This window comes from Pinus tabuliformis, chromosome 6 (assembly GCF_031772625.1).
Source record: "Pinus tabuliformis cultivar Carrire ecotype Pingquan chromosome 6, CPIR1, whole genome shotgun sequence".
NCBI lineage: Eukaryota > Viridiplantae > Streptophyta > Pinopsida > Pinales > Pinaceae > Pinus > Pinus tabuliformis.
The window spans coordinates 1,289,089,921-1,289,162,009 of record NC_142292.1 but is presented as its reverse complement, the minus strand read 5'-3'; positions in this window follow the sequence as shown (position 1 = coordinate 1,289,162,009).

Genomic DNA, 72,089 nt, shown 5'->3' with positions numbered 1-72,089 from the left:
GTGCACAAGCTGTAGAGGGGATGAGGCATGCCAGGAGGCACGTTTTTCAAAACTATCCCGATGATGTTTTCTGAGTAGACATCTGGAACAAACACCATCTCTGTAAGATACCACTGGAAGACCTGTCACCATATTTTCTTTACATAGATTCTGAAGGGAGTGATAGTTTAAGTGACCAAATCGCTCATGCCAAAGTTTGCTCACTTCATCATTATGAGAAACAAATACCGAGGGAAGATTTGATGACCCAAAGTTGTTAAACTTATACAACCTTGTAGAATCATTAGCAATGCCAATAGTTAAAATCTGTCTAGGATCTCTTAGGTCCTTAATTACAACATCGTAAGGTGAAAATTCAACGGTTTTACCTTCACCTGAATTAGTTATCTAATATACAGATAGAAGGTTGCAAGATAAGGTTGGAACACATAATACATCATTAAATTGACCATTGTCTATATGAACAGTTCTAGTCCCTACAACACTAAGAGATATATCATCACCAACATATATATTTTTGGTGTTACAATCATTTAAAGAAGAAAACATGGCTTTGCTTTTGGCCATGTGATAAGAAGCTCCAGAATCAATGAGCCACTCATGAGAATTAGAAGAAGAAGATACATTTAGTGCATATCTAGACCGAGATGTTTGACAACCACATGCAAAAAGTGTTATTCCTGAAGATGAAGTTGAAGTTGAAGAGTGCTCCAAATGGATGTTATGCTTCTTCATTGCTGCTTCCAAGGCTTCCATCTTCTTAAAGAATTTGGATTCTAAGTGGCCATCTCGATTACAAAAGTGGAAATGTCGATCAGTCTTCTTCCCTTTGTTTTTATTTGCCTTATCATTTTGTTGAAATGATTTTTCATTTTGAGGTTGAAATTGCTTAAGACCCTTGTTTGGTTTAGGACCATTCTTTTTAGGATACAGCTTCTTAGGATTCTTTGACTTTGGTTGCTGCTAGGTGGCTAAGGCTTTCTTAGAAGAGTTTCCAAGATTAAGAAGACCAAGGTGTAAGAGTTTTTCTTGTTCTCTTATTAAAGAATCACAAAAGGAATCAAAGGAATGGGACTTGTAGTCTTGTCCTTGAGAAATGAAGGCTTCTCTTATAGAATGGAAGGTGGAAACAAACACAGAGTAGGCTGGTCCCAACTTAGTAAGAATGGAATAGATAAGGTTACCATCTTCTTTCTTAACCTTAACACCTTCCAAGAGAAGTCTAAGGGTCTTGAACTTGGACAAAAAATCTTCAATGGAAGAAAAATTATTAGGGTCCAATGTAAGCAACTCATTTTCAAGTTGATGGGCTCTAAGTTCATTTTTAATTCCAAAAACTTTAGTGATCTGTTTCATTGCTTCATTAGGAGTATTAAGTTTTGCGATATGGAATCTAAGGTCCGGAGAAATAAACATCCCTATCAACCCACGTGCTTGATCTTGCCTATTTTCCCATTTGGCTGGCTTATCTTCATCTTTCGGTTTGGTTTCTTGGCCTGAGGCTATTCTGTAAAGACTTTTACTTCTAAGTAAATCCACAATGTAGGACCACCATTGGAAGTAGTTGGTGCTGTCAAGAATAACTTGGCATGGAATTTCCATTTTAACAGAAATTGAAGTTGTAGATGCTGAAAATAAGTGTTCCAATGGAAAGATCTCAAAAGAATAGATTGATTAAAAAAAACGGCTCTGAAAACGGCCTCCGGATGAAGAAGTTATGGCTTTTTGAAAAACGTTGTTGAAGATGCCAATGAAGTGTGGGAATGTGCAGAAATGAATGATAATGTTATATTTAAAAAAAACCTGCCCCCTTTTCAAACTTAATCTAATTAGCTCAATAAAAAGAAAGATTTGAACTCAAGACCTCTATTCTCATAAAGTAGCTTTGGACCAAGTGAGCTAGATTAAAAGGTTAGTAATTTTTGGAAAAGAGGAAGGGGTTTTTTTTTAGTCATTGAAGCTTTGGGGTGCGTGCTTACTTGAGAAAGCTCTTCTTTGCCTACAAAAATAAAAAACACAAAACCCAACACAGACATACAAAAATAAATAGACCTTACGGCTTGAAGATAGCTTTACCCGGAAACTAAATATTTTCCTCAATGTTTCTGATTTCCCAAGATCACACTAAGGCGCTGCGAAAAAGAGCATACGCATGAGAAAAATCCTTCCTTTATCTTTTGATTTTCCCAGATCGCACAGATTCAAGGGGCAAAGAGCATATGCAGAAATGAAAGGTATAGATCTGGTAATAAAAAAACAAAGAGCTAAATAAACAGAAATAAATAGAGAGAAAATAACTAAAAACTGCAAATAAACACTATATACCTCTAGATCTTAAAAATGACGTAGCTAGGGCTACCAGAAACCTTTTCGCGTGAAACGAAATGGGTTCCTCACTGGAACAGATGCTCCTAACACAATAGAGTAGTCCTCTCCACTCGAAAGCAGTTAGGAATAGTAGATCTAGGAAACGACAGTCGGATGCACTTCTATTGGCTTTAGATTTGGATCACCAACGGATGCAGCCCTCAACTTCGCTCTAATACCATGTAGGAATTTATAGGGTAAGTTCATCAGACATAACACAAAAGGACACCACTCACAAATAGATCATAGATCAATACACCAGTATTGTTGACGTAGTTAAAACCCTCAAAGAGGGAAATAGTCTACGGCCTTTGTCAACATGGCCACTTCAGGAAATTTATTAATAAAAGAATGAAAATTTACATAAGCTTCTCTCATGAACGGTTACCCTACAAATGAACCTCCATGCTCTTTAAATATAGATCATGGACCAATCGGGTGTTAAGCCACTAATCAAGTGTCGGTAATACTGAGGAGAGAATGAACCGTGGGATCAATACATATCGTGACCATTGGATTGTAAGTTACAAAAGTACATAGTAAAGAAACACACTTTACCTAACTGTACACTAGACCAAGTTATACTTAACTATTTCCTATGTGTCGGAATGTCCTAACATAGATCAGATGAGCAACATGGTGATGGGCACTATCTTGACATAGCAAAAACATTGGGAAGTTTGAAGGTAGAAATAAGAAGTTTCAAAGTATATAGTGACATAATAATTCAGGAACAGGAGAAACAAGAAGAGGTTAATGCAGTTATCCTTCAGAGTCTGTCATACTTGTAGAGATAGGGACTGCTTAGGATCAGTCATGGACAGGAGGAAAAGACTAACGAGGAATATGGCAGTAGGTCTCATGGTGGGCATAGGTAATATAGGGATTAAACGATCAGAGACAACAGGTTCTTGGATACACATGATAAGAGAGGTAACGGGCACAAGTTCTATTCTAGTTCTGGTTCTGATAGGTACCATGGTCATCATCATTATCATCCTTATAAGAGGAATGATAGGGGATATTTTCCAGATGATTTCAAGAAAGCTAAGCCACCTACCTTTGATGGATATTTGAAGAAATCAGAAGATGCAGAGCATGGTTACTCGGAATGAAGAATTTATTTGAGTTGTATGATTACACAAAGAATATGAATGTCAAAATAGATATCTTTAGCCTCAAAGGGAAAGCAAACATCTAGTGGGAAGATGTGAAGCGGGTTAGAGACATCAGGACAAAAGAGTTGAGTTGGTATGAATTCAAGAGACATTTTAGGAAGAAATATTTGTCAAAAATGTACTATGATAGTAAAGATAAGGAGTTCTATGAGCTAAATATGGGATTGATGACATATGTGGAGTATACGATAAATTTCATGGAGTTGTTGAGATATGTACTGTATTTTAAAGATGAGAAAGACAAAGTTCAAAGGTTTATTAGTGGATTACCATTCGCATTTAAAGATCGGATTGAGTATGATGAGCCTCGGTCACTTGAATAATTCATTGGGAAGTTGAAGCACTGTTATGAGCAATCAAAGTGTAAGATATAATCTCAACAAGGTTGGAAGGGGAAAGATAAGAGTAAAGGTAAATGGAAGATGAAGTGAACAAGACCCCAAGATGTAGGAGAAAAAGAGAATGTTGTTCGTTACAAGAAGTTTAATGTAGTTGGGCAAGCACATGGGTCATAGCCTGGAGGTAGTAGAATAAAGGTGATGGTAAGGGATAGTTGAAATGTTAGATATGTGGCAAGGAGCATCTCAAGATATATTTCTTGTAGTATCAGGGTGGTAGACCTCATAATTATAGTGCAAAGGAAGTGCAGGTAGTTGTGGATGTTGGGAAAAACATTCCTAGAATCAATGAAACATTATATAACATGCAGGTGGATCACTAGACATCTATTATCGAGATGGACAGTAAAATTTGTGATCAAGTTATTTCTATTTCGATTGACCCTATATCTAATTATAGTTATGTTAATCCTAACTTGGTGTATAAGTGTGGTTTGAATAAATAAGTGCATGCAAAATCTTGGTTAGTGTAGTTGGCTACAAGTACAAAGAAAAGAGTTCATCATTAGGTAAGGGCTTCTGCATTTTAGTTGAATGGTATTCCTACAGCAATGCATTTGAATGTGATTCTATTTGGATCATATAGTATTCTTTTGGGTATGTATTGGTTGTATCTTCATAGAATTAAGTTGGGTTTTTATGACAAGGCCATTGAATGCTTGGATGAAAGTGGAGAAAAAAGAATATTGTAGGGTAAAAGGAAAGCTACATCAGTTAGAATGGTTACAACAATGCAGACAAAGTGCAGTTGCAGAAAAAGGTGTTTGATATTTGAAGTGCATATTTCTAGTGATAAAGGTAAGGATGTTGAGGATGCAGAGGCATTGAGTAGGTACCTAGTTTTACAACAGTTTCAAGATGTGTTTCCCGCAAAGATTTCAAAATTTTTTCCTCATAGAGAAGTGGACTTGACCCAAGTTCAGAGTTAGTTGCACCAACCAACAAAACCTTACACTATTGTCCCTTTCAGCAACAACCTGCATAGCACAGGCTGTAGTCTCACCCGAAGCAGTATGTGGGGATGCTGGAACCAAGTTTCTGCATCCAGAGATTAGTGTGATGTCTTTTAGTGCCCTAGATCTACCTCCATTCAGATCTATAAGCCCCTAGGGCTCGGTACTGCAACTTTGTCCAAATAGCTATCGTGAAGGTCCACGATTGGTTTTTGCGGACCCTTATCAGTCAATTTATCTACTTATGTGCACCCCAAAACAACCCTAGAGTAGAGTTCCCGCAGATAATCTTATGTTATTAATAAACATTAGATACTTCATCAGAGTCTTCGCAAAATTACATAAACATGCTTGCTTACATCATCCAGTAGTTATTCAATAGAATCACACATCATTAAATCAATATTTCATAAACACAATATTCATCCACAGTTATATCGTAAACAGAAATAAACATAAATAAACATATATGCACAATATTTCCTTAGTAACTTTTTTTATTGATCTTCAGTTCAACTTTACAAACTCAAAACGTCCCTGCACACTCAGTTGTAGGGGTCTATGCACTCTGCTGCGGACTCTACCTAGGCCTCTGCGCACTCAGCTATAGAGCCTTTCTTTCCTATCTGACCCACTTCTCTACGCTATCACTTTTGTTTTATTGACCCATTATATCTCTGATTCTACCTTAGACTCTCTAAGACACACGTATTTATAGCCTTTTACATACAATCCCATGGTCCGCGGACCATGGGTGGATCTCAAAACTGACTCAACTTTTCATAAACAAGGGGCTAAAACCCATTTGACTCCTAATCCTCTACGTGTTCCGCATCCACAAATCATGAGAACTTTACATTAATTACAAAAAATACATTGAAACTAGAGTTATTTTAACCCCAAAAATGACCCAAGGGAACCCATCCAAATAAGCCCCCAACACAAAGATCATGACTCACCCTCAAGTCACTTAGTTGGCACTATGATCTTGCTGTGAAAATCCCCTAGCTCTACTTGAACTACTGCAACCTCAAAAGTGCTTTGCGTGGCTTCCTGCTTGACCTCTTCGACTAACTTCTCTATTGCTAGGCCTTCTGCAGCCAACCTTATTGTCTGTTGCATCTGCTGCAAGCCTGTTAGCTTCTCCTGAATATTGGTCATGACCTGGTAAGCCTCCTCTAACCAAGGCTGTAGCTTGGCCTTAAGCAAGGCCTCCTTCTTCAGTTTCGCTTCTACCTGCGTGAGGAGCTGCTTCTCCTCCTACAATTTGGCTAGGTGTTGCGCTGGTGCAATGGAGCGCATTATTGCCTTAACTTTGTCATATTACCTCTGCAGCTCCCTGACCTCTGTATTCAGTGTCTGCAAGTTTGGATCTTCCTGTAGAGTTGTCACCAACTCCATTGCTTGCTCAAATAATGTCGAACAATCAACGACTATGGCATCCAGGGTGGCCATTACTTATTTTATGGCAGCTCTGCACTGCTCCCGGACCTTAGGTGCAGTTGTAGGTTGCAATTTTAATTGCAGCTCAATGATTTTCATATTGAGTTCAAATTAAACTAAACCAAACTTAGCTTTGGCTTCATGCACACCAGCAGCTAATTTTCTAATATTTGCTTTTGGTTGTGCATCCTTGGGGATATGAAGCTCAGGAAATGTTCAGCATGCCTCCGTGACTACTGACTCTAGTAGTGCACTGTGTGCTTGGAGTATTTTCTTCTCCTACAAAACCTGCATCTTTTTAGCGAACAACTACTGATTATTAGCTTTGATCTCACTGACAGCACTGAGAGCTTGCTATTCCCTGATGCGAATCTCTTCCACAACTCCCTGTAGTAATGCATGTAATGACTCCAGTGTCATTCCAAAAAGGTTCAGTCCCATATTTGGGACTCTATCAAGGAGGGTGTGTTGTTCCTCGTTGTTAGGGTGGACTGAACTTGTAGGCAAAGGGAAGACTTGCCCATCCTGCGGCCATGGGACCATCTTTGTGCTTGCACTTTGACCCTGTGTCAAACTGCCTTGTGCGTCTCTCACTCTCTCGACATCTGCTTGGATCTTGGTTACTTGGAGCTGCAACTCGTGATGATCCTTCTGGACTCCTCCCAATGTTTGTATGTACTTCTATTCCAACTACTGCAGTACTTCTATTACGGCGTCCCTGACTTTATCACCGATCTCATCCAGATCGCTTTCAGTGAGCACCATGGAATAAAAATGTGTTTTCTTATCTTTCTGCTTCTTCCGTGATCCACCTTGCTGGTCCAGTTCACGTCTTTTCAGAATGAAGGGGGTGCGCTGCCCCTCCTCACCTCTGCTACCTTGCCCTGTAAGCTCTTATGTTTCTATTTCTGGTGAAGGTGACTTGTCACCTTTCTGGGTCTTGCGATGCTCTTGTTCTGCCTTCTCCTTGGTAGCACGTTCCTTCTCAACCCGATCCTTCTCTACAACATCCTTCTTCTTTTGTGTGGCCAGGTTCTATGCAAATTGCCTAGTTGCCTCCTCCTTTTCTTTGTGTCAACACTCTACACACCCGTGCTTCGCCCAATAGCTAGATCTAAAGGGGCACGCCACTCTGCTAGCCATCGTGCTACTACCTCCTGCACATCGGTCTCTGTCACAAAATATGGCAAGTCATGTGACTTCTGCGTTGGATCCTTCAGCACCTAGATATACACCTGGTGAAAGTCAGCCTTGAATGTTGTGTAGGATGATAGCTGCGTGTAAACGGTTGGGGACAACCTTGGGTGTTGGTTAATGGCCATGTTGAGAATTGCTTCCATCAGGACCCAAAATATTTTTGTTTCTGTGATCCGCACAGGGTCCTTGGTAGCCCATAAGGAGGAGAACTGTGCTACCTCCAACAATCCTTCTTCCAGTAGGGGGAACTGGTTGTCCTTTGGCAGTTCCCATGCAACCAACACAATAGACAGCAATAACCAAGCATAATGAAATGGCTTGGTTTCATCCTGCGCCTTGCGGTAATTCGCGAGGAATTCTTAGCATAGGTATCTGGACCAGTTGAATAGTACGCCTTTCGCACATTATGCAGCTAGGGATACTACCGGTGCTGGAACTTCATCCACGCAACACTTCCTCATCACCTTTCCTGCCAATATCTGCACAACCAATTGAACTGCAGGGTCTAAGATAGATAAGATTGAGTACTCACACAACTTCTTTACAAGTTCATAATCCTTCTCCCTCGTCTTTTCTCCAAAATCCTTGGCCGGGTTCAGACCTTCATGTGGTAGGTGCATAATCCTATGAATGAGAATATCTGTGATGGGTATAGGCCCTCCTAGCAATAAACACCAATCATGCACCAAAGTGAGTAGTTGGCGTATGCAAATTGTGTTAATGGCAGTGCAGTGGTAATGTGGCACCCATAGCAAGTTGAGAAATCATGATTTCTCAACACCGCAGACCCATTCCTCCATTTCCAGGGAGGTAACACCCGTTTCTTCATAATACACTCTCTTCATGTATTTGTCCATCGCTAACTGTGGGAACTCAGCGTGATTTGCAAGGTCCCAATCCTCCATCTTCAATAGTGGGACTCGTGTGAACCGCAAACCTTCAAAAGGAACTTGCTCATGTAGTAGGGGCGTGGAGATGGTGAATTTCTCTGATTTTGGGTCTTTAGTGATCTTCGCCTTTCCCTTTCTTGGAGGGATATACCTAGGGAGCTTCATTATAGGTTCTTCACCTTCAGCGTCAATATCCTCCATTCCCTGGCCTTCTTTTGCCTCCAGGTCTACAACCTTCTGCTTATCCTTCGCTAGCTTCTTATCTTTCTTCTGGGCTGGTGTCGCGGTATGCTTCCTTGGGGAAGCACATATCTGCACCGGATTTTTCTGCTTTTTCTTGGCTGTACGTTGCTTTTATATCGTAGCAGGTTGTTTGTCTTTCACCATGGATTGCTTTTGCCTTCGTGAGCTCAGTGTTGTGGGCACCACAGGTGTAGCTTCAACACTAGATACTTCAGGTCCTGGGGCGTCAAATACAACAGCTTCCGAACTTACAGCTTCGGTGGGGTTGGTGGAAGTCATCTTCTCCATAAACAACTCACGGGCTTCTAGAGAACCGTATGTGTCGGCAAAGAATTCCTCCCAAAACACTCATCTCATAAGTGATAAACAACAAATTGCAGCAAAAACTCTAAGGGCATAAAGTGTTCTCTAGTGGATCGACATGCATAATTTAGAGGGGATTTTGAATTAAAATTCGACTGTTCCCCCCAAATTCTGACAATTAATGTAGTTTTGGCGACAGATCTTCAAATATTTTTTCCTTAAATGCCACCAGCCCGCTCCTCTTAACCGTCTTTTGGATGTCCAGTCATGAACAGTCACTCCAATGGTCACTTTTCTGTTGCGCTGCGTGGCACCTTCCTCCATAGCGTAGCTTCCTGTGCGCAACTTTATAGGTTGCAACTTCATCATCTTTTGCACAGCCTGCTTGCTGCGTAGTCCTCCACCCCTTTCAGTGTAGTTTATAGTCCCGCGCTCCTTTGCAACTACTTGGAGCACTAAGACTGTCCTGCTACCATATATTCATTGCGTAGGATCCCATGTATACAACTTCAATCGGCTCCCATTTACTCTTCTCAGAAAAGGTTCCCCATTTAGCTTCATGAGCTGAACTACACCTCCATCTGTAATATCTTTGATAATATATGGCCCCAACCAATGCATCTGAAATTTCCTTGGAAACTTAGTGAATTTACTATCATATAATAAGACTAGATCTTTTACCTTGAATGTGTGAAGCTTGATGTGGCGATCATGCCATGCTTTTTCACGTTCCTTGTGTACTTGTTGATGGAATCCTGCTAAGAATCGGTCCTCTTCAAGCTCCATTAGCTGCGCGAATTGTTCCTCTAGGGCTTCGTGATCTAGCATACCTGCGAGAGCCGTTATGTGTAGACTAGGCAAAATATACTCCATTGGAATTACAACTTTTACCTCATAAACAAATCTAAATGACATTTGTCCTATCAGCTTCTTGCAAGTAGTCCTATATGCCCATAGTACTGCAGGTACGCACACATCCCAGTAATTTCGCTACGTGTTGGAGATCTTCGTCAGTGCATTCTCCAAAATCGTGTTGAAGGCTTCAATAGTTCCATTGGCCTATGGGTGATATGGTATACTCTTCTGATGGTAGACTTGGAATTCTTCTGTCAATGCGTTGATCATTTCATTTAGAAAGTGTGTACCTTTGTCGCTCATCAACACTTTCCGGTAGCCAAATCTGGTTAAGACATACTCAAACAAAAACTTTGCTATTGTAGCCCCTATACAGTCCTTAACCAGCTATGCCTCTACCCATCTGGTTAGATATTCTGTCGCAGTGATGATATAGCGCAAACTAGTTTTCTTCCCTGGGGCTAAATTGACCGAACAAAATCAATTTCTCATTTTTCAAATGGTTGCAACGACACTTGATCTGTAGTGGCAACTCATCCCTCCGTGATGGTCAACATGTTCTCTGACATGCATCGCATGCTTTACAATACACCTTGGACTCCTTGAGCAGCATTGGCCACCATATACCTGTGTGTAAAATATTCCGCACGATCGCTTTTCCTGCATAATGTCCTCCCACAGCCCCTCCACGAGCTTCATCAAGAATACTATCTCTCTCAAAATCTGGCACATATCTTCACAGTATTTCATCAGCACCCATCTTATACAAATTTCTCGTAATCACTAAAAAGTATGTTGCGCACACTACTAGTTCCTTCTTTTGTTGACTTGTATACCCTTCCGGTGCCATCCTTGTAGTCAAAAAGTGAATAATATCAGCAAAATGATTATCTACTATGGATACCACAAAGAGTTGTGCATCTGGAAACCCTTCCTCCAAATTATTGGGCTCCTCTCCTGTTTCAATCCTCGATAGATGGTCAGGCCCTGCATTCAACTTTCTTGGCTTCAGAATTACTTCAAAGTCATACTCCTGGAATAGTAGCAAGCACCTGCAAATCTTCGCCCCCAACACAGGCTTATTGACTAGGTATTTCAAGTCAGAATTATCTATGTACATCTTGAAATGCCTTCCTAATAGGTAGTGCCTGAATTTATGCAGCATGTACACCATGGCGAATCCTTCGCGCTTAATCATTGAGTAATTCTTCTTGGCCTTAGATAATTTCCTACTTGGGAAGGCTATAGGATGGTCCATTTCTCCTTCACCATCTTGCGTTAACACTGCACTCAATGCAATTCAAGAGGCATCGACATGTACTTGAAATTACTTCTTCCAATCAAGGAATACTAAGATTGGCACGATGACCATCTTTTTCTTCAAGACATCTAAGCTACATTGACATTCTTCATCCCAATAGATTGTTGCATATTTTTTTAGTACCTTCTCCATGTGTGCAGTAATTTGAGCATAACCTTTGATGAACTTCCTGTAGTATCCTGTATGTCCCAACGTCGCACGCAGCTTCATAACGCTCCTCGAGGCCTCCAGATTTACTGTCAATGTGATCTTTGCAGGGTCCACCATCAACCCTTGCTTGCACACCACATGACCCAAAAAAATTCCAAAGGGAAAACAAAATAGGCATTTCTTCAAATTCAACGCGATCTGATATCTGCAACACATATCCAACATCAGGTGCAAACTTGCTACATGGCACTTCACTAAGCCGAACACCATCCAATCATCAAGGTATACTTCCAAGAACTTATGGATGAACTCCTTAAACACTACTATAACTATGTCATAGAATATCACAGGCACATTCTTGAGTCCAAACGGCATTACAGTATACTGGAAACAACCCCATTCTGTCACGAAGGTTTTTTTTCTCCTATCCTTTGGCATGATCTTGATCTAATGATACCTTGAAAACCCATCAGTGAATGAGTAGGCCTCATGCCCTCCAACATTGTCTAAAACATCAACAGCAAATGACGTTGAGAATGGATCATGGACACAGGCATCATTAAGCTTCCTCATATCTATGCAAATCCTTATTTCACCCTTCTGTTTTTTCTCCTGAACCACCATCAGGATCACCCAATCAGATTCCTACATAGGTTCTATGATGCCTGCCTCCAGCATCTTATCCAACTCCTGTCGAACCTTTTCCTTGTATTTGGGATTAAGACGATATGGCCTCTACTTAATAGGCTTCGCATTCGGCTTTAGAGTAATCTTCATGACACCCAAGTCACCTATTATGCCCTTCAGGTCCGAAAACTTGGTAGGAAAAAGATCTTGGTACTCGTGGAGTAGCTTAGCACATTTATCCACAATGGCATCGTCCCAATAATCCCCAATCTTTGCAAACTTTGGTTCTGCTTTAGTACCAATGTTTACTTGCTTTGTCTTCAACGACGCGGTGATGTCCGGGTTCTCTATTTGCGGCCCTTCAACTTCGCGATGCCCTTCTACCTCTGGAATATTAATATTTCTTGGATCGTCATCCTCCTCTTTAATTTTCACATTATAACATTCCAGCGCATGGCGCAGTTGGGTGCCCCAATATAGCTGGACCCATTCCAGAGGTTCTTGTGGCATTCTGAAGATAATTTCCTTAATCTCTTGTAGGAATTCATCGATATTAGCGAATCCGTCTTCAAAACTGAAGGTCAAAAAGAACCCTTCCCTCAAAATATCCCACTCCGTGGTGCCATGGTGGAGCTCCATTTCTAGATACCAGTTTATGGGAATTGTGTCCAAAGTATGGAAGAATAGGTGTACCCACTTCGGCTGCAGCTCTGTTCCATAATCTTTAGTCCATTTCGCTAGGTGATTGCGTGGATCATCCTTCCTGATATATTTCTCAACCAATCTAGTGTTAGGCTGCCCAAACCGTAACCTCATCATTCTTCTGTAATCCCACCATCCATCAAAGCTATCCTTGTGCGTACCCCACCATTGTGCATGTGTAGCATGCAGTGCCAAATCTAATGCTTGGAAGCAGTTATCCTCAGGGACTTCACACTCAAATGCATCTAAAAACTTATTCACGTCAGTTAAACCATCATAATAGGGTAAGTTTCTTGCCTTCGATGAAACACAGCACAACAATTTAGTGATGATGTTGCATCACAGCATGGATACTTGATGCAAACGATTCTACCAATGCTTTAACTCTTCATCTAAATCAGAGGTGCAGGAACTCTCTCGATCCCACGCGATCCTCCCATCTGCTGTCAGATTGATCCAGTCTTGGTTGTGCGCTGTTATTTTGTAGATCTGATCTAGTGCATCTTCACTTTCTTCGTAGTCGTGGATCGGTTGAGTATACCACGCCCCTTCTACAAGGTCCAACTGCACTACAACCCAAAGCGATTTCCTTTCAAATGACATTGTCCTTTTTTTTAGGTTGATGACCCCATTCATGTCAATGGCTGAGTCAATTCCTAGGAGCGTGGGGTATGGGTTATTGTCATCAATGATCTCTATCACTTCAATTTCAGTCATCGTGCTCACACCCTCGATATCAATAATTACTCCATATAGTTGTCCCATAGGGATGAGCTTCTATTGGTTCTCCATTCTGAGCTGAATTGGAGACCACTGTAGCATAGGTCTCCCCATTCTTTCCCATGTTTGTTTTGGAAAAATGTTCACATTGGACCCCAGATCCAATATGACCTAGTCCATCTCATAATCTCCTATCTGCATGGTGAGCCTCATCTCACACCTTGTCCTTGCCTTATGTTTTCCAATTTTTCTAACTACGCGGTGTCCATCGAGGACGTTCTCGTTGTTGGCGCATTTGTTTATTAACTCCTGTAGACCCTTCATAGCTTTGCTATCATGCAACAATTTCATCCAGATTTCCAAGAACGCGGTAAGGATAGAGGGATCAACCTCTACAGGCGCACTGGTGTCTTGCATATTGTCCTGACTTCCTGAAGTGGATGTCTCAGCTAAGCTTCTCTTGGCCTCCATAAATGTTTCCTTAGCACACTCCAGATCAAAACCAACTTCCTTTTCTTGGGCCTTGCAGACCCATCCATCCTCTTTAGGCCATTTACCCTTATCATCACTAGTTTTTATTCCACTCATTAGCACTATATTCACACTATGATCCTCCTCGTGGGGCTCAACTCTCATCATCTATAAGTTCTGCGTAGGTTGCTGAGGTTGCACCTTATTCTCTTGCATCTTAGCTATCAACACCAGGCATTCTTCTATAGTGTGGTCAAACTAACTACAGTATTGACATGACGGGCGTGTCTGATTTTGACACTCCCATGCGCAGTGCCCTAGTGTCCTACAATTGTAATAGATAACCTGTCTCGGTCTCTACCAAGTCCTCCTTCTCCACAGCCTCATCTTCTTCCCTGATAACCTCTGTGTGCTCCTCTAGCACTTTTCTTTGTGGGCCGAGTTTCTTCTTACATATGGTATGTAGGTTTTCTTTCCATCATTAGTGTTGAAAAATGGCAACAAGAAATTGCTAAAAATAGAAGTTCTATTTTTAGCAGTTCAAGTTGGATTCCTATTTTTAGATAGTCTCTGGTCTAAAATAGGAAGTAAAATTTGAATTTGGTCTTACCAGTGGTTTGAATATTAATTAATTAATTCTCCATGAGTTAATTAGTTAAGGAAAATCAAACTTGAAGTCTTTGTGAGAACATGCAATAATTTCTCCACTGATTGGGGAATGTGTCCTTGATTTGCTCCACTGATTGGGGAATTAAGGATGAGTTATATATTGAGAGGATTAGTTGACTTAGTTTAACTTAGTCAAGTTTAGTTAGATTAATTTAACAAGTTGTTAAATTAATGAGATATACTTTGTTGATGCTTGCATGCATGTGACAACTGTTATTTTCAGATAACTGAGTATTCTCTCATGGATAACTGATGCATGTCAGTTCAGATAGAGACCCAGTTGAGATCAGAGAAGGGACAGTGTACTATCAGTTGGATGAATATTTTTCTTATAAAGGAAGCTCATTCATGATGAAGATTTATCTCCTTCAGGTTTGTGCAGTTATTTTAGAGGTCAGTGTTGTGTGTGAGGTGAGAATCAAACAAGTTGCAGCTAGAGGACCCAGGAAAAACTGTGCATAGAAATAGGAGGTTTGGAGGGCAGAGGAGAAGGTTTGGGAGAAGCCTTTGACTGTCTATGAGCAGCAGAGGGATTGTACTGAGAGCTGGATAGCTTCCGAGTTAAGGCTTTGTGTAATCCGGACATATTTTCACTTGTATAATAATACAGAGATGGGGTTTTAGGCTGGTGCTTTCCCCTAGTTATATCTTCTGTGTTATGTGTGTTTGATTTCCCCATATTAGTTATATGTGTTCTTATTTATGTTGCTCATGTTTGATTAAGCTTCTGCTAAATTGGTTGTAGAAGTAGATCTAGTATTATGCTTTAGTACATTGCATATATCAGTTTGATCTACAGGTGGTGAAATTTCTACATGGTATCAGAGCTAGCTGATTTGTAGAAAAATTCTACATGGTATCAGAGATTAGGTGATCAAGGAAGAACAATATACAAGAAGAGGAGATTTCAAAGTTTTGAGTTTTGGGCCGAGAGTTTGTAGAGTAGATCTGAAAATTTCTGTACAAAGTTTTTAGAAACAAATAGCATATTTGGATTCCTTGTGGAAAAATACCCAAAATAAAATAAAAAATTTCCTGAATTGGAGTTTGGATGAGGGAGATATCTCTGATTTAAAATCAGTTCTTTTTCCATAAAATTTCGTGACGGCAGGAAAGTGGAAATAGATTGGTGTGCTAGCCAAGAACCTTTATGCACTTGAGGTACAAGATGCATGAAAAGCCTTGAGGAGCAAGGCAAAGGTTAGATACTTGGTGGTTGAGAGGGAGAGTAAATTACCTCTCAACATGCAGCGCCAGAAGAAGCCTCAGATGATTATGGAGGAGCCACGATTGGTGCAATAGCTTCAGGAGGTTGTGGAGCAGCCACAACTAGAGAAGCTAAGAGGAGATCGAGTAGAGACATCTACTCATGTAGAGACCTCCAGTAGGGGAAAACTTCGAGCCAAGTGGGCAGAGGAATCACATGTAGCCATACCTCCAGGTAGGAGGTGGGGCGATGTAGAGTGATTGTCTCAAGGAGGAGGGGTAGGATCCTTGAGGTTCCCAACCTCTTAGATGAGACCTTGCTATGGGAGCCCCGATGTGGAGTAGCAGGAACTGACTGATTGGGTAGAGACAGATGTGGATGGAGCGACAAAGAGAGTTACAGTGAAGGGAATCCTAGGATAGCACAAAGCGTGTAGGCTGCAGCAATGCGAGAGGCACAAGTGTGTTGCACAGTGCAAGGTAGCACAGAGAAGGGTGCAACGGTGCGAGATGCATGGAGATGTTGCAGTAGTGCAAAGGTCAGAGAGGGAGCACCTTGTCAGCAGCAAGTAGAGCTTCAGCATCAAAATATGTTTCTAGCCCAACAGAGAGGTCAGTTGGGAGTTTTTTTTGTTTCGAGAGTTGTTGGAGCAACCACACTTGGTAGATGTGTTGCATGTAGAACATTCCAGAGGTACATAATCGGGTTCGAGAGGAAGCCTTTCTTGTTGAGAGGAAGTGTTGAAAAATGGCAACAAGAAATTGCTAAAAATAGAAGTGTTAAAAATAGCACTGCTAAAAATAGTAGTTTGGGCATTAGTGCTAGATTGGGCACTGGTGAATGAAAAATGGAAGTGCTAAAGATAGAAGTTCTATTTTTAGTAGTTCAAGTTGGATTCCTATTTTTAAATAGTCCCTGGTCTAAAATAGGAAGTAAAATTTGAATTTGGTCTTACCAACAGTTTGAATATTAATTAATTGATTCTCCATGAGTTAATTAGTTAAGGAAAATCAAACTTGAAGTCTTTGTGAGAACATGCAATGATTTATCCACTGATTGGGGAATGTGTCCTTGATTTGCTCCACTGATTGAGGAATTAAGGATGAGTTCTATATTAAGACGATCAATTGACTTAGTTTAACTTAGTCAAGTTTAGTTAGATTAATTTAACAAGTTGTTAAATTAATGAGATATAGTTTGTTGATGCTTGCATGCATGTGACAACTATTATTTTCAGATAACTGAGTATTTTGTCATGGATAACTGATGCATGTCAGTTTAGACAGAGACCTAGTTGAGATTAGAGAAGGGACAATGTACTATCAGTTGGATGAATATTTTTCTTATAAAGGAAGCTCATCCATGATGACGATTTATCTCCTTCAGAGTTGTGCAGTTATTTCAGAGGTCAGTGTTGTGTGTGAGGTGAGAATCACACAGGTTGCAGCTGGAGGACCCAGGAAAAACTGTGCATAGAAATAGGAGGCTTGGAGGGTAGAGGAGAAGGTTTGTGAGAAGCCTTTGACTGTCTATGAGCAGCAAAGGGATTGTACTGAGAGCTGGATAGCTTCCGAGCTAAGGCTTTATGCAATCCAGACATATTTCCACTTGTATGATAATACAGAGATGGGGTTTTAGGCTGGTGCTTTCCCATAGTTATATCTTCTGTGTTATGTGTGTTTGATTTCTCCATATCAGTTATATGTGTTCTTATTGATGTTGCTCATGTTCGATTAATCTTTCACTAAATTGGTTATAGAAGTAGATCTAGTATTATGCTTTAGTACATTGCATATATCAGTTTGATCTATAGGTGGTGAAATTTCTACATGGTATCAGAGCTAGCTAATTTGTAGAAAAATTCTACATGGTATCAGAGCTAGCTATTGTGTAGAAAAATTCTACAATCAGCTCATAGCTGCGACAATGGTGCTCATCATGGCCCACAGATTTACAGAAGTCACATAACAACTGCTGGGGTGTCCGAACAAACTTTTGAAGAAAATGACAATTATCAATTGTGTGTTTTTCAACAACCTGACAAATAGCGCACCATAGCGCAGCGCCCATGCTGGGTGCTACTGGGGCTTCCAGTTTTAGGGGAATTGCCCCCCCTCCTATAATATAATTCGATAATATAGGACATTGGTCTTTATCATGCCCCTGGCTATTACACTTCAGACACCAGACTTCCGCACACACCTTTGGTTTAGTCTCCTTGTCTTTCTTCAAGATTTTCAATTGCAAGCAGAGGCTCTATAACTAAGAGTGAATCTACTCTACCCCCAAGGTCACATCCTGAATGGGTGTTGCATGCAACCTCATCATGGTTTCTAGGGCTTCTTCCTAAGTTCCTATCTTCTGTTGCGATATACCAATCCTCAGGTGGGGCAGAAGCGAAGCTATAAACCATTCGCAATGCTAACTGTCTGTGAGCTGCATGTTAGCTTCTCGAATCACACATTTCAACCTTTGATCTAATTCCCATGGCATTTCATCAACCCTCATCATGATTTCCTTAAATCGAACTACTGACTGTGAGTCATACTTAGGATTACTGAATTCTTTGTTTAAAGCAGCCTTAGTATCTGCTAACAATGCAAGAGGCTGATCAGAACAAAACTTGATATACCAAGTTAGCACGTGGTCCTACAAAGTAGTAACCAACTGTGCTTTTTTTATATTATCATCAGTAATTTATTGCACAATCCAAACAACATCCAACAAACCAGAACTTCTCTATATCTTCACTCCCTATGCATTTGAAAATTGACAACTTCATGGTTTTCGCCATGTTGGATGGTGGTGGTGGAGGTGGAGGTGTGGGCAAAGGTGTATGCAATGGAGGTGGAGGTGGAGGGAGAGTGGTGGATAATGTGTTCATGGAAAACCCTGTGTTATCAGCTCAACAATGCTTCATGACATATTTCATTCTGCCCCTTCGTCGTCACTCAAAGGAGGTCCAATCAATGGACTATACCCCGGTCCCGATCCTTCATGATTTCTAACAAGTCTTCCACTTCGTGTAGATATGAACATTAAGGTAATGGCATCACCCGGTTGTCACACAACAACATTTTAATCCAGGTATTGAAATATCTTAGCTACTTACCTCGCGGTCCCTTGAAAAACCTTCGTTGTAGCCGACCGAGTTATCAACCGCGAACTTTGTAAAAAATCCTCCTATAATTCGATCTAGCTAGTGATAAATAGCCCGCGGGATCTAATTTTCAGAGGCTTCTAATTGTCGCACTAATTCAGAAGTCCACACTATAGGATTATCAAGCTTCAACCTTCCTTGGCTGGCTATCAACTTGGCTAACCACTCGTACAGTTTGATGGGAAAAGTGCAGAAGAAGATCTCACGTATCTCTATGTACAGGTACCTGTTCAACCATTGTTCCTTTGACAAGCACAGATTCCTATTTTCTTGCATCGCAAACTCGTGAATCTTCTGATCCAATGACCTTTCAATTTATTTCTTGGTCAGATTCAAGTGATGGGACATCACACATCTCCTTCAAGCAGATCCCTGTCCTGACAACCGAACCATTTGTTGGCTTAGGGGGGTCCTGAACCAAGTTCAGAGTTAGTTGCACCAACCAACAAAACCCTACACTACTGGCCCTTTCGGTAACAACCTACGTAGTGCAGGCTGTAGTCTCACCTGAAGAAGTATGGGGGGATGTTGGAACCAAGTTTCCACATCGAGAGATTAATGTGATGTCTTTTAGCACCCTAGATCTACCTATGTGCATATCTATAAGCCCCTATGTCTTGGTACTGCAACTCTGTCCAAACATCCCTTAGACCTTCACGAAGGTCCATAATTGGTTTTTGCAGACCCTTATCAGCCAAGTTATCTACTTACACACACCCGAAAACAACCCTAGAGAAAAGTTCCCGAAAATAAGCTTATGTTATTAATAAATATTAGATAATTCATTAGAGTCTTCGTGAAATTACATAAACATTCTTGCGTACATCATCTAACAGTTATTCAATAGAATCACATATAATTAGATCAACATTTCATAAACACAGTATTCATCCACATCATGTATCGTAAGTAGAAATAAACAAAAATAAACATATATACACAATATTTCTTCAGTAACTTTCTTTATTGATCTTCAGTTCAACTTTACAGACTCAAAACTTCCCTGTGCACTCAGCTATAGGGTTCCACGCACTCAGCTATGGACTCTACCTAGGCCTCTACACACTCAGTTGCATAGCCTTTCTTTCCTATCCGACCCACTTCTTTGCGCTATCACTTTTCTTTTATTGACCCATTACATCTTTGATTCTGCCTTAGACTCTCTAAGACATCTATTTATAGCCTTTTACATACAATCCCATGGTCCGCGGACCATGGGTGGATCTCAAAACTGACTCAACTTTTCATAAAAAAGGTGCTAAAATCCCTTTGACTCCTAATCCTCTATGTGCTCTACATCCACAAATCTCGGAGACTTTACATTGATTACAAAAAAATACATCGAAACTTGGGTTTTTTTAACCCCAAAACTGACCCAGGGGACCCCATCCCAACATGACTTTTCCATTGAGTTGGTACCACAGGAAACACCAGCATCAAAGGCACCATACAGGATGAGCACTAGAGAGTTAGTAGAGATGAAGTTAAAGTTGAAGGAAATACTTGACAAGGGATACATTAGGTTAAGTGTATCACCTTGGGGTGCACCAATATTGTTTATGAAGAGGAAGGATGGTACTCTTAGGTTATGCATTGATTACAGGTAGTTGAACAAGGTAACCATCATGAGAAAGTATCTGTTGTCGAGGATTGATGAATTATTTGACTAGTTGAAGGGAGCAACATTGTTCTCGAAAATTGACTTGAGATCTAGATATCATCAGGTATGCATTAAAGAAGAGGAAATCTACAAGACTACATTTAGGACCATATATGGACATTATGAGTTTGTTTAGGTTCCTTTTGGTCTAACTAATGCTCCAATTACTTTTATGTGCTTGATGAATAATGTGTTGCATCCTTATTTGGACAAGTTTGTTATTGTGTTCATTGATGATATATTTATATATTCTAAGAATGAGGAAGAGCATGTCGAACACTTAGCAATAGTGTTGAGATTGCTAAGAGAACATGAGTTGTATGCCAAGATTAGCAAGTTCTATTTATTTCAGATAGAGGTACATTACTTGGGACATGTTGTTTCCAAGGAAGGCATAACAATGGATCCAGAAAAGGTAAGAGCTATCATGGAATGGGAAACACCTAGGAATGTGGATGAGGTAAGGTCATTTATGAGGTTAGTAGGTTACTAGAGGAGGTTCACTAGGAACTTCTCATGGATTTCATATCCTATCACATCATTACAATGAAAAGGTAAGAAATTTGAATGGAAAAATGAATGTGCATAAAGTTTTGAGTAGTTGAAATAGTTGTTGACAAAAGCTCCAATTCTAAAGATTGCAGATCTAGATAAAGAGTTCATGGTGTGTACATATGCTTGCAAAAGAGGATTTAGTGGAGTCCTTATGCAGGAAGGACAACTAGTGTGCTATGAATCAAGGAAATTGAATGAGCACGAGAAGAATTATGTTACACATGATATTGAGTTGGAAGCGATCATCCATGCATTGAAGGTGTGGAGGAACTATCTTCTCGGAAGGTGTTTTGTACTAATGAGTGATCACAGTGGATTGAGACACTTGTTTAACCAACTGAATCTGAATTTCAAGCAAGCCAGATGGTTGGACATGATCAATGAGTTCAACTTTGAAATCAGGTACATTAAAGGTAAAGATAACAAGGTTGTAGATGTTCTTAGCAGAAGAGTTCTAGTGAATCATATGGAAGCTATGAGTTCTTATGGGACCTATCTACAAGATCGAATCTTATAGGTAGGATAATAGGATGATAGGCATATGGAGCTTAGGCACATGTTACAACAGGGTACCGGTGAACAAGATTTGGACTATATTCTTACAACAAATGGTTTGATTAGATTTAGGGACATGATCTATGTGCCCGAAAAACGTGAGCTCATGAAGCTTATCTTGAGAGAATTTCATGCTAAACCAAAAGAAATTGACAACGTGGAATAAGTTCTATTATTGGCCGAATCTGAAGAAGGAAGTGGCAAAGTTTGTGGCTAGATGCTTGGATTGTTAACAACTAAAAGCAATGTGTAAGAATCCAGGTGGCTTACTACAACCAATTCTAATTCTAGAGTGGAAATGGGAGGTCATTTCCATGGACTTCATTATAGGTTTTCCAAGGACATCTAGGAAACATGATGTAGGTTTTAACCCTGTACAGAAATTACCTGCATACGAATTCTTAAACAAAGAAAATAAACAATGCGAGAGCATAACCCATAAAACACATATGCACAGAGATTTTTCCCTGGATCCCAAAACCGGGACTACCAGCTTGATTTTTCATTATGTTCCTTTCAATGTTACAATACATATTTATACATGCCGAAGCATCCAATACCATGGACCGAAAAACCATCGCGTCCAATACCATGTGCGAAAAACATGCACAAAACCATAGGTAGGTTCGCCCAACCTAATATAGGGTCCAAAAAAAATTTTCTCGGGGCGCTGCCCCAGATCTCGTAGAGGGGGGCTACCCGCCCCCCTCAAACCCCCCGGACAACTGTGATCCCCCGCTGCGCAATCGACGCAACGAAGGGGGGCTACCGCCCCCCTCTAACCCCCCATTTAACTACGTAGGTTAGTCGTGGAAAGAATATAACACAACCCAACACATGATTATATTATGGTTGTCGTTGAAAGGATGAAAAAGGTAGCACACTTCATTCCAGTATAGTCTACTTATTTAGCTAGTGATGTAGAATAGGTCTTCATCAAGGAGATAGTGAGGTTTCATGGTGATTCGAAGAAGATTGAGTTAGATAGAGATGTCAAGCTCACTTCCAGATTCTGGAAAGAGTTGTTTGTAGGTTTGGGTATAGAGTTGGCCTTCATCACTACTTACCATCCGCAGACAGATGGAAATATGGAGAGGGTCAACAGGATTTTGGAGGACATGTTGAGAATGTACGTCATGCATCAACAACGAAAGTGGGAAGAGTATCTTCCACTCATTGAGTTTTCTTACAACAATGGGTATCAGGAGTCACTGAGGATGAGTCTGTTTGACGCAATGTATGGGCAGAGTTACAATACTCCTATTAGTTGGAGTGATCCAGTGAAAAGGGTGTTGATAGGACCGAACATGTTAGTAGAGATGGAACAGGAAATGAAGGTAATCAAGAAGAATTTAAAGGAAACATAGGACAAGCAACAAAGTTATGAAAATCAACACATGTTGTTTAAGGAGTTTCAGGTTGGGAAACATGTGTACTTGTGTATTAAGCCCAAGAAGAGCTCCTTGAGGATTGGGTCATATGCGAAGCTAGAACCTCGATATTGTGGACCTTTCAAGATCCATGAGAGGATTGGACCAATGGTCCACAGACTTGCACTGCCTTCGACAGTGAAAGTCCATGATGTTTTCCATGTTTCATTGCTTAAAAGATATGTAAAGGATGTTGATCAGGTTATTGATTGGTTTGTATTGTAGGTGGAGCTAGAAGGAAAATTATAGTTGAAAACTTAGTGTATTTTGTAGAGAAAGATGCTCATGCTCCAAAACCAAGCAATCGAGCAGGTTAAAGTGCAGTGGAAGAACTTTGAGCCCAATGAAGCTATATGGGAGATGTCTGATCAGATGTGGGCTATGTATCCTTCCTTGTTTTCTGATTGAGGAAAAGAAGTTTTGGTATATGTATATGGATGTAAATACCACCATGAGCTATGTTATAAAGCTCCAATAAGTGGCATGGTTGTTATGTTTTCATGCTTGTCATGTTGGTTTGCTTTTCAGTAGGTTGTTTATTGTAAATACTGCATCGAGCTAAGTTATAAAGCTACATGGGTAGTATGTTTTGGTTTTCAGCAGTTTTGTTGGTTGTAGGTGTCATTGAACACTGAGAATGGTGTTCCCCTAAAGGGGAGGGGTCTGTGAGAACCCCATGTTAAAAATCCATGTAATAAAGTTAATAAAGGAAAAATAAGACCAAGTTCATGCGACACATATTCCAAGCTAAATGTTGGGAAAAACATCCTAGTGTGGGTGTTAATTTGGTTTATTATGGTTAAGGGAAACTGGAAAAGGAGATGGAAAAGGCTTTGGAAAGGCAATAAGAATTTATTGGCATTTTATTTATGAAAATAATGGAAAACAAGATAACAGAAGGTGAAAGGTCACAGGTTGCATGTGACGAGGAAAATGAAGGAAAAATAATGGAAATTGAAGAAAATAGAGGCCTCATTAATAAAAAGGCTTTTGAGGATAAGTTCACAACCTTTTGTCAGTTCAAATTTGGATCTCTCTCTCTCTCTATTATCTCTACTCTCTCATATTCTCAGACACTTAGAGTATTCTTGGAGCACTCTAGCAGTGGAGATAGGAAGGCAAAGGAAGGATAAGAAAGCAAAAGGAAGTAAAGATAAAGTAAGGAAGAGAGAGGTCAAGTGACTACAATGGGATTAGTTGTAGGTATCAAGTTGCATGCATGATTTCCTTTCTAGTTTTTGCATCCATGGTACATGCATGTGTGCATTTGGTTCTCTTGCTGCCATTGGCATGTGTTTTTCCAGGTGTCACAGTGGTTTTCAACCTTGCCGTTGTCTAGGTAAATCCTATGTGTAGACAGAGATGATCCCTCTAGCCCAATGAGTGGGTCTAGCAACCTAAGTGACAATATATCAGACACTTTCCTAGGCTACAATTGAAAAGAAAGACGAAGAAGATGGCCTACCTCGTTTTGATGCTATCAAGTTGTCCTTTATTGAAGATCTAAAATCACTTGTGTTGTGGGCTCATTCCTACTGCTCACAACGTTTATACACCTGCACAAGAGATCAAGACACAACAAGGCATGCAAATACAAACATCATACTTAAAATCAACCTACTTAATTGATCAAGGAATGTTAAGATAGATGATACATGAGCATACAAATCAATGGAAAATGAACCAACAGTTGTATATTAATAGAAAATAAGGGGAAGAATACAACCAAGCCTTGATGTTGACAGGATCTCCTTGAAATGAATATCCAAGTCCAAGCTAAGCTCTCCAAGCACTCCTTCTCCAAGCCAAATGAGTAGAATATAGGTACAATCTTAGCATAAGGGTGCAAATAGACATAGACCAACCATCTGGGAATGGGGGAGGATGAATATATAGGTTGGGAAAGGGAGTTAGGATCTCTCTAGAGATAGGAGTAGGTCCTTATCTCAAGGACGTAGCTCATAGAGATAAGACCAAGAGGCCAAGTTGGGAGAATTCGACCTCATCTATGCCGAACAACCTCCAGATCGCCGCTCTGGAAGCTTCTAGATCATGAAGCTTCTCATCCTCTTTGGGAAAATTGCCTTTTTGGGATCATCGTGGGTATGCAATTGAACAGAGCGATTCCATCACGGTTCAAGTACAATGAAAAAGGCGATCATCATTGTTTTTAGTCTCATAAGGGCGATGATTCTCAAATTATGGTTTTAGAGTTATTTCCTTCAGGGGAAGCTCAAGGCATTTTCCAATCAATGTCTTAGGGAGGATCTGACTTGTATATATGAATGAGTACACTAGATAATGTTCATGTTTCGGTCACTTCGGGGTATGTCACAGGGAAGTGCAGGAAGTGTGACAAAATACTGTGTAACACTTGCCTTGCCATTTTCAGATAGCCATGGTGTGATGGGGTTCTTTTACCTGGTTGAGATGGATTGTCAGATAGTTTCAAAACTGAGTGGGGTGGTCTCAAGGCCTAGAAATCCCTTGACTAGTAATTACAGGTTACATGGTGAAGTCTGGTTGTGGATACCCTCGTTGGGCCTAGGAATCCCTTGACTGGTAATGTCGGGATACATGGTAAAGCCTAGTTGTGGATACCCTCATTGGGCCTAGGAATCCCTTGACCAGTAATGGCGGGATACATGATAAAGCCTAGAGGGTGGAGAGAGACAAATTCCTCATGGTTTTGGTGGAGAAATTTGAGGGCATCTATGCTTTCTAGGGCCCAGTGATCCCTTGACCATTATATGGCAGGATTGCGGTAAATCCTGTAGTGTATGTTTATTGTTTGGGCCTAGGAATCCTTTGGAAGGATAGATGATAAAGCCTGGTTTTATAGATGAGGGTTTCATGTCTAGGAATCCCTTGACTGGTAATGGCGAGATACACTAGTTTCTTTTTTTGTGAGCCCCACATTCATGCTTGGAATATGGCACGGGGGTGATTGGCTGAAAGAAACGTTTGGTTTAACCCAATCTATGGTTGAGTGGTACATGGAAGTCCCTAACTTGGTTGCCTTTTGCATATGTTAATAAGACTTATTTTCCTCTTGTGTTCCATGTGTAAATATACATGTTAGTATGTGGTTTTAATGGTTTTTCTATCATTGTTATCCTACTAGTTATATGTTGGTTATGAGCAGAGTTTATGACAGACTTTGGCTATGGCTCTCATCATGTTTTCATTAGTAAATGAAATGTTAATAAATGTATGACCTAATAGATGATAATTCAGCTATTGTGAGAGGGCATTGGACCTTCTTGGTGAATCTAAGATAAGTATGAGGTCCCTATATTTATGTATGTTGTTATGACCTATAGATTACATGGTCATGATGTGTTTGACGGAATGCCTATCATGGCTGTTAGGGGTTAGGTCAAGTCCTTATTTAATTTTTTATATTAGTAGACTTCCCTCAATGTTATTTATCATTTTTAGAAGTTTCATGAAGTTCTAGGTAGAGGCTTGAGTTCTAGCCCTGAAAAAATTCATCAAAATTCAGGGTCGCTAGCAGAGAATTGCCTAAAATGGACTACATTAACATGGATGCCTTGTTGTGGGAGTGACTGGAAGGTTTCAGTCGCATGGAGGGATTTTCATGGGAGAGATTGGGGGTCTAGTCAGTCAAAATGTAAGTTAACTCAAGGGTTGGGAACTTGGAGTGGTTGCTTAGCCTCTAAGGTTCATGTAGCTCTTGAGAAAAGTCAGTTCAGTTTTGGTTTGTCAATTCCAGTTCCTTAACTGTACTTGGGGAGTTGAATCATATCATAGTAACTCTTCATCACATGTTTACCCTAATGGACCAATTATCTTAGATAAATGTGGGAGAAGGGTAATATGACCCCTTACCTCCATGCTATAAACAAATAAAATATTCAAAGAGATAAATTCCATGCAGCTCAATGTTTACTTTGTTTGAAATATCTCTCTTCCTTGAAATTCGCAAGTTGTGAATGAAAATATGAAAAGGGGAAAACCCCGCATGAAATTGTTTATTATCTCAATGATTTCATTTGGCTTCATAACTTGTGTCTACTATCTATAATGTATAAAATTTGATTTGAAAACCTAGTCGAATAATATAAAGAGAAAGGAAAAGAAAAGTAGCCCAAATAAATAATTTGGCACTATTAGGATAAGTTAGAATCTATAAAATAGATGTTGAAAACTCACTTTCCAAAGACAAGTTCCGTAAGTATTCCGAATGTGTCATTGGCCAGTAATAAAAATAAAAAGGGGAAAAATAAATTTGTTAAAATTATGGGATGTAATTCCTTTCTGAGTGTAGAGTTTTGATAGTCCCAACGTTCAAATGCTCGTCTTGCATTCCCTTTTTGTCCATTTCATAATTTTGATCTCTCTGCATTAATAGCTAGTCTTTCATTAATACAATTGAAATGTTGTGATTTAAAAGAGAGATGAGTTGATGATTGGATTTACCTATTTTACATGGATAACTTATTGGGTTGGGTTCTCGTCGATATGCAAAGGCTGGGAAGAAGGAATATGCCTCGTTGCTGGTGAGATTCTATAAGAAGAAAAAAGGTTCATTTTTCTTCTTGCTGAGATTATATCGCACAAAGTAAATTAGATGTTGCGGACATTGTATAAACCATATCATGTAATATTTGTTGTATACTATAATGTAAGGTTTATTTGTTGTATACTATAATGTAAGGTTTTATTTGATGAGGAGGCTCATTACAAATACATATATCAGATTGTGTAATAGTTTATATATTTGATATGGGTGTTTACAAATAAGAAATAAAAATGGCAATCACAATTATAGCTATGTGAAACGTGTGCCATTAATATAAACGTGCGAAAGGTATCGAATGAGCTAAAATTAATTATAAGTTTAAAATTATATAAGAAACGGATAAATAGTAAATACTACAGAGTGATATTGATTTAAAATCGTTGTAAGAAAAGACAATTAGCGAAAAATTATATTGTCCAAATATAATAATATTCAAAACAACGAGTGTAAACTTATTATATGTCTTTACAATATTGTATATGAATTACCACTTGAGAGTGCATATATATATATATATATACAAAATAAAATCAAAATTGTAGGAGGTTCCGTACAGTACACGAGTTAACACGAGTGATTATATGAATATAGACACATTTTGACTAGTTTAATTTGGTCCTTTCATAACTTATTATATGTCTGGACACTATTGTATTTAAATTACCACTTGAGTGTGCATATATTTATACATATATACAAAAAATGATCGTAGGAGAGATTTTGTATAGTACATGAGTTAATACCAGTGATTAGATGAATCTAGACATATTTTGATTAAGTTCAATTTGGTCCTTTCATCTTTATCTTCAAATCCTAATAATGTTTACCTTGTGAACCTGTTGATGGTGTTGGATACCACCAACATATAAGTGATCTCCCTGATATAAGGTCCCAAATACACCTCACACCATTTGGTGTAGGAGTCCTATCCATAATATGGACCGACTGTCGTTTACTTAAAGATATGCCTTGGCTTTAGCTGTCAGCACAAGAGAGAAGTGCAACTGTCCTTCTGAATGAGCAAGCTAGTATGCCTTGTGTATGTTCACTTGTCAATGTATTTAGATTCTTCTACTTCAAGGAAGAGAACTAAAGTGAGCCTCTCAAAAGATAAGTAATAGTACTACCCTAATGGAGACACACGTGATCAAAAAAGGTTCGTCTAACATCAAGCAAAATAGTTCACAAGGATGTGACAATAATTATAAGCATAACAAAACATTTCCAATAAGGAGCACTGAAGTAACTGAAATAGTTCAACTAATCTAGTACTTATTGAAAACAAACATGAACCATAAACATTCAAAAAATAGTCTTAGAAACATTCACAATCCATTTGTGAAAACGTATTGGCCTAAAAAAGGCTTCAATATTAAGCAAAAGTCCAAAGATACATAAATGCAATGAACACCACTAGCTCCAATAGTGAAGCGTTAGAGCCACTAATTGCTCCCCAAAATTACTAACTCTACCTCTCTAATGCCTTATGGGAGAAGCCAAGATTAAAGTACCTTTACATGAGAAATGAGAATCTATTTATAACTTGAGGAATGACCTTTCACGTCCTCATGACTCTTGACTTTATAACTTCTAATGACCTACGAACTTCTACAACCTTTGGAATTCCAAATGACATTTGCAATTACATGTGACTTTTGATATTACGTGTCTTTTGGAGTTCCATGACTCTTTAGTTCATCCATGAATCTTGGGATTCTACTTATTTGTCTTTTACAATGGTTACAATGATAGATCATGACTTCTACATCATCATATGATGAGATTTGATATGTCACTACCTTTGATGATAGGGACTAATAGTGACTGATGATTTGGTGTTTCTCTAATGGTGACATGGTTTCCAGCCATTTTTGTTCTTTTCTCATATTCTGATCATAACGTTTCCATCCTCCCAAGGGTATTCGATCTTAGAGTCTCTCGGGTGCTTTGATCATCAAGTTTAAAGTGTGTTTTTGGTTTTTTTCACGCTTCATTTGTTTGTCCTCTTTTCCTGATATTCCTCGTGTGTTCTTTCCATGAGTTACCTGTAATACCTATTTCTGCAATAACTCATGAAGAACAACTATCAGCCTGAAAATATCTTATTCTACCATTGTTTATGCAACTTTTCATGATTATGCCTTTTCAGTGTGCTTAAAAGCATCAAAAGTGCTTCAGGGCACATGGGTGCACTTTGAAAGGTTGAAGGGCTGAAGAAGAGGAGATTCAAGGCTTCAACATGCTCTCATGCGCTCAGGGGAAGAAAGAAATCAAGGTAGGGCACATGTGACAAATTCGAAGGACAAAGGGGAAGGCTTCGGGCTTCCTAAGTGTGTTATGTGCTCAAGGGAGAGAGGGAGGGTGTAGGGCGCACTCTCAAATACTAAAGGCTGAGGATTCATGCCTTTGGGGTGCGCTCATGTGCTCAAGAGGCCTTAAGAAGGGTGCAGGGTGCACTGCTGAAGGCTGAAGGCTTGGGCTTCGTGCCTTCAAATGCGGTAGTGCACTTAAGAAGTTTAGGAGGGAACGGGGTGCATAGGGGAAGGCTGAAGGATTGAGCCTTGAGTCTTCAATGCCAGTGTGCTTAAGAAGGGTGCACTTCTTCGAGTTGAAGGAGTGTATTGAAGGAAGACTTAGTCATTTTGGAGGGTGTAGTTCAGAAAAAGGAAGGGTATTCACACTTTGGGAGTGCACCTAACTTGCAGAGAGGGTGCATGGCACAATTATAAACAATGAAGGATCTCCCATCAAGGCTTTGGAGTGCACTTGTGTGCTCTTGGCCTTAATGGGCTTGATTTACAACCAAAATTTTTCTAAGTTTGGATGATAAGGCAAGGGGTGAACATGATGAGTTTAGACATAGAACCAGGTATGACACACACTAACTCATCATGAAAACTTAGACAATATTGATAAAAAATGAATATACATCAAAACACCACTTTCTACACATTCCCCAAGTACTACTAGTGTAGTGTGTGCAACTGCGGCCCAAAAGTGTCGTTTGATAACACAAAGATGTTGTGACCATGAAATGCACCCAGAGATGTTCTAATCGATGTGAAGATACTTTAGAACATTTAATAACACTTATAACATATAAAGCGACATGAAATGGCACTTGATGAAGGAGGTGACACTTGATACATGGCATCTTACTTTTATATATGGCATCTTACTTTTCCCTACTTGGTCAAAACACAAAGAGAGGATACACTACATCAAAATTGTTTCGATACAGGAAGGGGCAATGTACATGATGAGCTTATGAATTTTAGATTATGAGTTTTAATCTCTAGTGTTACTCCACTTCTAGTAGGCCTAGACAGTACCCTAACAGAGTTACTTCAGTGGCACACATGTTGCTTCGCTGGCAGTGAACTTGGACAATACCTTGACGAAGTTTCTTGTTTCACCTCCCTGCGCAGGAAGCCTTTCTCTTCTTTCACCCTGTATTTATTTATAGAACTCTGCATTGGCACTTATTATTTTAATAAGTAGAGGAGGGATCACAATTTATTGAGAGAAGAGGAGGTTTCCCCTTCAGAGAAGTATATTTAGACCTCTAATTCTAGTTTGCTTGCATTAGATTTTTCCCTCATCCCTTTTCTACTAGATTGGAAAATTGTTAACGCACAAGTAGATTTACACCAAGTAGAGAAGTTTAGATACCCATGTATTCTTTGATCTAATAGGTTCCTTCGAAGTTCTCATATTACATGAATCATATTTTCCATCTAGGCTTAGCTCAATCTATGAAATTTCCCAAATAAATAAGAATAACAAAAAAAATGTAAGCATTGTGGTTGTCATACTTCTCTTTTCTAACACTACAAAGCCTCTCAAGCCATGCACTTTACACAAGGGTATTATTTATTTACACTAACTGACCAACCAAATGTGACAAGACATGACTACATAATAGACACGGTGAACACAAATAAAATACAGGAAATAAAGCAATTGTACAGGAAATGCAATTTTTAGCTATTATTGGAAATAATGTTTTAAATCTCAACCATGTACGGGAAGGGCATTAATCATCATGTCTAATGGTTTTAGCTTGAAGGAATTATGGCTAATATTTTCATCAACGACTTATGGTCCAATCCAAAAAGTTTAGAACTTTGTGTGTTTATATTTGTCTTCATGGGATTTATTGTTGGCATTATGTTCTCTGGTATGGCTATATGTTACAGATGTTGTACTTCATGGCAACTCCCATGACAAGGCTCTCATTTTATTAAAAAATAAGAAGGACGTAGGATATCAGTTCAGAAGGTGCGTACCCGCAGGTACACCTTGCAGGGACCGCGTCCAGAGACGCAGGCCAGCCATTCAGGAGGTGCGTCCACCCAGTGCACACATTTCAAGGCAGAGAAAAGCTCACGTGGGGGTTTCTTGTGTTTTACTCTTGGTATCTAGCCGACGGTATTGTGTTATTATGGTGTCGGCTCGTGGTATTGTTCCATGATTTGAGGAGGAGCTTGCCTATATAAAGCAAAGGAGATCATTTGGTTTAAGCATGGTTTTGGTTGAATATCTTATGAGGGCTAGATCTGGTCTAGATCTAAACAAGGTGAATCTACTGATGGACCGAGATCTCTTCGGCGCATGTTCAGATCTATAGATCTGACTGTCTGGGTTACTTCTGAAGTCTTGAAATCATCTATGCCCGGAGGGACGCAGGTGCAGTAAGGGTTCAGGTGCGCCGGGACGCAGGCGCAGAAGGGTTCAGGTGCGTCGGGACGCAGGCGCAGAAGGGTTCAGGTGCGTCGAGACGCAGGCAGTTCAATAGACTCAGAGCGAGGGACGCAAGCTATCAGTTGAGCAAGGTGCGTCCAAGACGCAGGCTAGCAGTTGAGCAGGGTGAGTCCGGGAAGCAGGCTAGCAGTTGAGCAGGGTGAGTCCGGGAAGCAGGCTAGCAGTTGAGCAGGGTGAGTCCGGAAGCAGGCTAGCAGTGGAGCAGGGTGCTTCCTTCTCTTAAAATCTTTGTTTATCATTGTTGTGTTCTGGGTTTGGTCCTATTACTGTTGATCTAGTTACTACAGTTGATTGGGTGATTCTCTCATACTTGATGATCAATTGATGCTTATGGATCCAGTTTGAAAATTTATGAAAAGTGGTCCTTGTAAGAAAAGAAGTAGGGGGTTGTAGCTCCCTTCCAGGAGAGACTGGAAAACGAGAGAGAGTTGTAGCTCTCTGCAGGTTGCAGCCTGCGTACTGGTAAAGGACTGCACCAGTACAAAACCATTGTAAAAGAAGTTTCTAATTTGAAAGAAGATAGAGACATATTGCAGCAGGTGGTTTTCACCCACATTGGGTTTCCACCTTACACCTTGTGTTCTTTGGTGTGACTATCTGTTTTCTTTGTTCATGCACATTATTTTATGGTACTGACATGCAAATATAATTCAAAGATCAAATAAGGAAGGTTCATTAAAAGAATTAGATAATACTGATTCACCCCCCCCTCTCAGTATTATTTCCAACAATTGGTATCGGAGTAGGTCCTTCTGAGGAAGCTTGATCGCTTGAAGGAAAAGATCCATCAGAATGGCTAATCCAGAAAGAGAGGCACACATCAGGCCACCAGTCTTTGACGGGAACAATTTTACTCACTGGAAGATAAGAACCACTGCATATCTACAATCACTTGGAGCAGAAGTTTGGGGAATCGTAGAAGGAGGATACAAATTCCCATCAGCAACTCCTACAGATCCAGTAGAGAAAAAGCAATATGAGCTCAATGCCAAAGCTGTTACTGTCCTATTGAGTAGTTTGACTCAATCAGAATTTATGAAGATCATGCATTTCAAATCAGCTAAGGAAATATGGGACAAAATCGTCACAAGCTACGAAGGAGATGATCAGGTAAAAAGAGCAAAGCTTCAAACTCTCAGAATCCGGTATGAAACTCTTAAGATGTGTAATAATGAAAGCATAGCTAATTATTTCTTGCGTATGGATGAGATTGTGAATTGTATGAGGGATCTGGGTGAAGAATTTGAGGAAGTTGTCTTAGTTGAAAAAGTTTTGAGATCTCTGTCTGCTAAATTTGACTCTAAAGTATCTGCCATAGAAGAAAAGGAGAATGTGCATAAAATCACCATGTCACAACTTCATGGGATCTTAACTGCTTTTGAAATGTGACAAGAGGTGTTATAGACATTTTTGTGCCTCGCAACATGGAGCATGAAATGTCGATAATTACAGGGATCCTCAGTCCCTAAACATGTTGTTCTTACCCCTAGAAGAACAAGGTCAGCAAACCACAGCACTTCCCATCAGTTCTCCACCTGAAAACACTCAAAAACAGGCTATTTTTGGATCATGTCAGCTGCTCCACTGAGCATCTGCGCTGGAATGCAACTGCTCCTCCTTGTACCTGCGCTGAAAGTCAAATCTAATGAAGGCTACCTGCGCTGGGCGAGATTGGCCAAGTGGCACAGTCATTCTGCAAGGTGTCAATTGCCCAGGAAGCTTCCAAACTGACACTTGGTTCATGGGATTCGCCCTGTGATGAGTAAGAGGTACTTGATCTCCATGTGTAAGCAAGGATTTCCAAGTGGACTCAAGAACTGAAGTTTAACTGAAGAGGGAGAGGACACAAGGCAGCTTTATGTCAGTCTCAAGCTGACTCATCCTTTCTTCTTCTCTCCTATATATAGAGCTCTTCTATGAGGTCTAAAGAGGCGGGAATTTTGTGCAAAGTAAGGAAGTGCTGTTGGTTTACAGTTAGAGCTATTGGGTGATTGTTTTTCCAGAGGTGAAGAGGAGACTTCTTGCTGCTGGGGAGGTGCTGCTGGATTGGAGCCATTGATGGTTGTAACCTTCTCAGAACCCTGTTACTTTTATCAATAAAGCTTTGAATGTTCTCCTATATACTTGTATTGCATTGATGTATTGTATTTACTTGTATATTTGATTCACTCTAATCCATGCATCAGTTATGAGTACATGTATCTTGTAGTTTTCTTCTCTCTGTTGTGCAGGATCTGTGTGTAGCTGGACCGGCAAAGGGAGCAAGGAGCTGGGAACAAGAGACAAAGAGAGAGGATAAGGATCGACAAAAGCGAAAGACACCGGTTGGTTAATCTTTTCTTCCTTCTCTCTGTACTTTCATAAAGGAAAACATTAAAGCTTTACTTTCAGTTGTTGCTAAAGACTGTCACCTTTAGAGTAGGGATAGGGTCATCCGAGTCGGATACTTTTCCCCACAACAAACTGGCGACTCCACTGGGGATCGAAGTATCTTGTTGGTGTTTGTAGTATCTTTGCTATTCATTTCCTGAACCAAAGAGTACCAAATCGAAAAGCTTTTGACTATATCAAAAGCGAAGTAGAGGGGCTGCTACTCTTGCTCATTTTGAGCAGATTCATGATTTGAAGAGCTGATCTACAAAAGACTCTTGTACTCTTTGTGATAGCTTTTCATCCTCTTGATCATCCCTTAGCTTGTACTTGACCTATAGCTTTTTATTTCAGCAAAAACAGTGCATTTTTGAGCTTTTTATGACCCGGAAATCCTTGTAAACGCAACTCTCGTGTCTCAGTGCAGGCTGTCCACAGGCAGTCTGCATTCCAGCGCAGGTACTCCCTTCGGGAACTGCGCTGAGAGTCAATTTGACAGACCAGAGCCTGCGCTGATCCAGTTAGGCTATGTCCTCCTGAGGTTTCCCACTGTGTCTGAGCCCTGTTTTCACTGTTATTTTGCTGCTGATTGCTTGTCATTGTACTTGCTGTAAACCAACTTTCCTTGACATTATTCCGCCTCAGTTGTGTGATGAAACTGTGATTGTTCTTTCAGTATTTCTTGCTTCAGTTACAGTTTCCCATTGTGAAAAGCGAACCGGTATAGCTGTGGCCTCTTAGATCCTGAACTGTAAAAGTGTCTTTGTGATCTTAAGAGCTAGTTTTATTACTGTTCATGGCTGTTTGAGTTTGTTTGTTTTTCATTTTATGGTTTGAATCTATACATTTCCAGTGTCTAAACAAGTCGATCTTAAGGTGTCTTTTGATTTTGGACAAGCTTGTTTATTTTCGCTTGAAATTAGATTCGAAATTATACAACAGTTTCCTTTCTGTCTTACATCAACATTAAGGAAAAAGAAAAGAAATATCTGCATTGTGCGTTTTTGCATTTTAGTGTGTGTTCTATGATCTGTGCGAAAAGTTGTGTCTTTCTTTTCCCTCAGTAGATTAAGGTTTTCAAAGTTGAAAGATTGAAAAGTTTTGCTTCTCATCTTAGATTGCATTTAGGAAGTTGTATATATACATCTCGTGGTGATCCTTAAAGGCAAACTGCTAAGCAAGATCAACATTAAAATAAACCCAATTTACATAACAACGCTTTGTAACATAACGCAAACATCTAGAGGTCTAGGTAGAGACGTGTTCCGGCGTCGTTAAACATAGTGACTGTCGATCTCTACGAAGGTGGGTGATTCCTCCTGAGAGTCGGTGGCACTAATACGGACTTGTGCTCCCGCGTACCGTCGCGTATATTGGGAGACCCCTATAGGCATTTATCCTTTATCCTTAGGAAGCCGTGTCGGCCGCCCTACTGATCGCGATGCAGTGAACACAGCATTCACGAAGATCGACCACCCGTACCGTAAAACGTATTATGTGGTTTCGCGAAAGGTTTGGCACACCCTCTGCCTAGATCTCCAGAGCAGTTTCTTTTGGCCCTTTTCAAACTCTATAACTGAAAAAGTCCAACCGAGCATTTGTCACTTCGGGCTCGTTAAAACATCGAAGGCGACTAGAGTCATCTTTAGCTTTTTCTCGACTCTTAAAACATGAAAAAGCAAGTTTGTGTCTAAAAGCGTCGTTAATAAAATTTATTTTAAGCGGAACATAATCACCTGTTATTCCCACGTTGATCTTTCAGTTGAAAAGTATGGAGCCCACCAACCAAGGAAGCAACCTTGGCGGAAGTCCAAATCCCTTCTCCTCTTGGGGAGATGTTGGTGCGCCTCATATGGCAACATTGTCACTTCCAGGATTGACAATTGGCCTACCTGTATGGCTCTTTTCAACTAATGTAGTCCAGATCGCCACTAATCCTGAGCAGTCGAATCAACAGTCAGAGCAGTCTAGAACTACCCACCAGCCTTCCACTTCTTACAATACCTCCTCTGATCCTTCCTCTTCGCAAGGAGGGGCTGGCAAAAGTCAGCCTCCCAAGGAGAAGAAGGAAAAGAAGAAAAGAGAAAAGAAGCAGAAGGGGCCTATGGCGAAGGCGACTGGGGGCAAGCAAAAGGCAGCTGACAAAAACCCACACACTGCACCGACCGGGCCTAAATCGCCATGTGTCATTTGCAAAGGGACCCACTTCCATCGTGATTGTCCTTGTATTCCCCGGATACTAAGGGACTGGTCCCCCAGGTTGCACAATCCGGTAGCATCAACCTCTGGTAGTCATGTTGATTGCAGTCCGTCAACTAGCGAGAGTGAAGGACGAAGAGGGAGATCAAGATCACCCTGTGTATTGTGTGAAGGCAAGCATGCCATCCACAAATGTCCATTCTTAGATGAGGCCAAGAGAGTTTTGGAAGATCGTCCGGTATCACCGTTACGACTTCCTCCTGGATACCAAAAACTCGTGCCTAATCCCTCAATAGTTGAAAATACAGCTGGCCCGCTCAAGTGGTCGGCTGAAGCGTCAGTCACTGAAAATGAACCTACTGAATCCAGACCGGACGAAAGTCCAAAGGTCGATACGGCAGTTGACCCGGTTCTACCTTCAGAAGTTTCATCTTCAAATGACACCGTCGCCGAAGAGTCATCTTCATGCGACACCCTCACTGAAGAGAATAAGGATGACACCATCCAGGTTCTTTTCATCAGCACCGACTCTGATGAGCGTCAGGGCAATGCGCCCATTCCTTTATCGCAGGAAGGAACATCATCAGGGTCATATCCGGCCGTATATTCGGTCCCACCACCAAGCAACCTGGTTGTATCCTTTGATTGGAATCAACTAGGCAGACCCCAGTTACCAGCCAGTGTACCATTCAGAATCATTGTCCAGATCTATAGAATGATCATGGCTGGTACTATCATTGATGAAGGGGCGTCTGTGAGTATCCTTTCCTCTGTTGCTTGGAAAGCACTGGGTTCCCCGGCGCTTTTACCTGAGTTAAGAAATCTCTCAGGTTTTGATAAAGGAACCAGTCGACCATTAGGAATCCTCCCCAATGTGCCTGTCACGTTGAAAGGGAAGACCGTTAATTTGAACGTGATGGTCGTCCAAGGACCCTTGGATTATAACCTACTCCTTGGACGCGACTATATTTATTGCATGGGAGCGATAGTCTCCTCACTCTTTAGAGTAATGTGTTTTCCACACGAAGGAAGGGTGGTCAAGCTCGTAGACCAACTTTCGTTTCCGGGATCTCGCATCGCAAATAGTCAAATACCATTCCTAAATGGTCTGTTCACACAAGATTCGCCTCCGCCCCCAGTCCTCCTTCCCGATGAGTGCGAGTGATTCGGAAAGAAAGACTGGAACCCAGGGGGCATGCACCCTGGTCTGCTTCGGGCAGAAGAAACCCCGGGTATAAGGCAGAATTTCCGCAGAAGAATATGACTAGTCCGTACCCCGTCTATGGATGGAAGAGGGGTTGTTCTGGAATAGTATTCTTTTGTTAAAGTTATGTGTTTGGCAAAAGAGTCATTCACCTTTGTCTAAATAGGTGGGCACTACCCAAGTAGGAATTCCCTTTATTGTAACAAGTAGTGACCATCTTTGGGGAAAAGCAAGCCTCACCCATCAAAACAAATGTTTTGGAGGATAAGTAGGGGCAGCCTCCAAAGAAGGAGATTCTGTTGTTGTGACAGAGGGTAACCATCTTTGAGTAACCCAATGATAGACATCGCCGAAGAAAGAGATTGATTTGCGGCAGCAAATAGAACCCTCTTCGGATAATAAGAAAGAGACAAGCCTCCCTCAATAATACCAATGTTTTGTCTTTGAGTAGTGTTCTTCTCTTGTCACAAATAGCTGTTCGTTAAAAGTTGGGCCGACGGGAAGAAAAGTACTGCATAAGACCCCTTAAAATAACGAGAAGACTAGTATCGTTAACATTAGATTGGCAAGATGACAAGTAGCTGTGAACACCCAAAGAAAAGCAGAGGTAGAGGAGAGGAGGGGCAACCTCGAAATTCTATCCTATGTCTGGGGGCATGCAAACTTTTGGAATGTGAGCGAGGGACGACTATTTATTTTTTTTAAATTTTTAGGTCCTCCCTTTAAACCTGTAGGTCTAACCCTTTAAACTCGTAGGATTAGCCGTTTCCGACCTTGCATGAAGAAAGCCTGTGGGGCAAAGGTAAAAACTTGCCAAAATTGGAGCATAGCTTCGTGAGATAAAAGCTCCTTAAAAAATAGCTATCTCACAGGAGGCGTTCTTATTATGACTGGTATATCGAGCAGTTTTAGCACATAGTTCATGCTCGTTAAAAAATAAACGCAAGATCCGAGCAGTTTTAGCACATAGTTCATGCTCGTTAAAAAATAAACATAAGTTTATGAGCAGGCTTTCCTTTAGAGTTCAAGCTCATTCAGAAAAAACGAACCGGTAAATAACCTTTTGAGATCGTAAATTCATCAGCCATAAAAGCCTTGGTCGTGTTTGTGCACCGTCACCTCCACTGTTCATTTGGCCGATCATTCACCTCCATTTGTGTGTTTACCTCTTTTGAGAAACAGCTGCGAAGAGTGATTTCACCTAGCCATCCTTGTGACACTGCCGTGATTGGAAAATTCCAATTTGTACCTGGAATCTGCTGCTATCCCTGTTTATCACTCGTTCCTCAAAAGACGAGTCTTCTTTGAGCTCTTTTCACTGACTCGTAAAATATGAAAAGTTTGCCGAGTTTTGGCCTTCCAGCTCGTTAAACGACCGGAACGCTATCCCTCCTCTAGATTTTAATCTTTTTGGACCTGAGGGATTATTGCACAAAAAGATCGAGCGCTTGTTTTGTTCGGCTCGTTAAAGCAACCGAACACCCATCCCTTCTGTATTGTTTTATACTTTTTCGGACTTAAGGGATTAGATGACGAAAAAGGAATTATGGAGTTAACTTTCTGTACCTTTTCAGACTCTCTAAAGATGAAAAGGACCGAGTTTTCTTTGTCGTTAGACTCGTTAAAATGATTAAATAGCGACAAACTTGTCTTTAGACGAGAACGAGTTTCCCTATCGCTAAGCTCGTTAAATCATAGCGATGGGCTTGCCCGAAGGGCAGGTTATAGAACAAGCATATGTTATCCTCCTCAAGCTTGACAAAAATAAAGAGGTACTGGTCAGAAATGACTGGGGAAAAATTGGGAGAACATCAAAGTTTAATGGTAGCAAGTCGCTCTTGAACATGACACTTTTCCTCCGTTCCACATCGGGTTGGGTTGTTTCATTCACCGGTCTCATCACCATGGTCTTCGCCAAACCATCCACATTTGGGGTAATGCTACCGATCCATCGCATCAGTGTCGCTATATGTTCAAGAGAGGTCATTCTGAAAGTGTCAACCATGTCCCATCCACTGCCATACATTATCCTTCATCCATTCATGATCGCCACCCTGAATCATATATCACAGTTTGTTTTCACCTCCACTAAAATCATTAGCCCCGTTTCGTGTCATTGATGTGGGATTCATTAAGGCCCTCCTTTGACGGATCGCTTCTTGTCGACTTCAGCTCATTATCCAAGAAGTTGATCTAGGAACACCCCCATCAGTACTTTGAAGCTTGCATGCCTCAATGGCAAGTTTCTCACTTCCGGCGACAGGTATACATCAATGACCTTCGACCAGAAGATTTTGCGTGGCGTTCGACGCCAAGTCCTTTATTCACGCCACGTGAATTGTACTGCAGTACCTTGAGGGTCATTATCATTATCGGTGATTCCTCTCGCGCTTGTTAACGGTTTTCATCATTGACCGGTAATCAAGCGATGTCTTTCCATGTTCGACTTCAGCGAAATTTTCACATGGATCGACTTGTACTTAGAGTGAAGATCGAACGAGTTTGAAGACCCCGGATCTAGTTTCATCCATCCGGGCTGCGATACATATTCAGGAAATATAAAAGCATTTGTCATGTACATCATTGCAGCAGATGATCATCCTACTCAAAGGATGATAATTTCAGCAGAAAATTATCAGTCTACCATCAGACGATCGTCTGTTCTATGTACCAAAATGTATTTATAAAGCTGAGCATGGGAATGCCCGCCTCAGCTAGATCATGAAAACAGAATGAAAAATAATGTATTGTATTGTATTGTATTACAGGGCACCTCTCAGCACTTGAATGAACTTCGGACCCTCTGGATAAAGCATTTCACCCGATAAACGGCCTCATACTTTAGGGGGCAACTGTTATAGACATTTTTGTGCCTCGCAACATGGAGCATGAAATGTCGATAATTACAGGGATCCTCAGTCCCTAAACATGTTGTTCTTACCCCTAGAAGAACAAGGTCAGCAAACCACAACACTTCCCATCAGTTCTCCACCTGAAAACACTCAAAAACAGGCTATTTTTGGATCATGTCAGCTGCTCCACTGAGCATCTGCGCTGGAATGCAACTGCTCCTCCTTGTACCTGCGCTGAAAGTCAAATCTAATGAAGGCTACCTGCGCTGGGCGAGATTGGCCAAGTGGCACAGTCATTCTGCAAGGTGTCAATTGCCCAGGAAGCTTCCAAACTGACACTTGGTTCATGGGATTCGCCCTGTGATGAGTAAGAGGTACTTGATCTCCATGTGTAAGCAAGGATTTCCAAGTGGACTCAAGAACTGAAGTTTAACTGAAGAGGGAGAGGACACAAGGCAGCTTTATGTCAGTCTCAAGCTGACTCATCCTTTCTTCTTCTCTCCTATATATAGAGCTCTTCTATGAGGTCTAAAGAGGCGGGAATTTTGTGCAAAGTAAGGAAGTGCTGTTGGTTTACAGTTAGAGCTATTGGGTGATTGTTTTTCCAGAGGTGAAGAGGAGACTTCTTGCTGCTGGGGAGGTGCTGCTGGATTGGAGCCATTGATGGTTGTAACCTTCTCAGAACCCTGTTACTTTTATCAATAAAGCTTTGAATGTTCTCCTATATACTTGTATTGCATTGATGTATTGTATTTACTTGTATATTTGATTCACTCTAATCCATGCATCAGTTATGAGTACATGTATCTTGTAGTTTTCTTCTCTCTGTTGTGCAGGATCTGTGTGTAGCTGGACCGGCAAAGGGAGCAAGGAGCTGGGAACAAGAGACAAAGAGAGAGGATAAGGATCGACAAAAGCGAAAGACACCGGTTGGTTAATCTTTTCTTCCTTCTCTCTGTACTTTCATAAAGGAAAACATTAAAGCTTTACTTTCAGTTGTTGCTAAAGACTGTCACCTTTAGAGTAGGGATAGGGTCATCCGAGTCGGATACTTTTCCCCACAACAAGAGGTACCACCAGAGGCCGCATTCGAAGTATCAGAGGAAGAAGATGAGGTAAATTTTGTCAAGAATCTTGAACGGGGAACTGGACGGTTCAAAGGTAAGCTACCTTTCAAATGTTTTCTATGTGGTAGAGTTGGTCACTATGCTGCTAGATGTCCTCATAACAAAGGAAAGATATCTGAAGAAGATGGTAGAAGCTATTATACCCATATTAAAAGTTCATTCAATGATAGTGAAGATATTATAAGTCTCATGGCACATAAGAAGAAGAATGCTTCATCCAATAATAGCGAAGATATTAAAAGTCTCATGGCACATGAAGAGAAGAATGCAGAAACTGAAGAAGTTGGCAATTTAAAAGAACAATTGGAGACAGAAATCAGGGTAAGGGAGCAATTGCAGGATATAGTAAAGGATCAGAGTACAACTATTCAGAAACTTAAATCAAGGATCCTCTCTCTAAAAGAAGATCTTAAAAAATCAAGAGAACAGAACAGAGAAGATCTTGAAGATCAAGAACATGAAGTGATCAAACTAAAGCGACAAGTGGAAGAAGGAAGAAAAGCTGAAGAAGACCTAAGGAATCAATATCTGAAAAAGGAAGAACAATATCAAGTTGAGGTAAATATCTTGAAAGGTAAAATAGAAGAAAAGGATAAGCTTTTACGATTTCAAGATAGTACTAAAGTCTTGGATGATATTCTTAATAGTCAAAGGTCTCCTGCTATCAAGACTGGTCTTGGTTTTCATGAATATGTTGAAGGTGAATCTAGTTCACAAGGTGAGGCAAGAAACTCTAATGAGAAATCTGAAATGCTCAACGAGGAACAACCAAGGAAAGAAATTCCTCAAGGAAGATCCTTTACTCCTAACTATGATAGACGATTATTTCCTCCACTAAAAAATGTTGAATGTTATGTATGTCATAATCTTGGACATGTTGCAGCCAGATGTAGAAGTAGAATGGTTCAAGACAGATCATCACATCCCAGGTATTTCAGAGGATATTGTTTTGCATGCAATGCATATGGACACAAAGCAATTGATTGTGATAGAAGGAACATGAAAAATGTAAGATGTTATACATGCAACAACTATGGGCATAAAGCAAGGGAATGCAGGAGCAGATTTCAAAATTCAAAACAAAAGGACCATACATCATCACAGTTGCAGGAATTGAAGAAGACAGAGACAGAAAGGTGTGGCATAATTCAGACAGTGGACATAACAGACACAGGGGAATCTGAAAGTGATGAAATTCAGTATTCCATCTTGCATACGCTGATATAATGAAGACAAGTCGCGTATATACGCGAGTTACAGGCTGCAAAGTCGCGTATATGAAGAAAGGGCAGTAGAACAGACTCAGGTTCAGTCATGGTTGGCTCAGGCTCAGGGGGAGCAGAACAGACTCAGGAAATGGTTCAGTCATGGTTAGCTCACAGGTTCAGGGGGAGCATATAATGCATTGTTGGCATTATGGAGGATGGTCAGAAGGAGATCTTGCTGCAATATGTCTCTATCTCTTTCATGGTGGATTATGGTTCTTTGTTGCAGATCTGGTTCATTTTCAGGAGGAGCATGATCTTAGGGGGAGCATACCCCTTTGCCCTTGATGTCAAAGGGGGAGAATGAAGCTGAAGATTGTAAGGTTGCCATCAAGTCCAAATGGGGAGATTCTTGGCATTATGTTCTCTGGTATGGCTATATGTTACAGATGTTGTACTTGATGGCAACTCCCATGACAAGGCTCTCATTTTATTGAAAAATAAGAAGGACGCAGGATATCAGTTCAGAAGGTGCGTACCCGCAGGTACACCTTGCAGGGACCGCGTCTAGAGACGCAGGCCAGCCATTCAGGAGGTGCGTCCACCCAGTGCACACATTTCAAGGCAGAGAAAAGCTCACGTGGGGGTTTCTTGTGTTTTACTCTTGGTATCTAGCCGACGGTATTGTGTTATTATGGTGTCGGCTCGTGGTATTGTTCCATGATTTGAGGAGGAGCTTGCCTATATAAAGCAAAGGAGATCATTCGGTTTAAGCATGGTTTTGGTTGAATATCTTATGAGGGCTAGATCTGGTCTAGATCTAAACAAGGCGAATCTACCGATGGATCAAGATCTCTTCGGCGCATGTTCAGATCTATAGATCTGACTGTCTGGGTTACTTCTGAAGTCTTGAAATCATTTATGCCCGGAGGGACGCAGGTGCAGTAAGGGTTCAGGTGCACCGGGACGCAGGCGCAGAAGGGTTCAGGTGCGTCGGGACGCAGGAACAGAAGGGTTCAGGTGCGTCGGCACGCAGGCGCAGAAGGGTTCAGGTGCGTCGGGACGCAGGCGCAGAAGGGTTCAGGTGCGTCGGGATGCAGGCAGTTCAATAGACTCAGAGCGAGGGACGCAGGCTATCAGTTGAGCAAGGTGCGTCTGGGACGCAGGCTAGCAGTTGAGCAGGGTGAGTCCGGGAAGCAGGCTAGTAGTTGAGCAGGGTGAGTCCGGGAAGCAGGCTAGCAATTGAGCAGGGTGAGTCCGGAAGCAGGCTAGCAGTGGAGCAGGGTGCTTCCTTCTCTTAAAATCTTTGTTTATCATTGTTGTGTTCTAGGTTTGGTCCTCTTACTGTTGATCTAGTTACTACAGTTGATTGGGTGATTCTCTCATACTTGATGATCAATTGATGCTTATGGATCCAGTTTGAAAATTTATGAAAAGTGGTCCTTGTAAGAAAAGAAGTAGGGGGTTGTAGCTCCCTTCCAGGAGAGACTGGAAAATGAGAGAGAGTTGTAGCTCTCTGCAGGTTGCAGCCTGCGTACTGGTAAAGGACTGCACCAGTACAAAACCATTGTAAAAGAAGTTTCTAATTTGAAAGAAGATAGAGACATATTGCAGCAGGTGGTTTTCACCCACATTGGGTTTCCACCTTACACCTTGTGTTCTTTGGTGTGACTATCTGTTTTCTTTGTTCATGCACATTATTTTATGGTACTGACATGAAAATATAATTCAAAGATCAAATAAGGAAGGTTCATTAAAAGAATTAGATAATACTGATTCACCCCCCCCTCTCAGTATTATTTCCAACATTTATCCCATTTCAGAACTAGGTCACCCATGTCAAAGCTCTTTTCCCCTGCAGATTTTTTGTCAAACCAATGCTTTACATGGTTCTGATGTTTGGAAAAATGTTCTTTGGCCTTGTGCCTTTCTTCCTCAAGTTTAACTAGCATATCTATCCTTCTATAAACTAGGATGCAATGTTTACCTTGTGACTCTTGAGAGAGTTTCAAGGTTGGAAGATATAGGTTCAGAGGTAGGATGGCTTCTTTATCGTAAACTAGGAAGTAGGGCGAGGTTATTAGGGAAGGTTTTGGGGTAACAAGGTTAGCCCATAGAGAATTTGTTAAGATTTATTCCATTTCCTTTGTTCATAGAAAATGGTCTTCTTGATTATAGAGATGAGATTCTTATTTTTTGATTGAGCCAATCCATTTCCCTGGGGATAATAATTAGATGCATGATTTAGAACAATCCCATTCTCTAATGCAAATTCATAAAGTTGTAATGAAAAGAAATATTTCATTATCAAAGACAGGTGACATAGGAACACCAAACCTGGTAGCAGCGGGGTGGTTGACCTCTGATTATGGTCAACACATCTTTGACATGCTTGGAACTTGCGGACATAAGCATGAGCATCCTTAAATAGAGTGGGCCAATAATAAATAGCCCTCATAAACTTATGTGTCATGGTTTCACCCTCATAGTGGCGACTTTCTGGTCCATCATGTAAATCTTTGAAAACCTTCTCTATATCATATGGCTCAAGGCACCTCAGCAAGACACCATTGTGGTGCTTCTGAAAAATCACTCCGTGAACCAATTTGTAATATAAATAATTTAAACAGATTTATCTATTGTGTTTATTCAATAAGTGTGAGGGCAAGATGCCATGCTCCCAAAATTTCCATAGGTATTTATATTGAGGAGTTGTGGATGTGGATTGAGGAAAATAATCAAGATTGCACATTTTTATCTCCTACTCCCACCTTGAATGATCTTGTTCGGGAGCATCTCTTTCTTTGGAAGATAGATTACAAAGGCCATGACCCTTTATGGTGTGAACTAGTTTGAATTCAAGATCATACTCTTGAATACATGTCATCCAGTTAACCCTCTTCTCACCCATCTCTTGTTGCATGAACAATGTTCTTACTGATGGATGAGGTACAAATAAAATCATGTGAGCTTTCAATATGAAGGGCCTGAAATATTTAACTATCTTGTATACTGCATACACTTGTTTATCAATGGCATGATAATTTAATTTGGTCCCTTGTAGATGAGCACTCATAGAAGAAATAGGTTGCTCATTTCCTTCAGTATCCTTCTGAGTCAACAAAACGAAAATCGTTAAATCTGAAGCGTACATATAGAGTTAGAAATCCTTGCCATAATCTGGACAAAAGAGTGTGGATGAATCAGTGATATCCTATTTTATTTAAGCCAAAGCTTCTTTCTCCCATTTGTCCCATTTATATACTACATATTTCTTAATCATCTCTTGTATGGGTTTGACCATTTGTGTATAATTAGAGATGAATTTTCTTAGGAAATTGATTTTCCCTAAGAAAGACTGCATGGCTTTCTTGTTCACCAAAAATAGGATCTGTGTTATAGCTTTGGCCCTCTTGGGATCAATTTTAATTCCACTCTTCACTATGATGTGCTCCAGTAGAATCCCTTTAGACACACTAAAGATGCTCTTCCTAGGATGAAGAGAAATCCCATACGTTCGACACCACTCAAATATCTACTTTAGATGATGTATGTGATCTACTCATTTCTTGGAAAAAATGATAACATCATCTAAATAAAAAACAAATATTTGACCTATAAGGCCACGAAAAAGTGATGTTCATCTCTCTTTGGAAATTTTCATCGGAATTTATTATTCCAAATGGAATTTTCTTGAAAGCGAACGTTACCATTTAGTATGGAAGGTAGTCTTCAATCGGTTTGGTGCCACTACTAGTACTTGATTATAACATAAAAATCCGTCTAGTAGCAAAAACATTTCAAACCAAGATACTATCCGGAGTATCTTCTCCATGGATGGCACTAGATCGTTATCTTTATTAGAAGCCTAGTTGAGACTTTGAAAATCAATACATAGATGTATTTCATCAAACTTATTTCTAACTGGGAACAGGTCAAAAACCAATGTGGAATGTCTAACTTTGAACATGATCCAGGAATCCAACAACATTCTGAATTCCTTCTGAATAAGGGGTTACAGTGTTGGGTGAACTTTCCATAGTTTCTGTTGGAACAATTTAACTGCTTCTTTTATAGGAATTATGTGTTGGATGATGTGAGTGTCATAATTATTTAAATCATCATATGTCCATGCATGATCCGAATTAGATCCATAGAAGACTCTCAAAGAACCATTACTGTATCAGGTCGGAACAAATCTCTAAAGAATCCAAAACAGCGATCAAAAACACCCTAAACCAGTGGCAATGGCAACGAATGTGGAACGACGAGGACCTCGGTCAAAGCGCGCTGATCGAGCCCATGGGGACCGCGCAGGAGGTCAAAGTAGCCCCTGGGAGCCCTGGATCGGGAAAATAAGGTGATTTTTGATGCGCGATTAGTAGTGCTAATCGCACATCGCTGGGTGAACAGGGCTGTGAAGGAGGAAGCCCGAGCACATGGACGCATGGTGAGATGGAGAACCACGAGCGGGAAAAGGAAAAAAGCGCTAAACGTATAAAGGCAGGACCCATGCTCTGGAAACCAACGGTATTGATCAGGGCACCCTCAAATGGTAAGAGGTGTTGGATGACAGCGGAGTGATTCCATTCATCGATTGATGCATGGCAAGCGGAGGTGAGAGAAAACAACCATTGATCGCGCTATCGGTCGAGCAAGTCAACCGCGCAAAACGTGCGTATGACGTTGGATCTGGAGGCCCCAGATCAGATGGCTGAGATCACGCTTGATGGAGGAAGCGGAATTGACAAGGGAATACATCGCATTTTAGAAAGATTTGGAGTCCGTTTAACCACCACGGTGGAGAAAGAATTCATCCATGATGTAACTAAAGAAACGAACTGATGAAGTAGGGTAGTGACGTTAGAGGAGGACATGTGGCCACTCCCTAAGAGCTGATGATGACACCGAATAGGGAACTCCAAGAGTAGCTGTAGAAGGTGAATCGATAGAGGCGGAAGAGGAGTCGAACAATCTTGGAATGGATGGCTAAAAGCCATGAACAGAGATAGAATACATAGTCAAGTTAGTCGAAGTTGAGAGACGAAGGAGTGGAACAGTGAACCCTGAGAGGAGGACTGAACACAGAGAGATAGAAAATAGAGAAAGAAGACAGTAAAGCAAAGCAGAAGAGGATAGAGGGCCGAGCTGACCAGAGGTAGCATCGAGCACCAAAGGCTTGAGAGATCTGAGCCATCCCAGAGAGGATCTGTCCGGGCTGAGCACCACATTGGGCTCTCCACTGTAGACCAAAAGGTCACAGAGCTGGTAGGAAGAAGAATTCTGTGTACTCAAGTGGCTTGGGGAATCCAAGAACCACCCTGCCAAACAAATCTACTTCAGGAGAACTCACATTGAGTCCCTGCATTGAAATTCTCTGCTTAAAGACACAATAAAACAAGGCCACCACTGAAGCTGGACCGGAGATGTAGCCCTAGAGAATAGGGTGAACTCCTTATTAAAATTTCTTGTGTCTTTGTGTTTTCTTACTGTATTTCTCTGTTGTCTTTCCATTTAAATGTCTGCGTATTGGAAATCTGATCGATCCGTTGCTTAAATAACACAGAACACACACTAGCACATGAGTCTGTAATACCTTGTTCATTAAATCTTTAACTAATGGCACTCATAGGGTGAATATCAGATCAATGCAAACACATCCTGACACTACTTTAATAGGTTTATAAATTATTTTCATTCCTATGGAGAAGAACATGTATCGAGGTTCACATGCTTCGAATCTTGTGGGGTTCCTAGGTTGACTTATTCAGATGCTAGCTTTAAATTCTGAGTCTTTGTGTTGGTTGGTCCTCTAAATTAGTTATGCAAATCATATAATCTCTCTAGAGACACTACACCTTTTGGCATAGTGTTTCCTTTCATTGCATTGGATGCTTCTTGCAAATCCCTATCATGTCCATCCTCCTCTATGGTAGAACCTTTGAATATATTGGCATTAGCATATCTGTTGATTGTCATTGAAAACACGTAAATTAGTAACATTGTCTAGCACAGGTGGTTTATATAAAATTTCAATGGAAAAACCATTTTTCAATGACAACATCGTAGCAACTCCATTTTCTAATGCATCTTCTGTTGCATTTCTAACTCTAGGAACAAAGACAATATTGAAAGCTTTAAAATGATTTATCAAATGCCATATCTCCCGTTGGTAGTTTTTAAGGTGTGATGAAACACAATGTATAGTATCTCATACCTGACAAGTAACCACCTCTAAGTCACCAATTACCTTTAGAGACTCTACCTTCATGAAAATATCTTTCTTCAATCCAAGTACGAGCACTTCATATTCTGTAGTGTTATTAGTTCACTCAAACTTTAGAAGACATGCAAGGATATGCTTCTTATTTCTTGGGTTTATAAGAACACAACCTACTTTGTAACTGTCTTATGTCTTTGAACTATCAAAATATAAAGACCAAATATTATAAGTTTCAAAGCTTCTTCCTATACAAATATTATTTCTAATACTACTACTATGTACATCTATATTACAGATTTCATTTACATCAACTAGAGAACAAGAAATGAGTTCCAGCTGTGCATCTCATGGAATGAGTAATGGTTATTCTTGATAACACATGAGGTCAGTTTTGAGAAAGTAATTCCCAAAAATCAAATTAGTAAAAGGGAGAGGCTTATTGTGGCCCTCAAGTGGGGTCATGGTGTGCTTCGTGTATGGCTCAATTTTCACTCGAACCTGATTATTCTTTCCCTTGTATGGAAGCCAAAAATGTGACTAGTCTGTTGAGAAATATCTTTGTAATTCACTAGACAAGTTGCTGCTAAGTAATACACCATTGGCTTCTAGTATGTCCACGATTACACTTTTTATACATTGGTGAACTCGTTCATTGTTCGATAATCTAATAAGCACATTTTTAAGCTCGCTAATAGCTTGGACAAGAGACCCTTCCAGCTGGACAATCTGTGCATCGATTTTCTCCCATTTGGAATTTATTTTCTTTGCTATTGATAAAGGAATTACATTTACAGATGTCGCAGAATCTACTAAACAATTGTGAATATTATAATTGAAAATTTCAAATGTTAATAGAAATGACAAGAAAAGAGTGTTAGCTTCTAATGTTAGAGCATTTACTATAGATTTAAGAGGACCAAAAGAATTACCTGACACCTTTTGAGAGGAGGAAACTTTATAACATGTCAAAGATTGCGAGAAGGTTTGGAGAATAACTTCACGTTGGCCTACAATCTTAGCAATCTCATAAATATAAATGTTGTCTCGCACCTTTTTCACGTCTTCCACAATGTTATAATCAATTCTTTCCCCTATTGTAGGAAATTTTGAAGTGTCTAGAGGAGTGCCTTTATTTGAAACATCCAGAATGCTAGACTTTCTCTTGCTACTTGAGGAAGTGTTCTTGGACTTAACTACATCTCCAGACTTTCTCTGTGCATTTTGAGAAAGATTAATGGGTGGTGAAATTCTTCCCAATAACTGTTGTTTTAATTTCTATCTAGTCAATTCCTATTCAGATATAGGCCCTTTACTCCTTAAATTGTATCGACCACTTTGCTTTTGAGGAGGGGGCTCATTCTTTGATGGTTCTTCAACGTCCTTCTTACCAGCATTGTAGATACAATGATAGGCATTTACTGCATGTCCGAAACCTTTTATTTCTTCAACCATCGCAGGTTTTTCTATTTCCTCTGCTTGTTTTATCTGCTAATTTGCTAATAGGGTATCTACAATGTGTGCAACTAGATCGCTTACGTTGTGATTCCATTGAGGGCATGTTTTTTATGAATGATATTCTTGATGGAAAGAACAATAATTATCCATGCCAATTCTTTCTATGTTCATCACAACATTCAAACTTTCTGCAGACTTGGCAGGTTGGATTATGTTGTTACTATTATTACTTTGAAAAGGGAAGGACTTAGGAGTCCTACTACTACCAGAAGTCTCACTTGACATCTTGTTTAGTTTTGAAATTTTATTAGTGAGTGTATTCACCACCCTGGTCAAGCTTTTGATATTTGATGATTCCTTCCCTTTAGCCTTACTTGAATAAGGTTGTAACTTCCTACTAGTCTCTTTGATACATTAGTTTCCTGATCATTTGTAATGACCCCAATTGTGTGCAAGTGATTCTCGACAGTGATTGATTTAGTAACATTCAAAGCCAAATTTACTTTTGTAGATCTCTTTACAAATTGGGAAATACTAGTGGGTAACGCAGTAGTGTAGTAGTCGATAGTGATCAAATTGTGTGGCTTCATACTTGGGGGAAATTTATTCAATATACTATCAAATCTCTAATTAAAATATTTCATCTATTCCTTTTCCCCCATCTTCATGCTTCTGATCTCATTGAGTAGCATGGTGGGACTTTTCCCATCTACGAACTTCTCAAGAAATAGATTCTTAAACTCCCTCCAAGTGTGGATTGAACTGACAGGAAGACTATAGTACCATGATGTGGCTTTTCCTTCTAGTGTATATGGGAAAAACTGACAAGAAACATAATCATACCTCACCTCCATCATTCGTAAATGCAAATAAAAATCATTGAGATGGTCTTCTACCTTCCTCTTCTTATCTGGATCATACTTTGAAAGCAACTTTTTTGGATGTTTGGGAATTCTATTAAAGTTATTCGGAAGAGATAGAGGCCCTTAGGCCATCGAATCCAAATCATGGTCTGCCATGTTCTCATATTTGTGTTCTTCCTCATCATAATTGCAAGATTCCTCACCATCTAATCCATAAAAAAGTTCATCAGAAAGAATATATGTATCGTACCTATTGAAAATGCAGCAAGAAAATCTCAGTTTGACTTGGGCTTGGTCAAACTAGAGAAAATTCGAATGTCTATTTCAGCAGAAATCTTGGAGGTAGTTAGCAAAGGTGACATGGAAATTGTCACTCAGTTAACTCAGTTAATTCGAGTTGGAGAAGCTAGAGTTCAGTTCAGTATGATTGATTTCTAATTTGTAGAAATCTATATCAGTTAAATTGAGTTATGGTTAGTTAAACTACTTCTAACTGTTAGAGGAACTAGTGGAGGTCAAGTTGTGGAATTGGAACTTCAACCACACTAGTGATCAACTTGTTAACTAATCAATTAGCCCAAAATAATTGTTGCATGCACATAATTTGAGTTACTTAGTTGAGATGGAGATTCCAAGGCCATTTACTATCAGTTGTAGACTATTCCAATGTGTAAAGGTGGTGCATGCAGTCAAAGGAAGGACCTACAGGAATTTCACAATCCAAATGAGGGAATTTCCCAATAATAGGGGTTAATTTACACAAGGAACAATGTAAAGAAAGAGGAGCTTGGACAGATTCAAAATTGGCTAAGTATTGGCCAAATTCATTTAGTCAGGTAGAGGGATAGACTATACACTTGCAGGGTGTGATTAGGCTTGAGAAAGCATATGTATTCATCTCTTTTATTTGAATAATGCAATACATATAGGAAGGGTTTTTGAGTAGTTTCTTTCCCCTGTATAAATATTTATGCATGTGTGATGTTTCATTTTTCATTTCTATGATTTGCATTCTATATGGTGAATTAACTTCTTCATATCAGTAGAGTAGCTTCAAGTCTTGTGATTTAGTAAATTTCATGAGAAGTTTTGAATATACACATTAATTTCTACATGGTATCAGAGTAAGATTCACAATAGAGAAGAAATTTCGAAGTTGTTATTACAGGAGGATCGGATTTGCAGGATCAGTTCTTTAGAGCTAGAAGGATGGCTTTACATGGACTAATACTCAATTATGACCTCGAGGGAAGCTCAGATTATGTTTCTTAGAAGGACCGCATGGAGGAATGGCTGGAAGATATGGTTTGAAGGAATTCATTAATAATGACATCCCGAAACCAACAACAGTTGATGCTTAGGATATACCAGAATGGAAGAAGTGTGTAGAAAAGGTGAGGAGAATCATATTGGAGGGAGTATGAGACCATATTATCTCAAATATTCAAGGGAACAAGACTCTGTATGCAAGGTGGCAAGCATTGACATATCTTTTCCATAATAGTAGTGACCATAGGAAGTTGGCGCTCAAGGATAAACTTTGAAATATCAAGATGCAGAAGAATGAGACTATTCCGTAGTACTTGAGAAGGTTCACACAATGTCATGATGAACTTAGTCAATTTGGTGTTACTGTCGTAGAAGATGATTTGTCAAGCCTAGCCCTTCTAGGCCTTCCCAAGAGTAGGTAAAACTACCAAGATTCGATGAATGGGAGGGAGAAACTACCAAATTGGGAACACCTATGGTATGATTTGGTATAGGAGGAAATAAGGTAGAATACCAGACACATAACTTCATCCAAGGGTGAGGATGAAGAAAATTGTTCCTTGGATGGAAAGGAAGATAAGGGAATAGGGAATAAATCCCAATATAAAGTAGAATATAGTTAAGGGGACAAGAATAAAGACTTGTCTAGAATCAAGTGCTTTCACTGTCATGAATTGTGGCAATATGCCCCAAAGTGTCCACATAAGAAGACAAGCAAGAAGACTTCAAAAGGAGAAACATGTGAAGCTTTGGATTCATATTTCAAGCTTGAAATTAATCTCATTGCATGAATGACCAACATAGTGATGGGAAGTGTGTGGTACTTGGACAATGGTGCCTCGTTCCACATGACGTGGAATAGAGAATGTTTCAGTGATTTGGAGGAGAAATATCTTGAGATGCACATCAAGATGGGAGATGATGGAAGGTACAATGCGATCGGGATTGGTACATTCACCTTTCAGAGGGAGTTGGGTTCCCCTCTTAGACTCAAGGATGTGATGTTTGTTATGGGTTTAAAGAAAAATCTCATCTTCGTTACAGTTTTGGAAGACCGTGGTTGTGATATGATCTTCAACAAAGGGAAAGAATTCCTGAGACTCATAGACATAGGATAGGTGAAGCAGTTTGGGGTTCGTGTGAAGAACATGTACAAGTTAGATGTGGAAGATTGTGTTGCATTGAGCACAAAGGCAGAGAAGGTGCAGAGCCACGATATCAGTGAACTTTGGCATAGAAGACTTGGCATTTACATCATGGCACTTTGAATATCACACTATAGATAACCACATGCCTGCCCAAAGGAGCACTAGAGTATTAAGATACATGCAAAGGGTGTACCTTAGGGAAGTACAAAAAAATCCACTTTCCATGATTAGGATAGAAAATCACAGGCAGTCCCTGAAAGGATGCACTCTGATGTTTATGGACCTTTCTCAACAGCCTCCACTGCGAGGCACAAATATTTTGTCATTTTGATTAATGACTTCTCACAAAAGTTTTGGATATTCTTCATGTGGAAGAAGGGTGAGACATTCTCCAATTTCATATAATTCGTCACTAGTTGAGAAAGAAAATGGAAAGAAGTTGAAGGATATTAGGAGCGATAATGGAGGTGAGTATGTGTCAAATGAGTTAAAGAATTTATGTGCAAAAGAAGGAATTCGATGATTTTTGATAGCACCCCACAACCCATAGTATAATGGGGTGGCTGAGTGGAAGAACCATAGCATTGTGGGAGAAGTGAGGGTGATGTTACATGACCAAAGGCTATCTTCATACTTGTGGGCTAAAGCATGCAACATAGCGGTCTATTTCCATAACGTGAGTCCTCTTCAGATTCTTAGCATGATTACACTGGAGGAGGATTTCTTGGGGAGAAAGATGGATGTGTTGCACTTCAGGATTTTTGGAGCATTTTTTTACTACCATGTCTCCAAAGAATCAAGGAAGAAGCTAGAACCAAAAATAGAATTGTGGGTATTTGTGGGTTACATAGAAACTCCCCACAGTTACTGTGCGTACTTTCCATCCATCATAATATTAGTTATGTGAAGGGATGTAAAATTTTATGAAGACAAATCCATGCGGTGCTCTCTTGAGAGGGAGCTTTAGATCCCACAAGAAGAGGAGATTTTATCTCTAGAGGAGGAGTCTCAAGAAGTTTTGGAGCAACCACAAGTTGAGGAGCAGAGAGTGAAGACAACCACTCAAGAAGAACCATTTAGAGAAGGTAGGAAAAGGACGAAGGAAGTTGAGAGACTTGTGCAAGATGCGAGGGAGAATATGGGTGCTCCTTCACATTAGCGAAGGAAGATAATGTCATTAGATTGGTATATTGGCTACATGGCTATAATGACTGAGCTTGTAGAGATTGAGCCATCGTCTTTTGAGGAATAAATAGATAAACCTTTATGAGGTTTTGCAAATGTGGAGGAATACGAATCCATTATAAACAATACTATTTGGGGAGTGGTCCCAAGACTAGCAGACAAATTAGTTGTGGGTTCGAGATGGATCTTCAAGGTGAAGCATGTAAGAGACAGAAGCACAGAAAAGTACAAGGTTAGATTTGTGGCAAAGGGGTACTCTCAAGTTGAGGGGATTGACTACGAGGACACATTTTCTCCTCTAGAAAGGTACTCATCCATCATATCAATGCTTGCTCTGGCTTCACAAATGGGGTGGAAAATCCACTAGATGGATGTGAAAACAACATTCCTTTTATTAAGGAGGAGGTGTATATCAAGAAATTTAAAGGCTTCGATAATTTTGACTAAGAATATCACGTGTGTTGACTCAAACAAACGTGTACAGTCTCAAGCAAGCACCCCGTGCTTAGTACACTAGGATTAGTAGCTATCTCACTGGTTTGGGCTTCACCAAATGTGAAGTGGATGCAAACCTATATCATGTTTTGGTAGAAGGTAAATTTTTTATTATTGTCTTATATGTTGATAAATTAGTTTTGACTGGTGATGAGCACTTGATCAGATCTTGCAAGGAGGACCTTGCAAGAGAGTTTGAAATAAAGGAAATGGGTCTCATGCACTACTTGCTTAGATTAGAAGTATGGCAAGGTGATGGGGAATTGTTTGTCTCTCAGGGAAAGTACGACAACAAGATACTTTAGAGGTTCCACATGGACAAATGAAAACCCATTGAGAAACCTCTAGCGACCAACTAGAGAAAAGAGGATGCCACTTCAGGCGAGGAAGTGGATGCTACTATTTACTGATAGTTGGTGTGTTCACTTATGTATCTTGTGAACACATGACTAGAAAGGTGTGTTTCCAGGCAAGTAATGTGGGAGGAATTCGAGAAGGCCACTAAAGGGATATAAACCTTTAGAGTGGATTGTAATTACCTCGGAAGATTTAGTGTGCCCTCACTATAGGGAAAAGATAATTGGGTAATACCTTAAGAAGAATTTTGTAGTAAACTTCAAAGTATAGAACAAGATATTAGTTGTTTGACCATGCAAGGTGAAGAACCAATTTTAGTGACTACAGTCATTAACAACCTTAACAGGGATTTTGCCATCCTATCTTGAACTAAAAAAATTATATAGAGTCTCCCTAAAGCCCGCTATCAGATTAGGTCACGTTCGGTAGTGGTTATATAAAAGTATAAAAGTGTGCCTTGGTGTTACAGGGACAAGTGTCTATGTAGAACTGCTAATCCCACTAAGGTGTGGTAGCTACCTTAGAAACAAACAAAGTAAAGCTACTTTCGTTTTCCTTTATGAAAGATAGATGAGAGAAGAATAAAGGAGACCAACCTCTATCTTGTGCTTGGCTCATAGTTCAATCCCTCTCTCTTCTGATAGTCCTTTGCTACTTGCTTCATTGTACACCTAGCTTCACAGAGTACCTGTAGAATCAATGTAGCATAACACTATACCAGAACATGGATCTATTATCATAAACAATCTAGGATCAGATGTAAATTGACCATACAAATGCATAAAACATAAACGACACAAGAGTATGGAGGAAAACTTGAATAGCTTTTATTGATAATCAAGAAAGAGCCAAGAGAGTTACAACCAGTGGTTCTGACCCAGCATCATCCTCTCAGCAAGTAAGCCCTTCTTCACCTCATACAAAGCTTAGATCACCCAACACTATGATGTTGCCTCAAGAAACCAACAGCAATTCCTTACAAGATGCAAAATTCCAGCCTCTAGATCTCTGGGATGAGGGATCCATATATAGATATATGTAAGGGAGATGAGTCAGCTTGTGATTTGATTAGTGTCTTCCCTCTGATAGTTCTTGCTTCCACTTGGAGATTGATGATCTCTTACTCATCCTTGGTCGAATTCAGAGAGGTAAGTGTCACAGGAGAAGTTTCTGGAAGATTCCATGCTTATCCACCTCGCGGATTAACACTGCCATTTGTCACTTCTCGCCCATCGCACCCCATAGAAGGGATTTTTGAAATGAAACGCACCCACAGAGTGTACTTAGGTGAGATGCAACGCACTTTGCCTATGGAGCAGGTGAAATGATCCTGTTTTGACCAGTTCTGAGTAGTTTTTCATGGAGAACTTCTGGGAGAAGCTGTAATCAGTTGACCTTGTTCCTTTAGGGGTTAGAACAACACTTTTAGGGACTTAGGAGCCCTTGGTTTATGGACATTTTATGCTCGGGGTTGCAGTGCCCAAAAATGTCTATAACAGTTGCCCCCTAAAGCATGAGGTCGTTAATCTTTTTTGATGTCGGGTGAAATGCTTTATCATGAGGATCCAAAGTTCTTTCAAGCTGGGAGGAGACCTATAATAAGATACAATACAATACATTATCTTCATTATATTTTCATGATCTAGCTGAGGCGGGCATTCCCATGCTCAGCTTTATAAATTCATTTTCATGTACATAGGACAGACAATCGTCTGAGTGTAGACTGATGATTCTGGTAGAGCCATCATCCCTTTGATTGGATGATTATCTGTGCAGTAACGATGTACATTTGATGTCTTTATTTCCCTGAATATATATCGCAGCCCGGATGGATGAAACTAGATCCGGGGTCTTCAATCTCGTTCGATCTTCACTCGAAGTACAAGTCGATCCATGTGAAAGATGTTCTGGAGTCGAACATGGAAAGACATCGCTTGATTACCAGCCAATGATGTAAGTTGTTAACAGGTGCGAGAGGAATCACCGATAATGATAATGACCCTCAAGGTACTGCAATACAATTCATGTGGTGTGAATAAAGGACTTGGCGTCGAACACCACGTGAAATCTTTTAGTCGAAGGCCATTGATGTAAACCTGTCGCCGAAAGTGAGAAACTTGCCATTGAGGCATGCAAGCTTCAAAGTACTGAAAGGGGTGTTCCTAGATCAACTTCTTAGATAATGAGCTGATGTCAACAAGAAGCGATCCGTCATAGGAGGGCCTTAATGAATGCCACATCAATGACATGGAACGGAGCAAATGATTTTAATGGAGGTGAAAATGATCTGGTGATATAAGGTTCAGGGTGGCGGTCATGAAAGAATGGAGCGTCAATGTATTGCAGCGGGTGAGACACAGGTGAATTCTCTGAGTGACTTCTCTTGAACATATCGGTGACACTGACGTGATGGATTGGTAGCATTAACCCCAAATGTGGATGGTATGATGGGACCATGGTGATGTGACCGGTGAATGAAACAACCCAACCGGACTTGGATGCAGAGTGAAAGTGTCATGTTCAAGAGCGACTAGCTACCAACAAAGTTTCTTCAAGTTTTCTTCCCAATTTTTCCCCAGTCATTGCTGACCAGTACCTCTTTATTTTTTTCAAGCTTGAGGAGGATAACATATGCTTGTTCTATAATTTGCCCTTCGGGCAAACCCATCGCTATGTTTTAACGAGCCTAGTGATAGTGAAACTCGTTCTTTGTCTGCTATGGAAAAGTTTGTCGTTATTAGGTTTTAACGAGTTTAACGACAAGGATAACTTGGTCCTTTTCAATTTTAGAGAGTCTGAAAAGGGACGTAAAGGAAACTCCAAAATTCCTTTTTTGTCATCTAATCCCTTAAGTCTGAAAAAGTATAAAACAATACAGAAGGGATGAATTTTCGATACTTTTAACGAGCTGAACAAAACAAGCGCTCGATCGTTTTGTGTAATAATCCCTCAGGTCCAAAAAGATTAAAATCTAAAGGAGGGATAGCATTTCCGGTCCCTTTAATGAGCTGGAGAGGCCAATGGCTCGACAATCTTTTCATATTTTAGGAGTCAGTTGAAAAGAGCTTAAAGGAGACTCGTCTTTTGAGGAACGAGTGATAAAATTGGGTAGCATCTGATTCTAGATAAGGTTTGGAATTTTCCAATCACGGCAGTGTTACAAGGATGGCTAATAGGATCACTCTTCACAACTGTTCCTCAAAAGGGGTAAACAATCAAATGGAGGTGAATGATCAGCCAATACAGAGTGGAGGTGATGATGGGAACACGACCAAGGCTTTTAAAGGCTGAAGTACTAAATTCACGATGATTATTTACCGGGAATTGGTTCATTTTTTATTGAGCTTAAATGCTGGGGGGAAACATTTGCTCATTGCTTATGTTTATTTTTTAACGAGCATGAAGTCCACGTTAAAACTGCTCGATTAATCCAGTCGTATAATAAGAATATCTCATATATAAACGACAATTTTTCAAATCTTTGCCGCACATCCTTTCTTTATGCAAGTTAGGAAACGACCAATCCAAAAAAAAAGATAAATGATCGCTCTTCGCTTGAACGCCAAAAGGTTTGCATGCCCCCGGGTATAAAACAGAGTTTCAAGGTCACCTTTTATTCTACCGACAAAACATTTGTTTTATCAGGAAAGGTCTACCTCTTTCAGGTTACCAAAGATTGTTCTATTCACGGCGCAAACAAAACACTTCTTCGGCGATGTCTACCGAAATAGACAAAGGTGGGACAATCCACTCACATAACTTTGACGAGGGAATCTTATTCCAGTCTAACCCCCTTTTCCAATCACGGACAGGAGTACAGACTAGTCATATATCTCTCGCGGAAACCTACCCTATACCCGAAGTTTTCCTACCGAAGCAAACCAGGGTGCATGCCCCCTGGGTTTCAGTCATGTCCCCCGAATCACTCGCGCTCATCAGGTGGACGGACTGGGGATTGATGAGACATTCTTTGTGTGAAAAGACCATTTAGGGATGGTATATGACTATTTGCTATGTGTGAACCGGGAAATGAAAGTTGGTCTACGAGCTTGACCACTCTTCCTTCGTGCGGAAAACACATTACTCTAAAGAGTGATGAGACAATTGCTCCCATGCAATAAATATAGTCTCGTCCAAGGAGTAGATTATAATCCAGGGGTCCTTGGACTACCATTACGTTCATGTGAACAATTTTCCCTCTCAATGTTATGGGCACATTGGGAAGGATCCCTAATGGTCGACTGGTTCCTTTGTCAAAGCCTGTTAGATTTCTCATCTCAGGAAAAAGCGATGGCGAACCAAGCACTTTCCAAGCAGTCGAGGAAAGGATACTCATAGAAGCCCCTTCATCTATGATGGTACCGGCCATAACCATTCTATATATTTGAGCAATGATTCGGAATGGTACACTAGCCGGTAAACGGGGTCTGCCTAGTTGATTCCAGTCAAAGGAAACAACTACGTTGCTTGGAGGTGGGACCAAATAGACGGTCGGGTACGACTCTGACGAACTTCCTTCCTGCGGTAAAGGAATGGGTAAATTTCCCCCATGTTCATCAGAGTCTGTGCTTACGAAAAGAATTTGGACGGTGTCATCCTTATTCTCTTCTGTGACTGTATCATCTGAAGATGGAACCTCTGAAGGCAAGACCAGGTCAACTGCCGCCTCGTCCTTTTGACTTTCATTTGGTATGGGTTCAGATGGTTTGTCTTCAATGATAGATGCTTCAGTCGACCACTTGGGCGGGTCAGCCAGATTTTCAACTAGCGACAGACTCGGCAAGAGTTTTTTATATCCAGGAGGAAGTCATAACAGTGAAACTTGACGATCATCCAAAACTCTTTTAGCCTCGTCTAAGAAGGGACAATGGTGGATGGCATGATCGCCTTCGCACAGTTTACAAGGAAATCTATATTTTCCTTTTTGTCTTGGGGCTTCACTTTCACTAGTCGACGGTGTGTTTTCAACATGATCATTAGAGGTTGACGACACCGGGTTGTGCAAACGAGGAGACCAGTCCCTTAAGATCCGAGGGATGCAGGAACAATCTCGATGATAGTGGTCTCCTTTGCAAATGACACATGGCGATTTAGGCCTGGTCGGTGCAGTGTGTGGATTTTCGCTAGACGATGCTTGGTTGCCCCTTTTCACTTTTGGCTCCTTCTTCTTCTTCTCTTTCTTCTTCTTTTCCTTCTTCTTCTCAGGTACTTGATTTTCGGCTTTACCAACCCCATCAAGCGAAGAGGAAGGAGGAGAGGAAGAATTGGAGGAAGTAGAAGGTTGGTGGGTAACTCTAGAATCGTCTAGTTGCTGACTCGATTGTTCAGGAATTGCGGTCTTCTGAACGACAGAGGTTGAGAAGAGCCATACAGCCAAGCCGATTGTCAATCCTAGAAGTGACAATGTGGCCATATGGGGTGCACCAACATCTCCCCAAGAGGAGAAGGGACTAGGATTTCCTCCAAGAGGAATTCCTTGGTTGGTGGACTTCATTCTTTCAACCTAAGACCAACGTAGGAAAGGTGATGATTATTCCGTTTAAAATAAATTTCAGACACTTTGACACAACTTGTTTTTTCAATTTTTAAGAGTCAAGAAAAAACAAAAGATGACTTTAGTCGCCTTCGATTTTTAATGAGCCTGAAGTGACAAGTGCTCAGATGGACCTTTTCCGTTAAGGAGTCTGAAAAGGAACGAAAGGGACTGCTCTGGAAATTTAGGTAGAGGGATTACCAAACCAATCGCAAAACTGTAGAATACTTTTTACGGTACGGCAGTCAATCTTCCCGAATGTTGTGTTCAGTGCATTGCGATCGATAGGGCGACAGACATGGCTTCCTATGGATAAAGGATTAAGCCTATTGTGGTCTCCCAAAATATACTCGACAGTACGTGGGAGCACAAGTCCGTACTGGCACTTATCATCTCAAAGTGGAGGAATCACCCAACCATCAGTGAGAACAACAGTTACCAGGCTTTACGATGCCGGAATACGTCTCTAGCCTAGACTTCTAGATGTTGTGCATTAGGTTCCAAAGCGTTGTTAGATTCATTAAATTTATTTTATAGTTGATCTTGCTTAAGAAATTTGCCTTTCAGGTTCACCGCGTGATGTAGATATACAATTCCTAAAATGCAATCTAAGATGATAAACAATCTTTTATCTTCTTTGTGCAATGAAAATCCTAGCTACTAAGGAAAGAAAGACAGAATTCTTTCAACAAAGAGCAAAGAGAACACACTATATGCACTGTCCTAAATCAAACCAATCAAACAGTCTAAATGCAAATGCACATGCATGTATTTGTTTTCAGCCTTCTTAATATGTGAATGATAAAAAGAAAGCTAATGTGCAAATCTGAATTACTTTTCAAGCGACAATTACTAACAAGTTTCTTTTCAAAATCAAAATGAAGACAATCACAACACTTTGCGATTTGGAAATGAAGACTTGCTTTCGACACTAGAAAAACTACAAATTCAGATCAAATACAATAGTAACAAGGTAACCGACTATCAAGAGAAATCAGACTCTCTTCTATGACTGAAAACGACACTTGCGACACTTTCAAATCCAGAAAAAATAGTACAATTACGTTACTTTTTTGCAAATGAGAACTGAAAATGACTTAACAAATACACAAAAACATTTACAGTTCTTTGCACAATCGAGGAAAAATATCAGCAAGGAAAGGGGTTTCAAACAGAGGTGCACTGACCATAGGCAGCAAAATTCATGAATAGAACTGAAAAGAATGAACACAGAAACCAAAATTGAGGAACAATGCCTAGTCTGATCAATGCACCTATAACACAGTGAACTTGAAATGCAGTGCACCTACTACACTCGGGAAGTGCGCTGAATTTCAGATTCACAGAATAGAGACCGCGCTGGGCCAGAGATGAGACTTTGATTGTGTTCCAGGTCACAGTTTGCAGTTCAGTCCAGGGATTTTGGCCGAGGAAGCGGTAATCAGTAAATCAACAACAGGGGTAGATCTAAGGAGGTTACTAGAGCCACCACAAGGGCAATTAGAGAGTTTGTAAATCAGTTGTTTAATTCATAAACAAAACCCAGATATTGACTGAAGCAGCATTTATCTACTTTGCATTTGCATAGCAAATGCAGTTCGAAAGCTACCTGGCTCAACTTCAGGCTCCGTCTGTAAGTTTATAAAGTAAACAACAGGGTAGATAAACAAACAACCTAGTCACTCCCCAGCGGAGTAGCCATTTTCTTACAGGGAAAAGTGTCTATGCAGAACTGCTAATCCCACTAAGGTGTGGTAGCTACCTTAGAAACAAACAAAGTAAAGCTACTTTCGTTTTTCCTTTATGAAAGATAGATGAGAGAAGAATAAAGGAGACCAACCTCTGTATTGCCCTTGGCTCATAGTTCGATCCCTCTCTCTTCTGATAGTCCTTTGCTACTTGCTTCCTTGTACACCTAGCTTCACAGAGTACCTGTAGAATCAAAGTAGCATAACACTATACAAGAACATGGATCTATTATCATAAACAATCTAGGATTAGATGTAAATTGACCATACAAATGCATAAAACATAAACGACACAAGAGTATGGAGGAAAACTTGAATAACTTTTATTGATAATCAAGAAAGAGCCAAGAGAGTTACAACCAGTGGTTCTGACCCAACATCATCCTCTCAGCAAGTAAGCCCTTCTTCACCTCATACAAAGCTTAGATCACCCAACACTATGATGTTGCCTCAAGAAACCAACAACAATTCCTTACAAGATGCAAAATTCTAGCCTCTGGATCTCTGGGATGAGGGATCCATATATAGATATCTGTAAGGGAGATGAGTCAGCTTGTGATTTGATTAGTGTCTTACCTCTGATAGTTCTTGCTTCCACTTGGAGATTGATGATCTCTTACTCATCCTTGATCGAATTCAGAGAGGCAAGTGTCATAGGAGAAGTTTCTAGAAGATTCCATGCCTATCCACCTCACGGATTGACACTGCCATTTGTCACTTCTCGCCCATCACACCCCATAGAAGGGCTTTTTGAAATGCAACACACCCACAGAGTGTACTTAGGTGAGATGCAACGCACTTTTCCTATGGAGCAGGTGAAATGATCCTGTTTTGACCAGTTCTGAGCAGTTTTTCATGGAGAATTTCTGGGAGAAGCTGTAATCAGTTGGCCTTGTTCCTTTAGGGGTTAGAACGACACTTTTAGGGACTTAGGAGCCCTTGGTTTATGGACATTTTATGCTTGGGGTTGTAGTGCCCAAAAATGTCTATAACACTTGGTTGCCAACAATAGAATGGGATAAAATGGCTAAGTTATGAAACCATTTGAAACGAAGTCTCATTATGGAAAAAGCCTCCTCAACTACTCAATTTGTTAAACCAATGCACTCTATAACAGAGCATCCAGAAGACTGGAGTGAAATTCCTTTAATTATAGCTCAAGCACTAGTAGTCAAGATGTGCGGGGCCCATGCTCTTTCCTCTACAGGTCCATTAAAGAAAGTCAAAACTTCAAAGTTGCGAAGGCGACATGACGCATGAGATTTTATCTTAAGGGTTATTTTAATTTATTTCAAATTCAATTTTCTACACTTGAGATAGTTATTTGGTTAGTTATATTATCAAACTAAATATTTAAGACCTTGTTTCCCGTATAGGGGGGGTGATTGACAAAAGTGATACTTTGGTTTTCGTGAAACTTTCTGTACACGATACACAATCCTTTACTACATTTCTGAAATATTTCCTTGATGTTTTAAATGTTTTTTGTTTTGTTTATGTGAGTGTAAGTAGCAATCAGAAAAATATGAAAATAAGGCTTGTTCTTGTTCAGAGAAATATTTCTTTTAATTGTTCATATTCTGATATTATACTATTGGTTTGGATGATTGAATGATAAAATTTGGTTTTCATTAGTTTAGTAGCTGACCTATTAACTTATGGAAATTATTTTTTACCTCTATGATTGTTATAGTGCCACCTATTGTGTTTATCATCTATTATGCAATTTGCATTTCAAAATCTATATATTTTCTATTTCATACTTGTAGGCTATGTTTTGATATTTAATATTAAACATGGTCATCATGGGATAATTGGAATGGAAAGTAAAAAGATAAGTATACATGTTGCAATGATATTTTATCATGTTTGAATGGTTCTGCACCTTATACTTTTGATCTTTGTTCTTTTTCTAGTTTTCTTTCAACTTGTTATAATCTTGTGAAGTTATTTGTTTGTTTCACCTTTTGCATCTGGGCTAAAGATTTAAGAAATTTTACTATTATAACTTACTATTCTGTTAATACCATTAAAAACCACTACAATAAAGAAAATTATCGATAACTAGACTTATTACCTTTTCCTATTGAAAATTGTATAATTAATCTCAGGGTTACCCCCTATGGTGCATTGGCGGTCAGCCTATAGCACCTAGAGCGAGAGGAATTCTCAGTCTTCACTTGAATTAGTACTCAAGTTGTTTATATGTGGGAACGATTTGAGCACCAACATTCTTCTGGCGTCGTTGTCGGGGAGCGATTAATTTAAGAATTATTGGATGACTAATTCTAACCCTATTCAACCACATCTTCTTTTTGGTTTGGCTGATCAATGTAGCATATTAAATGGCACCTATGAACTCGCCTTGCAGGTTTCCCAAACTCATCAAGAACTGAATAAAAATCAGGAAGTGTTAGCGCAGGAGGACGAATGAGCACAACCGAACCCTAACGCTCCTTGAAGATGACAACAATGAAGGATCTGAGTTACCATGGAAGTGCACGCCTGTCCTTGACCAAGTACCTTATCAGTCACGCTTATTCAATTTCTTGTCTTTAACTACCACATAAGCCAGTTTATTAGCATTCTTCTTGAATTGTAAGATATTAAGTGATATGTAAATAAATGATTGTAAAATTATTTGCTTGATAGCACGTTCCTTGTTAGTCACATAGCTTAAGTTTCAATCTGGATACTCCCCAAAGGTTAACTAGGTCTATGTCGAAGGTTAGTCACTCTCCTTTAGAAGACCCAGAATTGTTGGTTACCATAGCCAATAGGAGGAGACGCCTTGACAAGTTCAGGAAAAACCATCCCTTATCGCCTAATCCGAGGATACCAGAAACTTTTTCTTCTTCTTTTCATTTAATTTCTAATTCTTTACCTTCATCATCATCAATTTCTCAAATCACCCATTCATTTGAACCTATCCTATCCACTCTGCGCAATAGTCCACCACTTTCTCCATATCAATCTTTACCACCTTCAACTCCTTCTGCGCCTTCCATGAACGCCTGGGTGAAAACCTACAATCATCCCCTTAACTTGCAGGGGCAACTTCACGACTTACCCCCTAAGTATGAAAATTATTTTCCTAGATTTGATAATGAAGGGAAAGGACTGCGTAAGAACATGTTGTTAAATTTCAGGATTACTGTGAGAATTTAGGTGCTGAGTATGATGATATATGTATGAGACTTTTTGTATAGAGCTTGGAAGGGGAGGCCTATAAATGGTTTAGAAATATTCCCCAAAATAGTATTAATACCATGGATAGGCTAATTGAGCTATCTTTACAACAATATGGTGTGAAAAAGAGTAATCAACTGGGTCTCACAAAATTTTTAGCCTTAAAATTTAAACTTGACAAGTCTGTCGCTGATTTTAATAAAAAGTTCATGAAATGTTATGATCTTTGACCTTCTGCTATGTGGCCATATGGCACTGTTGTGGTCGCGAAATATTCTACGACTCTTGATGATGATCTATCTTATGCCTTATGGGAGAGGGAGCCAGCTACTTTAGCTGATGCTCAATCTAAGGCTTATGCATGTGAAGGAAATATAATTGCAACTCGGAAGTGTTCTTCTCGGGATAACTGATCCGAGGGTAAAAAGAAGGTGATCAACATATCACTGCAACTTCATACCGCCTCATCCTCCTAGGATCAGAAAATTGAAGAGATGTCAAAACTAATTAAGTCCTTAACTAATAAAATCCAACTTCTTGAGGTTGGAAACAAAGTAGTTGCTCCTCCTCTTTCAAACCCCATTGCAGAGCCCAAATTTCATCCTACTCCCCAAAACATAAACTTAAATCCCCCCCTAGAAATCAATCTCCTTATCAAATCCCTCCAAATATGCTATAAAGAGGGAAAATCCCTGATGAGCCTCCCATCCATCCTCCCCTCAAAAAAATGCTAACCTCATCAATGAATCTGATGATGATGCGCCAATCAACACAAGAATCCTGAAGAGAAAGAATACCCTAATATAAATTCCTTTGAAGTGCAAGACCAAGATGTCCATGATTATCTAGAGAAAGATTTTTAGGATCCTCAACTTCGATGTTTTGCAGAACAGCTAGAAGCTCAGTTTCAACATAAATATAACCTCAGACCTAGGAAAGGCCACGTCCTGCAAAAAGAGTCGATACCTCAATCTCCTCCGTGTAATGATACACCCATTATGCCCCATGAACCCAACCCACCTGAGGTTGATTCACCTATTGCACAAAATTTTAGCCTAAAGAATGAACTAAACAAACTCAAGAATAGCGTGCCTATAACAAAAGTCGTAAATATTTCCAGCTATAAAAAGGATATTGATTCCTTTTGTAAAAATTCTCCTCAACCACCTCAAGAAATGGGACTGAAAGACGTTATAAATGTTCAAGACAATACACCCAAGATTAACCTTGGCCCCATGAACCAAAAGGATGGTAATTTAGTTCCCCCTTTTTATATCAGCCTAAAGATTCATGATTGGAATTTACATAATTGTATGTTAGATTTTGGTGCCTATCATAATCTCATGCCCAAAGAGATTATGGATAAGCTTGGAATAGCTATAACTCGAGACCATCACGATCTGTATTCTTTTGATTCCTAAAGAGTTAAATATCTGGGTGTAATTAAAGACCTGGTTATTGTTATGGCCCAAGTGCCTATTAAAAGTATCGTTATGGACATAGTGGTAGCTGATGTTCCTTTCAAATATTGAATGCTCCTATTAAGGAGATGGCGTGCTAAGCTTGGAGGATCAATACAACTCGATCTCTCTTGTGCCACCATACCTGTGTATAGAGGAGGAACATGCCACTTATATAGAGAATCTAGGTTGAGTTATAACATTTGTTTAGAAAAACATCCTAAGAAATTTCTAGTCTATACCTTCGATGACAATATGGGAAATTTCATTTTCGTTGTTTCAGATGAGGAAAAGGCCTTTGTCTATGAGAAAGACACCTCCATCACCCCACCTAAAAATTCAAATGCCATTTGGAAAATGTACTTCGATGGGGCCTCTTCTAGGGTAGGGTCTGGTGCAGGTGTTGTTTTGATACCACCATCTCAACGCAGTGTTACTTATTCTTTCAAATTAAATTTTGAGACTACCAATAATATAGCAGAGTACAAGGCTTTAGTACTTGGCTTAGAGGCCGCTTGTAAATTAGGCATTCAAAAATTATCAAATTTTGGCGACTCTGATTTAGTAATAAAACAGGTGACAAATAAATGTCAAAGTAAACACCCTCGTTTGCATGCTTATAAGAAAAAAATACAGTATTTAATTGATAACTTCTTTTCCGCTATCAATATTACTACTGTCCCTAGGGAAAGGAATCAGCTAGCTGATGCTCTTGCTGTTATTGATGCTACTTTCACCCCTCTTGCTGGCCTTAAATTGAAATTTGAGATCAAAGTTATCTATAGACCATATATACCTGATAACATTAAGCAATGGGAGGTATTTGAAGACAACCAAGAAATTAGAAAATTCATAGAGCTAATTGGTGAATTTTAGGTTCTTACATAAACAAGGACGAAGAAATCGATCAGGACATTGCTAACATTTCGAATCTTAAAAATAAAACTGGTAAACATGATGTAATCCAATTAAAAAATAATTATATTCCTAGGGGATTGGTCCCTTTCGAGAAAATATTTGATAGGAATGATGTTAGATCATTTTTTGGGATTCAACTGCATTAAGTAAGTCATTCATGTATGACCATTTCCATAAGAGGTAGTCGTAACTGACTAATTTCTCATGATTTTTGAATAGTCCACTTAGCACTCATTGCATTGGGTGATGCTCATAGGGGTGAAGAAGTGGGATTGAAACTAGTGAAATGAATCACATAGCGTCAATCATCACTTCTGGGGCTTACACTCGGTAACCAGGACTTCCTGGGAGGTCACCCATCCCAGATCGCCTCTGGCTCAAGCTCGCTTAACTGTGGGGTTTTCCCCACAATCAAGCCCACTTAGCTTGCTAGCCAATTTGCAAAATCTTAGCAAGTATTGTGCCTCATGAACCATTCAAGTAGATATCCCTTTAGTATTTTGAATTTAAGTATTAAGGGGTTACGTAGTGCATTATATTAGATCATTTTTCGGGATTCAACTACATTAAGTAAGTCATTCATGTATGAGCATTTCCAGGATTTTTGAATAGTCCACTTAGCTCATTGCATCGGGTGATGCTCACAGGGATAAAGAAGTGGGATTGAAACTAGTGAAATGAATCACATAGTGTCAATCATCACTTCTGGGGCTTGCACCTGGTAATCAAGAATTCTTGGGAGGTCACTGATCCCAGATCACCTCTGGCTCAAGCACGCTTAACTGTGGAGTTTTCCCCACAATCAAGCGCACCTAGCTTGCTACCCCATTTGCAAAACCTTAGCAAGTATTGTGCCTCATGAACCATTCAAGTAGAGATCCCTTCACTCTTTTGAATTGTAGTATTAAGGGGTTTATGCAGTGCATTATATTGGATCATTTTTTGGGATTCAATTGCGTTAAGTAAGTCATTCATGTATGACCATTTCCATGAGAGGTAGTCGTAAATGAATAATTTCTCATGATTTTTGAATAGTCCACTTAGCACTCATTGCATTGGGTGATGCTCACAGGGGTTAAGAAGTGGGATTGAAACTAGTGAAATGAATCACATAGCATCAATCATCACTTTCGGGGCTTTCACCCGGTAACCAGGACTTCCTGGGAGGTCACCCATCCTAGATTGCCTCTGGCTCAAGCGTGCTTAACTGTGGAGTTTTCCCCACAATCAAGTCCACTTAGCTTGCTACCCCATTTGAAAAACCTTAGCAAGTATTGTGCCTCATGAACCATTCAAGTAGAGATCCCTTCACTCTTTTGAATTTAAGTATTAAGGGGTTTACGTAGTGCATTATATTAGATCACTTTTTGGGATTCAACTGCGTTAAGTAAATCATTCATGTATGACCATTTCCATGAGAGGTAGTCGTAACTGACTAATTTCTCATGATTTTTGAATAGTCCACTTAGCACTCATTGCATCGAGTGATGCTCACAGGGGTGAAGAAGTGGGATTGAAACTAGTGAAATGAATCACACAACATTAATCATCACTTCCGAGGCTTGCACCCAGTAACCAGGACTTCCCAGGAGGTCACCCATGCCAAATTGCCTCTGGCTCAAGTGTGCTTAACTATGGAGTTTTCCCCACAATCAAGCCCACTTAGCTTGCTACCCCATTTGCAAAACCTTAGCAAGTATTGTACCTCATGAACCATTCAAGTAGAGATACCTTCACTCTTTTGAATTTAAGTATTAAGGGGTTTACGCAATGCATTATATTAGATCATTTTGTTGCTAACCCAACGCTAAAGTCTCCTAGCATGGAAGTAGAGCTAGTGAACATTTCTCAAAATGGTGAAAGTGAGTTAGTCAATTTGTCTCGAATGTTACCCTTAGATATAAATGAGCAATATGTCAAGCTTTTGTCCGAGTATACCGATAAATTTTCCTAGTCTTACGATGACCTTAAGGCATATGACCAAAGTATTATAGAGCACCTCATCCTTTTAAAAGAAGGGGTTAAACCATTTAGGAAAGACTTAGACACATCAACCCCCTCTTGCTTCCTCCCATCAAGAAATAAATTAAAAAGTTTCTAGACACCAAAATAATCATTCCGCTGCATTATTCTATCTAGATAACTAATTTGGTCCCCATTAGGAGAAAGATTTGTGAAATCAGACTACGCATAGACTTCATAAACTTAAATTGAGCCTTGCTCAAAGACAATTATCCTCTTCTGAAGATGGGTACCATCCTATAGTGGGTGGTAGGAGCGACTCACATTTCCATGATGGAAATATTTTTTGGCAATAACCATATTGTTGTCCATAAGGATGATATGCATAAAAGTCCCTTTACTACCCCATGGGGAACATTCATGTACCAAAGATGTCCTTTGGGTTAATGAATGTTGGAGTCACCTTCCTGAGGGAGATGGATATTGATTTTTCTAATGAGAAAGATCATTTGATTATCATCTACCTAGATGATATGAAAACCTTCTCCTAGAGTGACAACCAACACCTGAAGCACATGGAGGTAATTTTTCACAAATGCTGAAGGTATGGTTTATCCATGAATCCAAAGAAATCCTTTTTCACCATGACTGAGGGTAAACTCTTGGGCCACATCATATCACAATAGAGGATTAGAATTGACCCTAAATGCCTACAAGAAATACATACCATTACCCTTCCTCGTATTAAGAAGGAAGTTCAAACCTTCTTAGGAAAGATTAATTTCTTGCGAAGATTTATCCCAAATTTTGCGGAGATAGTTAAAAGTATTATCTGAATTTTTAAAAAGGGGAACAATATAAAATTGGATGAAGAATCAAAGGACTCTTTTCAAAGAATCAAGGTTGCTATCATGGAAGCATCAGTTCTCATTAGCCCAGGCTATAAGAAGGATTTCATATTTT